General features: G+C 44.4%; 9 non-coding genes across 9 annotated transcripts; all 9 read right to left on the bottom strand.

Moving 5' to 3' along the window:
- Window positions 1-15,762: 15,762 nt before the first annotated feature.
- On the bottom strand, window positions 15,763-15,845 carry TRNAL-CAA (transfer RNA leucine (anticodon CAA)). Its single transcript has one exon. It is a non-coding gene; the product is annotated as a tRNA-Leu (tRNA).
- Window positions 15,846-21,477: 5,632 nt separating this feature from the next.
- TRNAL-CAG (transfer RNA leucine (anticodon CAG)) lies at window positions 21,478-21,560 on the bottom strand. The gene has a single exon. It is a non-coding gene; the product is annotated as a tRNA-Leu (tRNA).
- An 11,362-nt stretch (window positions 21,561-32,922) lies between these two features.
- TRNAL-CAG (transfer RNA leucine (anticodon CAG)) lies at window positions 32,923-33,005 on the bottom strand. The gene has a single exon. It is a non-coding gene; the product is annotated as a tRNA-Leu (tRNA).
- Window positions 33,006-35,779: 2,774 nt separating this feature from the next.
- On the bottom strand, window positions 35,780-35,862 carry TRNAM-CAU (transfer RNA methionine (anticodon CAU)). The gene has a single exon. It is a non-coding gene; the product is annotated as a tRNA-Met (tRNA).
- Window positions 35,863-38,642: 2,780 nt separating this feature from the next.
- Window positions 38,643-38,725, bottom strand: TRNAL-CAA (transfer RNA leucine (anticodon CAA)). Its single transcript has one exon. It is a non-coding gene; the product is annotated as a tRNA-Leu (tRNA).
- A 7,249-nt stretch (window positions 38,726-45,974) lies between these two features.
- TRNAL-CAG (transfer RNA leucine (anticodon CAG)) lies at window positions 45,975-46,057 on the bottom strand. The gene has a single exon. It is a non-coding gene; the product is annotated as a tRNA-Leu (tRNA).
- Window positions 46,058-48,839: 2,782 nt separating this feature from the next.
- On the bottom strand, window positions 48,840-48,922 carry TRNAL-CAG (transfer RNA leucine (anticodon CAG)). Its single transcript has one exon. It is a non-coding gene; the product is annotated as a tRNA-Leu (tRNA).
- Window positions 48,923-51,704: 2,782 nt separating this feature from the next.
- TRNAL-CAG (transfer RNA leucine (anticodon CAG)) lies at window positions 51,705-51,787 on the bottom strand. Its single transcript has one exon. It is a non-coding gene; the product is annotated as a tRNA-Leu (tRNA).
- Window positions 51,788-65,988: 14,201 nt separating this feature from the next.
- Window positions 65,989-66,071, bottom strand: TRNAL-CAG (transfer RNA leucine (anticodon CAG)). The gene has a single exon. It is a non-coding gene; the product is annotated as a tRNA-Leu (tRNA).
- Window positions 66,072-72,089: the final 6,018 nt, after the last annotated feature.

Raw genomic sequence — 72,089 nt, 5'->3', positions numbered from 1 at the left:
CAGGACCAAAAAGACTTCTCTCTTCCACTTGGACGCTCCGCGCGCTGAAATTTTCGATGCACAGCTTGTTCCGCGGCAAGAAAAACGTCGCACACCGACGCTGATCGACGTTACGCCTTCGGGACGACCGAAACTTTGACGCACGGCCTCGCAAGGACAACGCCGCACGACTTCCCGGGAGAAATCGACGCAACGCCTGCCGTGAGATCGAAACTTTGACGCACGGCCTCGCAAGGACAACGCCGCCCGACTTCCCAGGAGAAATCGACGCGACGCCTGCCGTGAGATCAAAACTTTGACGCACGGCCTCGCAAGGACAACGCCGCCCGACTCCCCAGGAGAAATCGAAGCGACGCCTGCCGTGAGATCGAAACTTCGATGCGCAGCCCCGCAGAACCACGCGCAGCCGGCAAACAAGCAGGAAAATCCACGCACAGACCCGGGACATCTGGTACTCCCCGCGAACCACAGAAAGAGACTGTCTGCGCGCCGGAAAACGACGCACGACTCCCCACGTGGAAAATAACGACGCAAGTCCGTGTGTGCTGAGGAGAAATCGACGCACACACCAGTTTTCCACATACCTCTTCTCCTGTGGCCCTCTGAGGAGATTTTCCACCAGAAACCAGGTACTTTGTGTTTGAAAGAGACTTTGTTTACTTTCTAAAGACTTAAGACACTTTATATCACTTTTCAGTGATATCTTTACAAATTCATATTGCAACTTTGATCGTTTTGACCTGAAGATACCCAGATAAATATTATATATTTTTCTAAACACTGTGTGGTGTATTTTTTTGGTGTTATGCTATGGTGTTGTATGATTTATTGCACAAATGCTTTACACATTGCCTTCTAAGTTAAGCCTGACTGCTCGTGCCAAGCTACCAGAGGGTGAGCACAGGCTGATTTTGGATTGTGTGTGACTTACCCTGACTAGAGTGAGGGTTCTTGCTTGGACAGAGGGCAACCTGACTGCCAACCAAAAACCCCATTTCTAACATTGGTGATCAGCGGTAAGGATAGGACTTGTGTTTGTGCAGTGACATACAGTAGCTAAGTATTTCACTACCTACCCACAGTTGAAGGTCAACTTAATTTTTCATCTTTTTTGGCTTTTGATTCTCTGATGTCCTCCTGGATATACTATTGATATTTTGGACTTTGGATTTTGTTTTTTGCTGGTAAGATCTTATAAGAATGGGATTGCTTACCTACTCTTTCTTTGTTCGTACTGACCACCTCACTAAGGCTGACCTAAGGACGCTTTGCAGAAAATGGGGCCTTCCTGTAGCAAGGAGATCTACTAAGGCGGAGATGCTACATAACTACATAGTCTGGGGGAAGGAAAGATGGGCAGAGAGAGAGGCAGCAAGAAACCAAATGACTAAGTACCCCTCAGATGAGGAGGAGGACTACGCACATGAGGAGGAAGACTGCTCACATGAGGAGGAAGACTACTCAGATGAGGAAAGAGACCCAGAGATAGATGAATGGCTCCGAGGTCAAAGGCGACAGGAGCAACAATTAGAGGAGTTTCTTGCAAGGGTTGAGGCAAAAAGACTCTTAGCCCTGGAAGAAGAAAAGATTGCAGCTCAAGAGCTGAGCTGTAAAGAGCTGAAACTGGAGGCCGGAAGGGCTGAGTCCAGTTCAGATGGTGGCAGCAAAAATCTTGCATCCGGTACTGCTGAAGAAGGGCACAAGCCCAGAGTTGTGGTGCCCAACTTGAAGAAGGGAGTTGACACACCCCAGGTGGTTCAAGAGTATGAGGTAGTTCCCGTTATGCACAGGGTCCCTGAGAAGGATTGGGGAACTGGCACAGGGAGTCATATTCCTACTGGGGGGAGGGACACTTTACTGACTCTAGCAGAGAGTGACAGGGAAAAGGGTTCCCCCCTGGTGGACGTCCTGGATATAGAGTGTAGAGACATCCCAGAAGAGTATGGGTTGAGTGTCAGAAACAGGCAGATACTGTCTCACCAGTCTCAGGAGGGTGATGTAGAGTGCTTTTCCAAGGCTGAGTTACTGGATGGTTGGGTGAAGGGTACTGTGGTTAATACATGTGAAGGGCAGAGTGATGTAATTGCTGGAGAGCATATGTCTGGTCCTTATTTTCCAGAGCTACGCCAACACCAGGTGGAGTGTGAGTCCTCTGACCCCAGGGAACTTACAATGGAGGCAGACTTCTGGGTGAGTACCAGAGAGTCTGAAGAGGCATTTGGGGGTGCTCCTGAAGGGAGTGGTCTAGGTGGTTCCCAACTGAGTGAGGTGGGAAAGGATTGGAGTGTCCCAGGTAGGTCCCAGGTCCTAGAGGGTTCCATGAGGGAACACCAGGAGGGAAGCCTAGCCTGTACCGTAGGGCCACCTTTTGAGGGAAGCCCCACAGTGTCAGAAGAACTTGGGGGGGTGACTGTAGCCAGCATCCCAACAGTTCTGGTGTCTGGAAGTACCCCTCCTAGTGAGGGGGGGCAGACGTCCAGACATAGGGTTGAGAGGGGGTTGCAGACCCCAGTGGAGGACCTTGAGAGTCTGGGGTCAGCTCTGAGAGCAGAGCCCCCCAGGAATGACCCAGGTGAAACCGTTTCTGGTTTGGGGGAAACCCAGACTCTGCCGGATGGGCAGAGGTCGGGAGACCTGCGCCAACCAGACTCTTGTGTGGCCCTTGGGGACGGTGTGTCCCTTGTGGGGGGTGAGAGTGCCCCCCAGGAAGTCCTGGCATGCCAGGCAAAGATTCAACCTCAGGGTGGTGACTCTGGGTTGGATACCCAGGTTCAGGGGTTAAACTCTGACCTGGTGGGAGGTAGGTGTGCCTCCCAAGAAGTCCTGCTGTGCCAGGCAATTGTCCAACCTCAGGGTGTTGACTCTGGGTTGGATGGCCAGGTTCAGAGGTTAAACTCTGACCTAGTGGGGGGTAGGTGTGCCCCCCAGAAAGTCCTGGCATGCCAGGCAGTTGTCCAACCTCAGGGTGTTGACACTGGGTTGGATGGCCAGGTTCAGAGGTTAAACTCTGACCTGGTGGGAGGTAGGTGTGCCTCCCTGGAAGTCCTGGCCTGCCAGGCAATGGTTCAACCTCAGGGTGGTGACTCTGGGTTGGCTAACCAGGTTCAGAGGATAAACTCTGACCTGTTGGGGGGTAGGTGTGCCCCCCAGAAAGTCCTGGTATGCCAGGCAATGGTTCAACCTCAGGGTGGTGACTCTGGGTTGGATACCCAGGTTCAGAGGTTAAACTCTGACCTGGTGGGGGGTAAGTGTGCCCCCCAGAAAGTCCTGGCGTGTCAGGCAATTGTTCAACCTCAGGGTGGTGACCCTGGGTTGGAGAACCAGGTTCAGAGGTTAACCTCTGACCTGGTGGGAGGTAGGTGTGCCTCCCAGAAAGTCCTGGTGTGCCAGGCAGTTGCCCAACCTCAGGGTGGTGACCCTAGGTTGGAGAACCAGGTTCAGAGGTTAAACTCTGACCTGGTGGAGGGTCAGTGTGCCCTCCAGGAAGTCCTGGCATGCCAGGCAATTGTTCAACTTCAGGGTGGTGACTCTGAGTTGGATGGCCAAGTTCAGAGGTTAAACTCTGACCTGGTGGAGGGTCAGTGTGCCCTCCAGGAAGTCCTGGCGTGCCAGGCAATTGTTCAACTTCAGGGTGGTGACTCTGAGTTGAATGGTCAGGTGCAGAGGTTAAACCCTGACCTGGTGAGGGGTAGGTGTGCCTCCGAGAAAGTCCTGGTTTGCCAGGCAGTGAACCAGTCTGAGGGTACAGACCCTGGGCTGGAAGACCAGGTTCAGGGTGTCCCCCCGGACCTGGAGGGAGGGGCTACTGATAACAGTGCCCCTACCATGTTGTCTTCTGAGGAGGCCACTCCTAGTTGAAGGGTGCTGGACCCCAGAAGGGAGGGCAGGGGGAGGGAAGCCTCACCCCGGGCCCTAGTCCAACCTGAAGGTACAGACCCCAGGTTGGAGGGCCAGTTGCAGGTTAACAGCCCTGCACTGGTGGAGGAATGGTACAGGGCGACTTCTATAAGCACCCTGACCATGTTGGACTCTGGGGGTACCGCTCCAGGAGGGAGGGTACAGAGCCCCAGAGGGGAGGACCAGGTTCAGGCTGTCATCCCTGACCTGGTGGAAGAGAGAGTGGTTAAAGGGTGCCCAGCACCTGGGGCTACCGCCCCCCACTCTCCACAGCCACAGTGCTGGGAGAGCTTTGAGAGGCCTGGGGCCTGGCTCTCATCCCTGGCAGCTGTCAGTAACCACTGTGGCTTGCTGTCCGGGTGGACAGAGTTATCCCTGGGGAGGGGACAAGTGTCACACCCCGGGGGTAGAGTGGGCAACACAACTGTGTTGGTCATGGTAGTACTATCCTGCTCCTGGGATACATCTGTGAGCAAAGTAAGGTTAGGTGCTGCACAGATGGGATCGGCAGGTAAGGAGAAAGGTTCCCCATGGGTTGGCTTAGTGGGCCCTGAGAGTATGGACAGAGGGATCCAATTGGAGTCAGGAAGGCGAAGAACTGGAGCATGCCCCTGCTGTTGTGGGCCTGGGTCCTTGTTCTGTCGCCTCAAACAGGGAAGCACATCAGGATAGTGATTGTTCTCCCCTGGCTTTAGGGTGGTAAGGGGTCATGTTGGACCTGGCTTTTTGACAGGGTCATCCCCAAACTTTTTGCCTCCTTCCTCCTATTTTCTCTGACCTGTTGTTGTTGGCTTTTGACCTCTGGGCACTTTACCACTGCTAACCAGTGCTAAAGTGCATATGCTCTCTGTGTAAATGGTACTATTGATTGGTTTATCCATGATTGGCTATTTAATTTACTTATAAGTCCCTAGTAGAGTGCACTATATGTGCCTAGGGCCTGTAGATTAAATGCTGCTAGTGGGCCTGCAGCACTGGTTGTGCCACCCACTTCAATAGCCCCTTAACCCTGTCTCTGGCCTGCCATTGCAAGGCCTGTGTGTGCAGTTTCACTGCCACTTCGACTTGGCATTTAAAAGTACTTGCCAAATCAAATCAAATCATTAACATTTATAAAGCGCGCTACTCTCCCGTGCGGGTCTCAAGGCGCTAGGGGAAAGAGGGGGTTACTGCTGCTCGAAAAGCCAGGTCTTAAGGAGTCTCCGGAAAGCAGAGTGGTCCTGGGTGGTCCTGAGGCTGGTGGGGAGGGAGTTCCAGGTCCTGGCCGCCAGGAAGGAGAAAGATCTCCCACCCGCCGTGGAGCGGCGGATGTGAGGGACGGAAGCGAGTGCGAGGCCAGAGGAACGGAGGAGGCGGGTGGGGACGTAGAAGCTGAGGCGTTGGTTGAGGTATTCCGGTCCCTTGTCGTGGAGGGCTTTGTGTGCGTGGGTGGGAAGTGAGAAGTCGAATGGTGATCCTTTTGCTGACTGGGAGCCAATGCAGGTGTCTCAGGTGTGCGGAGATGTGGCTGTTGCGGGGTACGTCGAGGATGAGGCGGGCGAGGCGTTTTCAATGCGTTGCAGACGATTTTGGAGTTTGGCTGTGGTTCCAGCGTAGAGGGTGTTGCCGTAGTCCAAGCCTAGAACTCCCCTTTTTCTACATATAAGTCATCCCTAATGTGTGCCCTAGGTAACCCCTAGAGCAGGGTGCTGTGTAGGTAAAAGGCAGGACATGTACCTGTGTAGTTATATGTCCTGATAGTGTAAAACTCCTAAATTCGTTTTTACAGTACTGTGAGGCCTGCTCCCTTCATAGGCTAACATTGGGGCTGCCCTCATACATTGTTGAAGTGGCAGCTGCTGATCTGAAAGGAGCAGGAAGGTCATATTTAGTATGGCCAGAATGGTAATATAAAGTCCTGCTGACTGGTGAAGTCGGATTTAATATTACTATTCTAGAAATGCCACTTTTAGAAAGTGAGCATTTCTTTGCACTAAAATCTTGTTGTGCCCTTCAATCCACGTCTGGCTAGGTTTAGTTGACAGCTCCTTGTGCATTCACTCAGACACACCCCAAACACAGGGTACTCAGCCTCACTTGCATACATCTGCATTTTGAATGGGTCTTCCTGGGCTGGGAGGGTGGAGGGCCTGCCCTCACACAAAGTACTGCCACACCCCCTACTGGGACTCTGGCAGACAGGATTGAACTGAAAGGGGCCTCTGCCCTACCTCATCAGACACTTGCTGGAGAAGAAACCTGAACCAGAAACTACATCCTGCCAAGAAGAACTGCCTGGCTGCTCAAAGGACTAACCTGTCTGCTTTTCTACAAAGGACTGCTGCCTTTCTGTCGGCCTGCTGCCTTGCTGAACTCTTGTCTGGCTGTAAAAGTGCTCTCCAAGGGCTTGGATAGAGCTTGCCTCCTGTTCCCTGAAGTCTCAGGACCAAAAAGACTTCTCTCTTCCACTTGGACGCTCCGTGCGCCAAAATATTCGACGCACAGCTTGTTCCGCGGCAAGAAAAACGCCGCACACCGACGCTGATCGACGCGAAGCCTTCGGGACGACCGAAACTTTGACGCATGGCCTCGCAAGGACAACGCCGCCCGACTTTCCGGGAGAAATCGACGCAACGCCTGCCGTGAGATCGAAACTTTGACGCACGGCCTCGCAAGGACAACGCCGCCCGACTTCCCAGGAGAAATCGACGCGACGCCTGCTGTGAGATCAAAACTTTGACGCACGGCCTCGCAAGGACAACGCCGCCCGACTCCCCAGGAGAAATCGACGCGACGCCTGCCGTGAGATCGAAACTTCGACGCGCAGCCCCGCAGAACGAAGCACAGCCTGAAAACAAGCAGGAAAATCCACGCACAGACCCGGGACATCTGGTACTCCCCGCGAACCACAGAAAGAGATTGTCTGCGCGCCGGAAAACGACGCACGACTCCCCGAATGGAAAATAACGACGCAAGTCCGTGTGTGCTGAGGAGAAATCGACGCACACACCAGTTTTCCACATACCTCTTCTCCTGTGGCCCTCTGAGGAGATTTTCCACCAGAAACCAGGTACTTTGTGTTTGAAAGAGACTTTGTTTACTTTCAAAAGACTTAAGACACTTTATATCACTTTTCAGTGATATCTTTACAAATTCATATTGCAACTTTGATCGTTTTGACCTGAAGATACCCAGATAAATATTATATATTTTTCTAAACACTGTGTGGTGTATTTTTGTGGTGTTATGCTATGGTGTTGTATGATTTATTGCACAAATGCTTTACACATTGCCTTCTAAGTTAAGCCTGACTGCTCGTGCCAAGCTACCAGAGGGTGGGCACAGGCTGATTTTGGATTGTGTGTGACTTACCCTGACTAGAGTGAGGGTTCTTGCTTGGACAGAGGGCAACCTGACTGCCAACCAAAAACCCCATTTCTAACAAGCAGATTCTACAAATTGTTTCTCATGTGGTCCGCGCCTCCACTATCAACGCCCTTTAATATGCCATCTTTCCAAGCACCTGTTCTTTTTGCCCCACTCCGATCATTTAAAAAACCTGACTTATTTGGGGTTCTTTGGAGGATCGATTCGCCACAACGGGAAATAATATCACAAAGAAAACCATCAGACTCAAACTTTGCTGCTGCAACACAGCCTGCGATTAGTTTATTGCTCTCGATGCAGGACAGGCTTTGGGGCGCTGGAATCATGAAGGCTACCTCAGCCACAGGCCCCAGCATGCGCCTACTGTTCTGATAACTCTGGGCCGAGCTGCCTCGAAAACCGAGCGGGGTACCAGCCACAGAGAAAACTCAGCGAGTTCGTGAGAATTCAGAATACACTTAAGGGAATGGGCTCAGCAAGAGGTTTTCAGCAGCAGAATGGATGAACAAACCGATGGCAAATGCAGACAGTAAATGAAGGGAGCAATGACAAGCTCTGGAAATAATTTCACTGTTGATTGTATCCCATGGGTGGCACCTGCTCTCATTTGGGATTTGTTCACAAATCTCTCAGTGCCTTGCACTTGAGTGTCCGTAGTGTAATAGTTATCACGTTCGCATCACATGTGAAAGGTCCCGGGTGAAAACACATTTTTTTTATAACTTTGGAATCACACAAATTGTTAATGATGGAGAGAAAGTAGATGGTTTGAAGTTACTTAAATTACAAAAAAACATTGGTGAACAGAGGACTGCAGAAGGGAAGCACATATAAACACAAGCTAAAGGAGCAAAGCATTGCTGGGGTCTTAACTCGGAGTCATGAGAGTCCGGTTGAGAAGAGAGGTGCCACAAACTAACCCTCAGATACTGGGTTCATTACACCCTGGAACCCGAGCCTCTGCTTTAGCCTGGCGTGGCTCCTGGTGGAGATGGAGTTCAGTAACTATTTCCAACACTAATGCTACCTTTACTAATAATACTATGCTACTAAGAGCACTTGAATTACTTAATTTGTCACTGCTACATTTATTACTATTACTACCACAATGGATAAAGTAATACTGTGACTACTTATCCTACTGCTACTGCAATGAATACTACTAATACTGTGACTGTTTACACTACTATTGATACATTTCTTACTGCTACTACCACAATGACTACTACTAATACTGTGACTACTTACACTACTACTGCTACCTTCAGTACCACTACAACTACCAGTACTACTACTACTAGCACTAATGCTACTTCACTACTGGTGGTAATTTCCTTACTACTAGTACAATGCTTTCTAATAGTTTATCACCACTTCCACTACTACTGCTATTTCACTCCTACAATTCCTACTGCTAGTATTGTGACTACACATCTGCTGCTACTTTTATTACTATTACCATTATTTTTGTGTCTGCTAGTAGTACTCTGACTACTTCTACCAATACTTCTGCATTTCACACTATTACTGGGACTTCTGCTAGTTCTGTAACTACTTCCATCACTACTACTACCTTTACTACTAATACTATGCTACAGCTCAAATCTCTGTCTGCTTTACTCTGCAGCAGGGAGGTGTTCCATGGGTGAAAGTGGGTGTTCCCACGCATCCACCCATGGATTTTGGCACATTCCCAGATTTCTCATTCGTAGTCTGGGAATGCGTCACAATGCCACGGCTTGCCATGTGAGGCATAACGAGAAGAAATATCTTTATTTCTCCTTGTTTTTCCCTCTTTCTACCTGTGCTTCCTTCGGCAGGATACGTACAGAGGTAAGTGCCTCTTAGGATTGTTTCTGTGTAGGAAGTAATCCCTGGGTGCACAAAAACAATCTCGGCTCCTTCAAAGGCACCCATGAAACACGACGCAAGCGTGCCTGCCTGCTTTGGTGCTAGGCAGCCAAAAGGAAAAGACAGAAATGCACTGTATAATGGTAAATACAGTGCATACCTGTCCTCTCCCTTTCACGCAGAGCAGCAAGGCAGCTTGTCGCATTGCGCTGCGTCAAGGAATGATAAATCTGCCCCTAAGTGTCTACTATCACTCATTGAGTTTATGCTTGCCTTTGATCATCTACAGAACTCTACTGCGCTTTGGTTGTGTGCGCTATGCAAATAACATACACTCAACACATAGATAACATACAAAACGTTATCTCACTACACAAGCATCAGCCTTACGTCTCAGGCCATATTATCACATTGCTGGCAAGTTTACCAGGTCCCTGCGTTTTGTGCTGCTCCAGTACAGGTTTTTGCCATTGAATTCTGTGGCGGTTTTCTAATGGCACAAACAAAACTACAAATCCCAGAATTCAACGAAAAAAGCTAAACTGGAGCAGCACATGACGCATGGCCCTGAGTACTTGGCAGGGCTGCTAATATAATATATAATACAGTTTGCTGTGTGCTCTAAGTTTTTCTGCTCGCAGGCATTCCTTTCTGTTCTGGGGTGGTCCCAAGGTGTGCACTGCCATTCTACTACTTTTGAGAGAGGTAGTTTTGGAAGAACAAGAGACACAATAATAATATTTAACAGATGTGCCTTAGACCTTTCGTACTCCTGAGATGTTTTTTCGTGCAGGCACATTCAGGTAAGGTGTATATGAAGTATGAAATAGTGTCATTCTTTTACAGGCATATATTAGGTGGTGTGTAATGCTGAGCTAGTCCTTGAGCTGGCCGTTTATGCAAGCAGCTAAATAAAAGCGATTTGTCAGAAGTGGGATTCGAACCCACATCTCCAAGTGGGACTGTGACCTGAATGCAGCACCTTAGACCGCTCGGCCATCCTGACAGGTAATATTAGCTTCTTGTGGTGCACATGACAGTTTCTATCAATAAACTGCCTTCTCCATTCCAGCAGATTCTACAAATTGTTTCTCATTTGGTCCGCGCCTCCAGTTTCAACGCCCTTTAATATGCCATCTTTCCAAGCACCTGTTCCTTTTGCCCCACTCCGATCATTTAAAACACCTGACTTATTTGGGGTTCTTTGGAGGATCGATTTGCCTCAACGGGAAATAATATCACAAAGAAAACCATCAGACTCAAACTTTGCAGCTGCAACACAGCCTGCGATTAGTTTATTGCTCTCGATGCAGGACAGGCTTCGGGGCGCTGGAATCATGTAGGCCACCTCAGCCACAGGCCCCAGTATGCGCCAACCGTTCTGATAACTCTGGGCCGAGCTGCCTCGAAAACCGGGCGGGTACCAGCCTCAGAGAAAACTCAGCGAGTTCGTGAGAATTCAGAATACACTTAAGGGAATGGGCTCAGCAAGAGGTTTTCAGCAGCAGGATGGATGAACAAACCGATGGCAAATGCAGACAGTAAATGAAGGGAGCAATGACAAGCTCTGGAAATAATTTCACTGTTGATTGTATCCCATGGGTGGCACCTGCTCTGATTTGGGATTTGTTCACGAATCTCTCAGTGCCTTGCACATGAGTGTCCGTAGTGTAATAGTTATCACGTTCGCATCACATGTGAAAGGTCCCGAGTGGAAACACATTTATTTTATAACTTTGGAATCACACAAATTGTTAATGATGGAGAGAAAGTAGATGGTTTGAAGTTACTTAAATTACAAAAAAACATTGGTGAACAGAGGACTGCAGAAGGGAAGCAAATATAAACACAAGCTAAAGGAGCAAAGCATTGCTGGGGTCTTAACTCGGAGTCATGAGAGTCCGGTTGAGAAGAGAGGTGCCACAAACTGACCCTCAGATACTGGGTTCATTACACCCTGGAACCCGAGCCTCTGCTTTAGCCTGGCGTGGCTCCTGGTGGAGAGGGAGTTCAGTAACTATTTCCATCACTACTGCTACCTTTACTAATAATACTATGCTACTAAGAGCACTTGGATTACTTAAATTGTCATTGCTACATTTATTACTATTACTACCACAATGGATAAAGTAATACTGTGACTACTTATCCTACTGCTACTGAAATGAATACTACTAATACTGTGACTGCTTACACTACTATTGATACATTTCTTACTGCTACTACCACAATGACTACTACTAATACTGTGACTACTTACACTACTACTGCTACCTTCAGTACCACTACAACTACCAGTATTACTACTACTAGCACTAATGCTACTTCACTACTGGTGGTAATTTCCTTACTACTAGTACAATGCTTTCTAATAGTTTATCACCACTTCCACTAGTACTGCTATTTCACTCCTACAATTCCTACTGCTAGTATTGTGACTACACATCTGCTGCTACGTTTATTACTATTACCATTATTTTTGTGTCTGCTAGTAGTACTCTGACTACTTCTACCAATACTTCTGCATTTCACACTATTACTGGGACTACTGCTAGTTCTGTAACTACTTCCATCACTACTACTACCTTTACTACTAATACTATGCTACAGCTCAAATCTCTGTCTGCTTTACTCTGCAGCAGGGAGGTGTTCCATGGGTGAAAGTGGGTGTTCCCACGCATCCACCCATGGATTTTGGCACATTCCCAGATTTCTCATTCGTAGTCTGGGAATGCGTCACAATGCCACGGCTTGCCATGTGAGGCATAACGAGAAGAAATATCTTTATTTCTCCTTGTTTTTCCCTCTTTCTACCTGTGCTTCCTACGGCAGGATACGTACAGAGGTAAGTGCCTCTTAGGATTGTTTCTGTGTAGGAAGTTATCCCTGGGTGCACAAAAACAATCTCGGCTCCTTCAAAGGCACCCATGAAACACGACGCAAGCGTGCCTGCCTGCTTTGGTGCTAGGCAGCCAAAAGGAAAAGACAGAAATGCACTGTATAATGGTAAATACAGTGCCTACCTGTCCTCTCCCTTTCACGCAGAGCAGCAAGGCAGCTTGTCGCATTGCGCTGCGTTAAGGAATGATAAATCTGCCCCTAAGTGTCTACTATCACTCATTGAGTTTATGCTTGCCTTTGATCATCTACAGAACTCTACTGCGCTTTGGTTGTGTGCGCTATGCAAATAACATACACACAACACATAGATAACATACAAAATGTTATCTCACTACACAAGCATCAGCCTTACGTCTCAGGCCATATTATCACATTGCTGGCAAGTTTACCAGGTCCCTGCGTTTTGTGCTGCTCCAGTACAGGTTTTTGCCATTGAATTCTGTGGCGGTTTTCTAATGGCACAAACAAAACTACAAATCCCAGAATTCAACGAAAAAAGCTGGACTGGAGCAACACATGACGCATGGCCCTGAGTACTTGGCAGGGCTGCTAATATAATATATAATACAGTTTGCTGTGGGCTCTAAGTTTTTCTGCTCGCAGGCATTCCTTTGTGTTCTGGGGTGGTCCCAAGGTGTGCACTGCCGTTCTACTACTTTTGAGAGAGGTAGTTTTGGAAGAACAAGAAACACAATAATAATATTTACCAGGTGTGCCTTAGACCTTTCGTACTCCTGAGATGTTTTTTTCGTGCAGGTACATTCAGGTAAGTTGTATAGGAAGTATGAAATAGTGTCATTCTTTTACAGGCTTACAGGTGGTGTGTAATGTTGAGCTAGTCCTTGAGCTGGCCGTTTATGCAAGCAGCTAAATAAAAGCGATTTGTCAGAAGTGGGATTTGAACCCACGCTTCCAGGGGAGACTGCGACCTGAAAGCAGCACTTTAGACCGCTCAGCCATCCTGACAGGTAACACTAGCTTCTTGTGGGGCACATGACAGTTTCTATCAATAAACTGCCTTCTCCATTCCAGCAGATTCTACAAATTCTTTCTCATGTGGTCCGCGCCTCCAGTATCAACGCCCTTTAATATGCCATCTTTCCAAGCACCTGTTCCTTTTGCCACACTCCGATCATTTAAAAAACCTGACTTATTGGGGTTCTTTGGAGGATCGATTCGCCACAACGGGAAATAATATCACAAAGAAAACCATCAGACTCAAACTTTGCAGCTGCAACACAGCCTGCGATTAGTTTATTGCTCTTGATGCAGGACAGGCTTCGGGGCGCTGGAATCATGAAGGCCACCTCAGCCACAGGCCCCAGCATGCGCCTACCGTTCTGATAACTCTGGGCCGAGCTGCCTCGAAAACCGAGCGGGGTACCAGCCACAGAGAAAACTCAGCGAGTTCGTGAGAATTCAGAATACACTTAAGGGAATGGGCTCAGCAAGAGGTTTTCAGCAGCTGAATGGATGAACAAACCGATGGCAAATGCAGACAGTAAATGAAGGGAGCAATGACAAGCTCTGGAAATAATTTCACTGTTGATTGTATCCCATGGGTGGCACCTGCTCTCATTTGGGATTTGTTCACGAATCTCTCAGTGCCTTGCACTTGAGTGTCCGTAGTGTAATAGTTATCACGATCGCATCACATGTGAAAGGTCCCGGGTGGAAACACATTTTTTTTATAACTTTGGAATCACACAAATTGTTAATGATGGAGAGAAAGTAGATGGTTTGAAGTTACTTAAATTACAAAAAAAAACATTGGTGAACAGAGGACTGCAGAAGGGAAGCAAATATAAACACAAGCTAAAGGAGCAAAGCATTGCTGGGGTCTTAACTCGGAGTCATGAGAGTCCGGTTGAGAAGAGAGGTGCCACAAACTGACCCTCAGATACTGGGTTCATTACACCCTGGAACCCGAGCCTCTGCTTTAGCCTGGCGTGGCTCCTGGTGGAGAGGGAGTTCAGTAACTATTTCCATCACTACTGCTACCTTTACTAATAAAACTATGCTACTAAGAGCACTTGTATTACTTAAATTGTCACTGCTACATTTATTACTATTACTACCACAATGGATAAAGTAATACTGTGACTACTTATCCTACTGCTACTGCAATGAATACTACTAATACTGTGACTGCTTACACTACTATTGATACATTTCTTACTGCTACTACCACAATGACTACTACTAATACTGTGACTACTTACACTACTACTGCTACCTTCAGTACCACTACAACTACCAGTACTACTACTACTAGCACTAATGCTACTTCACTACTGGTGGTAATTTCCTTACTACTAGTGCAATGCTTTCTAATAGTTTATCACCACTTCCACTACTACTGCTATTTCACTCCTTCAATTCCTACTGCTAGTATTGTGACTACACATCTGCTGCTACTTTTATTACTATTACCATTATTTTTGTGTCTGCTAGTAGTACTCTGACTACTTCTACCAATACTTCTGCATTTCACACTATTACTGGGACTACTGCTAGTTCTGTAACTACTTCCATCACTACTACTACCTTTACTACTAATACTATGCTACAGCTCAAATCTCTCTCTGCTTTACTCTGCAGCAGGGAGGTGTTCCATGGGTGAAAGTGGGTGTTCCCACGCATCCACCCATGGATTTTGGCACATTCCCAGATTTCTCATTCGTAGTCTGGGAATGCGTCACAATGCCACGGCTTGCCATGTGAGGCATAATGAGAAGAAATATCTTTATTTCTCCTTGTTTTTCCCTCTTTCTACCTGTGCTTCCTCCGGCAGGATACGTACAGAGGTAAGTGCCTCTTAGGATTGTTTCTGTGTAGGAAGTTATCCCTGGGTGCACAAAAACAGTCTCGGCTCCTTCAAAGGCACCCATGAAACACGACGCAAGCGTGCCTGCCTGCTTTGGTGCTAGGCAGCCAAAAGAAAAAGACAGAAATGCACTGTATAATGGTAAATACAGTGCATACCTGTCCTCTCCCTTTCACACAGAGCAGCAAGGCAGCTTGTCGCATTGCGCTGCGTCAAGGAATGAAAAATCTGCCCCTAAGTGTCTACTATCACTCATTGAGTTTATGCTTGCCTTTGATCATCTACAGAACTCTACTGCGCTTTGGTTGTGTGCGCTATGCAAAGAACATACACACAACACATAGATAACATACAAAATGTTATCTCACTACACAAGCATCAGCCTTACGTCTCAGGCCATATTATCACATTGCTGGCAAGTTTACCAGGTCCCTGCGTTTTGTGCTGCTCCAGTACAGGTTTTTGCCATTGAATTCTGTGGCGGTTTTCTAATGGCACAAACAAAACTACAAATCCCAGAATTCAACGAAAAAAGCTGGACTGGAGCAGCACATGACGCATGGCCCTGAGTACTTGGCAGGGCTGCTAATATAATATATAATACAGTTTGCTGTGTGCTCTAAGTTTTTCTGCTTGCAGGCATTCCTTTCTGTTCTGGGGTTGTCCCAAGGTGTGCACTGCCGTTCTACTACTTTTGAGAGAGGTAGTTTTGGAAGAACAAGAAATACAATAATAATATTTACCAGATGTGCCTTAGACCTTTGGTACTCCTGAGATGTTTTTTTTCGTGCAGGCACATTCAGGTAAGTTGTATAGGAAGTATGAAATAGTGTCATTCTTTTACAGGCTTACAGGTGGTGTGTAATGTTGAGCTAGTCCTTGAGCTGGCCGTTTATGCAAGCAGCTAAATAAAAGAGATTTGTCAGAAGTGGGATTCGAACCCACGCCTCCAGGGGAGACTGCGACTTGAGCACAGCACCTTAGACCGCTCGGCCATCCTGACAGGTAATGCGAGCTTCTTGTGGTGCACATGACAGTTTCTATCAATAAACTGCCTTCTCCATTCCAGCAGATTCTACACATTTTTTCTCATGTGGTCCACGCCTCCAGTATCAACGCCCTTTAATATGCCATCTTTCCAAGCACCTGTTCCTTTTGCCCCACTCCGATCATTTAAAAAACCTGACTTATTTGGGGTTCTTTGGAGGATCGATTCGCCACAACGGGAAATAATATCACAAAGAAAACCATCAGACTCAAACTTTGCTGCTGCAACACAGCCTGCGATTAGTTTATTGCTCTCGATGCAGGACAGGCTTTGGGGCGCTGGAATCATGAAGGCCACCTCAGCCACAGGCCCCAGCATGCGCCTACCGTTCTGATAACTCTGGGCCGAGCTGCCTCGAAAACCGAGCGGGGTACCAGCCACAGAGAAAACTCAGCGAGTTCGTGAGAATTCAGAATACACTTAAGGGAATGGGCTCAGCAAGAGGTTTTCAGCAGCAGAATGGATGAACAAACCGATGGCAAATGCAGACAGTAAATGAAGGGAGCAATGACAAGCTCTGGAAATAATTTCACTGTTGATTGTATCCCATGGGTGGCACCTGCTCTCATTTGGGATTTGTTCACGAATCTCTCAGTGCCTTGCACTTGAGTGTCCGTAGTGTAATAGTTATCACGTTCGCATCACATGTGAAAGGTCCCGGGTGGAAAAACATTTTTTTTATAACTTTGGAATCACACAAATTGTTAATGATGGAGAGAAAGTAGATGGTTTGAAGTTACTTAAATTACAAAAAAACATTGGTGAACAGAGGACTGCAGAAGGGAAGCAAATATAAACACAAGCTAAAGGAGCAAAGCATTGCTGGGGTCTTAACTCGGAGTCATGAGAGTCCGGTTGAGAAGAGAGGTGCCACAAACTGACCCTCAGGTACTGGGTTCATTACACCCTGGAACCCGAGCCTCTGCTTTAGCCTGGCGTGGCTCCTGGTGGAGAGGGAGTTCAGTAACTATTTCCATCACTACTGCTACCTTTACTAATAATACTATGCTACTAAGAGCACTTGGATTACTTAAATTGTCACTGCTACATTTATTACTATTACTACCACAATGGATAAAGTAATACTGTGACTACTTATCCTACTGCTACTGCAATGAATACTACTAATACTGTGACTGCTTACACTACTATTGATACATTTCTTACTGCTACTACCACAATGACTACTACTAATACTGTGACTACTTACACTACTACTGCTACCTTCAGTACCACTACAACTACCAGTACTACTACTACTAGCACTAATGCTACTTCACTACTGGTGGTAATTTCCTTACTACTAGTACAATGCTTTCTGATAGTTTATCACCACTTCCACTACTACTGCTATTTCACTCCTACAATTCCTACTGCTAGTATTGTGACTACACCTCTGCTGCTACTTTTATTACTATTACCATTATTTTTGTGTCTGCTAGTAGTACTCTGACTACTTCTACCAATACTTCTGCATTTCACACTATTACTGGGACTACTGCTAGTTCTGTAACTACTTCCATCACTACTACTACCTTTACTACTAATACTATGCTACAGCTCAAATCTCTGTCTGCTTTACTCTGCAGCAGGGAGGTGTTCCATGGGTGAAAGTGGGTGTTCCCACGCATCCACCCATGGATTTTGGCACATTCCCAGATTTCTCATTCGTAGTCTGGGAATGCGTCACAATGCCACGGCTTGCCATGTGAGGCATAACGAGAAGAAATATCTTTATTTCTCCTTGTTTTTCCCTCTTTCTACCCGTGCTTCCTTCGGCAGGATACGTACAGAGGTAAGTGCCTCTTAGGATTGTTTCTGTGTAGGAAGTTATCCCTGGGTGCACAAAAACAATCTCGGCTCCTTCAAAGGCACCCATGAAACACGACGCAAGCGTGCCTGCCTGCTTTGGTGCTAGGCAGCCAAAAGGAAAAGACAGAAATGCACTGTATAATGGTAAATACAGTGCATACCTGTCCTTTCCCTTTCACGCAGAGCAGCAAGGCAGCTTGTCGCATTGCGCTGCGTCAAGGAATGATAAATCTGCCCCTAAGTGTCTACTATCACTCATTGAGTTTATGCTTGCCTTTGATCATCTACAGAACTCTACTGCGCTTTGGTTGTGTGCGCTATGCAAATAACATACACACAACACATAGATAACATACAAAACGTTATCTCACTACTCAAGCATCAGCCTTACGTCTCAGGCCATATTATCACATTGCTGGCAAGTTTACCAGGTCCCTGCGTTTTGTGCTGCTCCAGTACAGGTTTTTGCCATTGAATTCTGTGGCGGTTTTCTAATGGCACAAACAAAACTACAAATCCCAGAATTCAACGAAAAAAGCTGGACTGGAGCAGCACATGACGCATGGCCCTGAGTACTTGGCAGGGCTGCTAATATAATATATAATACAGTTTGCTGTGTGCTCTAAGTTTTTCTGCTCGCAGGCATTCCTTTCTGTTCTGGGGTGGTCCCAAGGTGTGCACTGCCGTTCTACTACTTTTGAGAGAGGTAGTTTTGGAAGAACAAGAAACACAATAATAATATTTACCAGATGTGCCTTAGACCTTTCGTACACCTGAGATATTTGTTTCGTGCAGGCACATTCAGGTAAGTTGTATAGGAAGTATGAAATAGTGTCATTCTTTTACAGCCATATATTAGATGGTGTGAATTGTTGAGCTAGTCCTTGAGCTGGCCGTTTATGCAAGCAGCTAAATAAAAGCGATTTGTCAGAAGTGAGATTCGAACCCACGCCTCCAGGGGAGACTGCGACCTGAACGCAGCACCTTAGACCGCTCGGCCATCCTGACAGGTAATACTAGCTTTTTGTGGTGCACATGACAGTTTCTATCAATAAACTGCCTTCTCCATTCCAGCAGATTCTACAAATTTTTTCTCATGTGGTCCGCGCCTCCAGTATCAACGCCCTTTAATATGCTATCTTTCCAAGCACCTGTTCCTTTTGCCCCACTCCGATCATTTAAAAAACCTGACTTATTTGGGGTTCTTTGGAGGATCGATTCGCCACAACGGGAAATAATATCACAAAGAAAACCATCAGACTCAAACTTTGCAGCTGCAACACAGCCTGCGATTAGTTTATTGCTCTTGATGCAGGACAGGCTTCGGGGCGCTGGAATCATGAAGGCCACCTCAGCCACAGGCCCCAGCATGCGCCTACCGTTCTGATAACTCTGGGCCGAGCTGCCTCGAAAACCGAGCGGGGTACCAGCTACAGAGAAAACTCAGCGAGTTCGTGAGAATTCAGAATACACTTAAGGGAATGGGCTCAGCAAGAGGTTTTCAGCAGCAGAATGGATGAACAAACCGATGGCAAATGAAGGGAGCAATGACAAGCTCTGGAAATAATTTCACTGTTGATTGTATCCCATGGGTGGCACCTGCTCTCATTTTGGATTTGTTCACAAATCTCTCAGAGCCTTGCACTTGAGTGTCCGTAGTGTAATAGTTATCACGTTCGCATCACATGTGAAAGGTCCCGGGTGGAAACACATTTTTTTTATAACTTTGGAATCACACAAATTGTTAATGATGGAGAGAAAGTAGATGGTTTGAAGTTACTTAAATTACAAAAAAACATTGGTGAACAGAGGACTGCAGAAGGGAAGCAAATATAAACACAAGCTAAAGGAGCAAAGCATTGCTGGGGTCTTAACTCAGAGTCATGAGAGTCCGGTTGAGAAGAGAGGTGCCACAAACTGATCCTCAGATACTGGGTTCATTACACCCTGGAAGCCAAGCCTCTGCTTTAGCCTGGCGTGGCTCCTGGTGGAGATGGAGTTCAGTAACTATTTCCATCACTACTGCTACCTTTACTAATAATACTATGCTACTAAGAGCACTTGGATTACTTAAATTGTCACTGCTACATTTATTACTATTACTTCCACAATGGATAAAGTAATACTGTGACTACTTATCCTACTGCTACTGCAATGAATACTACTAATACTGTGACTGCTTACACTACTATTGATACATTTATTACTGCTACTACCACAATGACTACTACTAATACTGTGACTACTTACAATACTACTGCTACCTTCAGTACCACTACAACTACCAGTACTACTACTACTAGCACTAATGCTACTTCACTACTGGTGGTAATTTCCTTACTACTAGTACAATGGTTTCTAATAGTTTATCACCACTACCACTACTACTGCTATTTCACTCCTGCAATTCCTACTGCTAGTATTGTGACTACACATCTGCTGCTACTTTTATTACTATTACCATTATTTTTGTGTCTGCTAGTAGTACTCTGACTACTTCTACCAATACTTCTGCATTTCACACTATTACTGGGACTACTGCTAGTTCTGTAACTACTTCCATCACTACTACTACCCTTACTACTAATACTATGCTAGAGCTCAAATCTCTGTCTGCTTTACTCTGCAGCAGGGAGGTGTTCCATGGGTGAAAGTGGGTGTTCCCACGCATCCACCCATGGATTTATGCACATTCCCAGATTTCTCATTCGTAGTCTGGGAATGCGTCACAATGCCACGGCTTGCCATGTGAGGCATAACGAGAAGAAATATCTTTATTTCTCCTTGTTTTTCCCTCTTTCTACCTGTGCTTCCTTCGGCAGGATACGTACAGAGGTAAGTGCCTCTTAGGATTGTTTCTGTGTAGGAAGTTATCCCTGGGTGCACAAAAACAATCTCAGCTCCTTCAAAGGCACCCATGAAACACGACGCAAGCGTGCCTGCCTGCTTTGGTGCTAGGCAGCCAAAAGTGAAAAGACAGAAATGCACTGTATAATTGTAAATACAGTGCATACCTGTCCTCTCCCTTTCACGCAGAGCAGCAAGGCAGCTTGTCGCATTGCGCTGCGTCAAGGAATGATAAATCTGCCCCTAAGTGTCTACTATCACTCATTGAGTTTATGCTTGCCTTTGATCATCTACAGGACTCTACTGCGCTTTGGTTGTGTGCGCTATGCAAATAACATACACACAACACATAGATAACATACAAAACATTATCTCACTACACAAGCATCAGCCTTACGTCTCAGGCCATATTATCACATTGCTGGCAAGTTTACCAGGTCCCTGCGTTTTGTGCTGCTCTAGTACAGGTTTTTGCCATTGAATTCTGTGGCGGTTTTCTGATGGCACAAACAAAACTACAAATCCCAGAATTCAACGAAAAAAGCTGGAGTGGAGCAGCACATGACGCATGGCCCTGAGTACTTGGCAGGGCTGCTAATATAATATATAATACAGTTTGCTGTGTGCTCTAAGTTTTTCTGCTCGCAGGCATTCCTTTCTGTTCTGGGGAGGTCCCAAGGTGTGCACTGCCGTTCTACTACTTTTGAGAGAGGTAGTTTTGGAAGAACAAGAAACACAATAATAATATTTACCAGATGTGCCTTAGACCTTTCGTACTCAGGAGATGTTTTTTTCGTGCAGGCACATTCAGGTAGGTTGTATAGGAAGTATGAAATAGTGTCATTCTTTTACAGGCTTACAGGTGGTGTGTAATGTTGAGCTAGTCCTTGAGCTGGCCGTTTATGCAAGCAGCTAAATAAAAGAGGTTTGTCAGAAGTGGGATTCGAACCCACGCCTCCAGGGGAGACTGCGACCTGAACGCAGCGCCTTAGACCGCTCGGCCATCCTGACAGGTAATACTAGCTTCTTGTGGAGAACATGACAGTTTCTATCAATAAACTGCCTTCTCCATTCCAGCAGATTCTACAAATTTTTTCTCATGTGGTCCGCGCCTCCAGTATCAACGCGCTTTAATATGCCATCTTTCCAAGCACCTGTTCCTATTGCCCCACTCCGATCATTTAAAAAACCTGACTTATTTGGGGTTCTTTGGAGGATCGATTCGCCACAACGGGAAATAATATCTCAAAGAAAACCATCAGACTCAAACTTTGCTGCTGCAACACAGCCTGCGATTAGTTTATTGCTCTCGATGCAGGACAGGCTTCGGGGCGCTGGAATCATGAAGGCCACCTCAGCCACAGGCCCCAGCATACGCCTACCGTTCTGATAACTCTGGGCCGAGCTGCCTCGAAAACCGAGCGGGGTACCAGCCACAGAGAAAACTCAGCGAGTTCGTGAGAATTCAGAATACACTTAAGGGAATGGGCTCAGCAAGAGGTTTTCAGCAGCAGAATGGATGAACAAACCGATGGCAAATGCAGACAGTAAATGAAGGGAGCAATGACAACCTCTGGAAATAATTTCACTGTTGATTGTATCCTGCACCTGCTCTCATTTGGGATTTGTTCACGAATCTCTCAGTGCCTTGCACTTGAGTGTCCGTAGTGTAATAGTTATCACGTTCGCATCACATGTGAAAGGTCCGGGGTGGAAACACATTTTTTTTATAACTTTGGAATCACACAAATTGTTAATGATGGAGAGAAAGTAGATGGTTTGAAGTTACTTAAATTACAAAAAAACATTGGTGAACAGAGGACTGCAGAAGGGAAGCAAATATAAACACAAGCTAAAGGAGCAAAGCATTGCTGGGGTCTTTACTCGGAGTCATGAGAGTCCGGTTGAGAAGAGAGGTGCCACAAACTGACCCTCAGATACTGGGTTCATTACACCCTGGAACCCGAGCCTCTGCTTTAGCCTGGCGTGGCTCCTGGTGGAGAGGGAGTTCAGTAACTATTTCCATCACTACTGCTACCTTTACTAATAATACTATGCTACTAAGAGCACTTGGATTACTTAAATTGTCACTGCTACATTTATTACTATTACTACCACAATGGATAAAGTAATACTGTGACTATTTATCCTACTGCTACTGCAATGAATACTACTAATACTGTGACTGCTTACACTACTATTGATACATTTCTTACTGCTACCACCACAATGACTACTACTAATACTGTGACTACTTACACTACTACTGCTACCTTCAGTACCACTACAACTACCAGTACTACTACTACTAGCACTAATGCTACTTCACTACTGGTGGTAATTTCCTTACTACTAGTACAATGCTTTCTAATAGTTTATCACCACTTCCACTACTACTGCTATTTCACTCCTACAATTCCTACTGCTAGTATTGTGACTACACATCTGCTTCTACTTTTATTACTATTACCATTATTTTTGTGTCTGCTAGTAATACTCTGACTACTTCTACCAATACTTCTGCATTTCACACTATTACTGGGACTACTGCTAGTTCTGTAACTACTTCCATCACTACTACTACCTTTACTACTAATACTATGCTACAGCTCAAATCTCTGTCTGCTTTACTCTGCAGCAGGGAGGTGTTCCATGGGTGAAAGTGGGTGTTCCCACGCATCCACCCAAGGATTTTGGCACATTCACAGATTTCTCATTCGTAGTCTGGGAATGCGTCACAATGCCACGGCTTGACATGTGAGGCATAACGAGAAGAAATATCTTTATTTCTCCTTGTTTTTCCCTCTTTCTACCTGTGCTTCCTTCGGCAGGATACGTACAGAGGTAAGTGCCTCTTAGGATTGTTTCTGTGTAGGAAGTTATCCCTGGGTGCACAAAAACAATCTCGGCTCCTTCAAAGGCACCCATGAAACACGACGCAAGCGTGCCTGCCTGCTTTGGTGCTAGGCAGCCAAAAGGAAAAGACAGAAATGCACTGTATAATGGTAAATACAGTGCCTACCTGTCCTCTCCCTTTCACGCAGAGCAGCAAGGCAGCTTGTCACATTGCGCTGCGTCAAGGAATGACAAATCTGCCCCTAAGTGTCTACTATCACTCAATGAGTTTATGCTTGCCTTTGATTATCTACAGAACTCTACTGCGCTTTGGTTGTGTGCGCTATGCAAATAACATACACACAACACATAGATAACATACAAAACGTTATCTCATTACACAAGCATCAGCCTTACGTATCAGGACATATTATCACATTGCTGGCAAGTTTACCAGGTCCCTGTGTTTTGTGCTGCTCCAGTACAGGTTTTTGCCATTGAATTCTGTGGCGGTTTTCTAATGGCACAAACAAAACTACAAATCCCAGAATTCAACGAAAAAAGCTGGACTGGAGCAGCACATGACGCCTGGCCCTGAGTACTTGGCAGGGCTGCTAATATAATATATAATACAGTTTGCTGTGTGCTCTAAGTTTTTCTGCTCGCAGGCATTCCTTTCTGTTCTGGGGTGGTCCCAAGGTGTGCACTGCCGTTCTACTACTTTTGAGAGAGGTAGTTTTGGAAGAACAAGAAACACAATAATAATATTTACCAGATGTGCCTTAGACCTTTCGTACTCCTGAGATGTTTTTTTCGTGCAGGCACATTCAGGTAAGTTGTATAGGAAGTATGAAATAGTGTCATTCTTATACAGGCTTACAGGTGGTGTGTAATGTTGAGCTAGTCCTTGAGCTGGCCGTTTATGCAAGCAGCTAAATAAAGGCGATTTGTCAGAAGTGGGATTCGAACCCACGCCTCCAGGGGAGACTGTGACCTGAACGCAGCGCCTTAGACCGCTCGGCCATCCTGACAGGTAATACTAACTTCTTGTGGTGCACATGACAGTTTCTATCAATAAACTGCCTTCTCCATTCCAGCAGATTCTACAAATTTTTTCTCATGTGGTCCGCGCCTCCAGTATCAACGCCCTTTAATATGCCATCTTTCCAAGCACCTGTTCCTTTTGCCCCACTCCGATCATTTAAAAAACCTGACTTATTTGGGGTTCTTTGGAGGATCGATTTGCCACAACGGGAAATAATATCTCAAAGAAAACCATCAGACTCAAACTTTGCTGCTGCAACACAGCCTGCGATTAGTTTATTGCTCTCGATGCAGGACAGGCTTCGGGGCGCTGGAATCATGAAGGCCACCTCAGCCACAGGCCCCAGCATGCACCTACCGTTCTGATAACTCTGGGCCGAGCTGCCTCGAAAACCGACCGGGGTACCAGCCACAGAGAAAACTCAGCGAGTTCGTGAGAATTCAGAATACACTTAAGGGAATGGGCTCAGCAAGAGGTTTTCAGCAGCAGAATGGATGAACAAACCGATGGCAAATGCCGACAGTAAATGAAGGGAGCAATGACAAGCTCTGGAAATAATTTCACTGTTGATTGTATCCCATGGGTGGCACCTGCTCTCATTTGGGATTTTTTCACGAATCTCTCAGTGCCTTGCACTTGAGTGTCCGTAGTGTAATAGTTATCACGTTCGCATCACATGTGAAAGGTCTCGGGTGGAAACACAGTTTTTTTATAACTTTGGAATCACACAAATTGTTAATGATGGAGAGAAAGTAGATGGTTTGAAGTTACTTAAATTACAAAAAAACATTGGTGAACAGAGGACTGCAGAAGGGAAGCAAATATAAACACAAGCTAAAGGAGCAAAGCATTGCTGGGGTCTTAACTCGGAGTCATGAGAGTCCGGTTGAGAAGAGAGGTGCCACAAACTGACCCTCAGATACTGGGTTCATTACACCCTGGAACCCGAGCCTCTGCTTTAGCCTGGCGTGGCTCCTGGTGGAGAGGGAGTTCAGTAACTATTTCCATCACTACTGCTACCTTTACTAATAATACTATGCTACTAAGAGCACTTGGATTACTTAAATTGTCACTGCTACATTTATCACTATTACTACCACAATGGATAAAGTAATACTGTGACTACTTATCCTACTGCTACTGCAATGAATACTACTAATACTGTTACTGCTTACACTACTATTGATACATTTCTTACTGCTACTACCACAATGACTACTACTAATACTGTGACTACTTACACTACTACTGCTACCTTCAGTACCACTACAACTACCAGTACTACTACTACTAGCACTAATGCTACTTCACTACTGGTGGTAATTTCCTTACTACTAGTACAATGCTTTCTAATAGTTTATCACCACTTCCACTACTACTGCTATTTCACTCCTACAAATCCTACTGCTAGTATTGTGACTACACATCTGCTGCTACTTTTATTACTATTACCATTATTTTTGTGTCTGCTAGTAGTACTCTGACTACTTCTACCAATACTTCTGCATTTCACACTATTACTGGGACTACTGCTAGTTCTGTAACTAGTTCCATCACTACTACTACCTTTACTACTAATACTATGCTACAGCTCAAATCTCTGTCTGCTTTACTCTGCAGCAGGGAGGTGTTCCATGGGTGAAAGTGGGTGTTCCCACGCATCCACCCATAGATTTTGGCACATTCCCAGATTTCTCATTCGTAGTCTGGGAATGCGTCACAATGCCACGGCTTGCCATGTGAGGCATAACGAGAAGAAATATCTTTATTTCTCCTTGTTTTTCCCTCTTTCTACCTCTGCTTCCTTCGGCAGGATACGTACAGAGGTAAGTGCCTCTTAGGATTGTTTCTGTGTAGGAAGTTATCCCTGGGTGCACAAAAACAATCTCGGCTCCTTCAAAGGCACCCATGAAACACGACGCAAGCGTGCCTGCCTGCTTTGGTGCTAGGCAGCCAAAAGGAAAAGACAGAAATGCACTGTATAATGGTAAATACAGTGCATACCTGTCCTCTCCCTTTCACGCAGAGTAGCAAGGCAGCTTGTCGCATTGCGCTGCGTCAAGGAATGATAAATCTGCCCCTAAGTGTCTACTATCACTCATTGAGTTTATGCATGCCTTTGATCATCTACAGAACTCTACTGCGCTTTGGTTGTGTGCGCTATGCAAATAACATACACACAACACATAGATAACATACAAAACGTTATCTCACTACACAAGCATCAGCCTTACGTCTCAGGCCATATTATCACATTGCTGGCAAGTTTACCAGGTCCCTGTGTTTTGTGCTGCTCCAGTACAGGTTTTTGCCATTGAATTCTGTGGCGGTTTTCTAATGGCACAAACAAAACTACAAATCCCAGAATTCAACGAAAAAAGCTGGGCTGGAGCAGCACATGACGCATGGCTCTGAGTACTTGGTAGGGCTGCTAATATAATATATAATACAGTTTGCTGTGTGCTCTAAGTTTTTCTGCTCGCAGGCATTCCTTTCTGTTCTGGGGTGGTCCCAAGGTGTGCACTGCCGTTCTGCTACTTTTGAGAGAGGTAGTTTTGGAAGAACAAGAAACACAATAATAATATTTACCAGATGTGCCTTTGACCTTTCGTACTCCTGAGATGTTTTTTTCGTGCAGGCACATTCAGGTAAGTTGTATAGGAAGTATGAAATAGTGTCATTCTTTTACAGGCATATATTAGGTGGTGTGTAATGTTGAGCTAGTCCTTGAGCTGGCCGTTTATGCAAGCAGCTAAATAAAAGCGATTTGTCGGAAGTGGGATTCGAACCCACACCTCCAGGGGAGACTGTGACCTGAACGCAGCACCTTAGACCACTCGGCCATCCTGACAGGTAATACTAGTTTCTTCTGATGCACATGACAGTTTCTATCAATAAACTGCCTTCTCCATTCCAGCAGATTCTACAAATTTTTTCTCATGTGGTCCGCGCCTCCAGTATCAACGCCCTTTAATATGCCATCTTTCCAAGCACCTGTTCCTTTTGCCCCACTCCGATCATTTAAAAAACCTGACTTATTTGGGGTTCTTTGGAGGATCGATTCGCCACAACAGGAAATAATATCACAAAGAAAACCATCAGACTCAAACTTTGCTGCTGCAACAGAGCCTGTGATTAGTTTATTGCTCTCGATGCAGGACAGGCTTCGGGGCGCTGGAATCATGAAGGCCACCTCAGCCACAGGCCCCAGCATGCGCCTACCGTTCTGATAACTCTGGACCGAGCTGCCTCGAAAACCGAGCGGGGTACCAGCCACAGAGAAAACTCAGCGAGTTCGTGAGAATTCAGAATACACTTAAGGGAATGGGCTCAGCAAGAGGTTTTCAGCAGCAGAATGGATGAACAAACCAATGGCAAATGCAGACAGTAAATGAAGGGAGCAATGACAAGCTCTGGAAATAATTCCACTGTTGATTGTATCCCATGGGTGGCACCTGCTCTCATTTGGGATTTGTTCACGAATCTCTCAGTGCCTTGCACTTGAGTGTCCGTAGTGTAATAGTTATCACGTTCGCATCACATGTGAAAGGTCCCGGGTGGAAACACAGTTTTTTAATAACTTTTGAATCACACAAATTGTTAATGATGCAGAGAAAGTAGATGGTTTGAAGTTACTTAAATTACAAAAAAACATTGGTGAACAGAGGACTGCAGAAGGGAAGCAAATATAAACACAAGCTAAAGGAGCAAAGCATTGCTGGGGTCTTAACTCGGAGTCATGAGAGTCCGGTTGAGAAGAGATGTGCCACGAACTGGCCCTCAGATACTGGGTTCATTACACCCTGGAACCCGAGCCTCTGCTTTAGCCTGGCGTGGCTCCTGGTGGAGAGGGAGTTCAGTAACTATTTCCATCACTACTGCTACCTTTACTAATAATACTATGCTACTAAGAGCACTTGGATTACTTAAATTGTCACTGCTAAATTTATTACTATTACTACCACAATGGATAAAGTAATACTGTGACTACTTATCCTACTGCTACTGCAATGAATACTACTAATACTGTGTCTGCTTACACTACTATTGATACATTTCTTACTGCTACTACCACAATGACTACTACTAATACTGTGACTACTTACACTACTAATGCTACCTTCAGTACCACTACAACTACCAGTACTACTACTACTAGCACTAATGCTACTTCACTACTGGTGGTAATTTCCTTACTACTAGTACAATGCTTTCTAATAGTTTATCACCACTTCCACTACTACTGCTATTTCACTCCTACAATTCCTACTGCTAGTATTGTGACTACACATCTGCTGCTACTTTTATTACTATTACCATTATTTTTGTGTCTGCTAGTAGTACTCTGACTACTTCTACCAATACTTCTGCATTTCACACTATTACTGGGACTACTGCTAGTTCTGTAACTACTTCCATCACTACTACTACCTTAACTACTAATACTATGCTACAGCTCAAATCTCTGTCTGCTTTACTCTGCAGCAGGGAGGTGTTCCATGGGTGAAAGTGGGTGTTCCCACGCATCCACCCATGGAATTCGGCACATTCCCAGATTTCTAATTCGTAGTCTGGGAATGCGTCACAATGCCACGGCTTGCCATGTGAGGCATAACGAGAAGAAATATCTTTATTTCTCCTTGTTTTTCCCTCTTTCTACCTGTGCTTCCTTCGGCAGGATACGTACAGAGGTAAGTGCCTCTTAGGATTGTTTCTGTGTAGGAAGTTATCCCTGGGTGCACAAAAACAATCTCGGCTCCTTCAAAGGCACCCATGAAACACGACGCAAGCGTGCCTGCCTGCTTTGGTGCTAGGCAGCCAAAAGGAAAAGACAGAAATGCACTGTATAATGGTAAATACAGTGCATACCTGTCCTCTCCCTTTCACGCAGAGCAGCAAGGCAGCTTGTCGCATTGCGCTGCGTCAAGGAATGATAAATCTGCCCCTAAGTGTCTACTATCACTCATTGAGTTTATGCTTGCCTTTGATCATCTACAGAACTCTACTGCGCTTTGGTTGTGTGCGCTATGCAAATAACATACACACAACACATAGATAACATACAAAACGTTATCTCACTACAAAAGCATCAGCCTTACGTCTCAGGCCATATTATCACATTGCTGGCAAGTTTACCAGGTCCCTGCGTTTTGTGCTGCTCCAGTACAGGTTTTTGCCATTGAATTCTGTGGCGGTTTTCTAATGGCACAAACAAAACTACAAATCCCAGAATTCAACGAAAAAAGCTGGACTGGAGCAGCACATGACGCATGGCCCTGAGTACTTGGCAGGGCTGCTAATATAATATATAATACAGTTTGCTGTGTGCTCTAAGTTTTTCTGCTCGCAGGCATCCCTTTCTGTTCTGGGGTGGTCCCAAGGTGTGCACTGCCGTTCTACTACTTTTGAGAGAGGTAGTTTTGGAAGAGCAAGAAACACAATAATAATATTTACCAGATGTGCCTTAGACCTTTCGTACTCCTGAGATGTTTTTTTCGTGCAGGCACATTCAGGTAAGTTGTATAGGAAGTATGAAATAGTGTCATTCTTTTACAGGCTTACAGGTGGTGTGTAATGTTGAGCTAGTCCTTGAGCTGGCCGTTTATGCAAGCAGCTAAATAAAAGCAATTTGTCAGAAGTGGGATTCGAACCCACGCCTCCAGGGGAGACTGCAACCTGAACGCTGCGCCTTAGACCGCTCAGCCATCCTGACAGGTAATTCTAGCTTCTTGTGGTGCACATGACAGTTTCTATCAATAAACTGCCTTCTCCATTCCAGCAGATTCTACAAATTTTTTCTCATGTGGTCCGCGCCTCCAGTATCAACGCCCTTTAATATGCCATCTTTCCAATCACCTGTTCCTTTTGCCCACTCCGATCATTTAAAAAACCTGACTTATTTGGGGTTCTTTGGAGGATCGATTCGCCACAACGGGAAATAATATCACAAAGAAAACCATCAGACTCAAACTTTGCAGCTGCAACACAGCCTGCGATTAGTTTATTGCTCTCGATGCAGGACAGGCTTTGGGGCGCTGGAATCATGAAGGCCACCTCCTCCACAGGCCCAAGCATGCGCCTACCGTTCTGATAACTCTGGGCCGAGCTGCCTCGAAAACCGAGCGGGTACCAGCCACAGAGAAAACTCAGCGAGTTCGTGAGAATTCAGAATACACTGAAGGGAATGGGCTCAGCAAGAGGTTTTCAGCAGCAGAATGGATGAACAAACCAATGGCAAATGCAGACAGTAAATGAAGGGAGCAATGACAATCTCTGGAAATAATTTCACTGTTGATTGTATCCCATGGGTGGCACCTGCTCTCATTTGGGATTTGTTCATGAATCTCTCAGTGCCTTGCACTTGAGTGTCTGTAGTGTAATAGTTATCACGTTCACATCACATGTGAAAGGTCCCGGGTGGAAACACATTTTTTTTATAACTTTGGAATCACACAAATTGTTAATGATGGAGAGAAAGTAGATGGTTTGAAGTTACTTAAATTACAAAAAAACATTGGTGAACAGAGGACTGCAGAAGGGAAGCAAATATAAACACAAGCTAAAGGAGCAAAGCATTGCTGGGGTCTTAACTCGGAGTCATGAGAGTCCGGTTGAGAAGAGAGGTGCCACAAACTGACCCTCAGATACTGGGTTCATTACACCCTGGAACCCGAGCCTCTGCTTTAGCCTGGCGTGGCTCCTGGTGGAGAGGGAGTTCAGTAACTATTTCCATCACTACTGCTACCTTTACTAATAATACTATGCTACTAAAAGCACTTGGATTACTTAAATTGTCACTGCTACATTTATCACTATTAGTACCACAATGTATAAAGTAATACTGTGACTACTTATCCTACTGCTACTGCAATGAATACTACTAATACTGTGACTGCTTACACTACTATTGATACAGTTCTCACTGCTACTACCACAATGACTACTACTAATACTGTGACTACTTACACTACTACTGCTACCTTCAGTACCACTACAACTACCAGTACTACTACTACTAGCACTAATGCTACTTCACTACTGGTGGTAATTTCCTTACTACTAGTACAATGCTTTCTAATAGTTTATCACCACTTCCACTACTACTGCTATTTCACTCCTACAATTCCTACTGCTAGTATTGTGACTACACATCTGCTGCTACTTTTATTACTATTACCATTATTTTTGTGTCTGCTAGTAGTACTCTGACTACTTCTACCAATACTTCTGCATTTCACACTATTACTGGGACTACTGCTAGTTCTGTAACTACTTCCATCACTACTACTACCTTTACTACTAATACTATGCTACAGCTCAAATCTCTGTCTGCTTTACTCTGCAGCAGGGAGGTGTTCCATGGGTGAAAGTGGGTGTTCCCACGCATCCACCCAAGGATTTTGGCACATTCCCAGATTTCTCATTCGTAGTCTGGGAATGCGTCACAATGCCACGGCTTGCCATGTGAGGCATAACGAGAAGAAATATCTTTATTTCTCCTTGTTTTTCCCTCTTTCTACCTGTGCTTCCTTCGGCAGGATACGTACAGAGGTAAATGCCTCTTAGGATTGTTTCTGTGTAGGAAGTTATCCCTGGGTGCACAAAAACAATCTCGGCTCCTTCAAAGGCACCCATGAAACACGATGCAAGCGTGCCTGCCTGCTTTGGTGCTAGGCAGCCAAAAGTAAAAGACAGAAATGGACTGTATAATGGTAAATACAGTGCATACCTGTCCTCTCCCTTTCACGCAGAGCAGCAAGGCAGCTTGTCGCATTGCGCTGCGTCAAGGAATGAGAAATCTGCCCCTAAGTGTCTACTATCACTCATTGAGTTTATGCTTGCCTTTGATCATCTACAGAACTCTACTGCGCTTTGGATGTGTGCGCTATGCAAATAACATACACACAACACATAGATAACATACAAAAAGTTATCTCACTACACAAGCATCAGCCTTACGTCTCAGGCCATATTATCACATTGCTGGCAAGTTTACCAGGTCCCTGCGTTTTGTGCTGCTCCAGTACAGGTTTTTGCCATTGAATTCTGTAGCGGTTTTCTAATGGCACAAACAAAACTACAAATCCCAGAATTTAACGAAAAAAGCTGGACTGGAGCAGCACATGACGCATGGCCCTGAGTACTTGGCAGGGCTGCTAATATAATATATAATACAGTTTGCTGTGTGCTCTGAGTTTTTCTGCTCGCAGGCATTCCTTTCTGTTCTGGGGTGGTCCCAAGGTGTGCACTGCCGTTCTACTACTTTTGAGAGAGGTAGTTTTGGAAGAACAAGAAACACAATAATAATATTTACCAGATGTGCCTTAGACCTTTCGTACTCCTGAGATGTTTATTTCGTGCAGGCACATTCAGGTAAGTTGTATAGGAAGTATGAAATAGTGTCATTCTTTTACAGGCATATATTAGGTGGTGTGTAATGTTGAGCTAGTCCTTGAGCTGGCCGTTTATGCAAGCAGCTAAATAAAAGCGATTTGTCAGAAGTGGGATTCGAACCCACGCCTCCAGGGGAGACTGCGACCTGAACGCAGCGCCTTAGACCGCTCAGCCATCCTGACAGGTAATACTAGCTTCTTCTGGTGCACATGACAGTTTCTATCAATAAACTGCCTTCTCCATTCCAGCAGATTCTACAAATTTTTTCTCATGTGGTCCGCGCCTCCAGTATCAACGCCCTTTAATATGCCATCTTTCCAAGCACCTGTTCCTTTTGCCCCACTCCGATCATTTAAAAAACCTGACTTATTTGGGGTTCTTTGGAGGATCGATTCCCCACAACAGGAAATAATATAACAAAGAAAACCATCAGACTCAAACTGCTGCAACAGAGCCTGCGATTAGTTTATTGCTCTCGATGCAGGACAGGCTTCGGGGCGCTGGAATCATGAAGCCCACCTCAGCCACAGGCCCCAGCATGCACCTACCGTTCAGTTAACTCTGTGCCGAGCTGCCTCGAAAACCGAGCGGGGTACCAGCCACAGAGAAAACTCAGCGAGTTCGTGAGAATTCAGAATACACTTAAGGGAATGGGCTCAGCAAGAGGTTTTCAGCAGCAGAATGGATGAACAAACCAATGGCAAATGCAGACAGTAAATGAAGGGAGCAATGACAAGCTCTGGAAATAATTCCACTGTTGATTGTATCCCATGGGTGGCACCTGCTCTCATTTGGGATTTGTTCACGAATCTCTCAGTGCCTTGCACTTGAGTGTCCGTAGTGTAATAGTTATCACGTTCGCATCACATGTGAAAGGTCCCGGGTGGAAACACATTTTTTTTATAACTTTGGAATCACACAAATTGTTAATGATGGAGAGAAAGTAGATAGTTTGAAGTTACTTAAATTACAAAAAAACATTGGTGAACAGAGGACTGCAGAAGGGAAGCAAATATAAACACAAGCTAAAGGAGCAAAGCATTGCTGGGGTCTTAACTCGGAGTCATGAGAGTCCGGTTGAGAAGAGAGGTGCCACAAACTGACCCTCAGATACTGGGTTCATCACACCCTGGAACTCGAGCCTCTGCTTTAGCCTGGCGTGGCTCCTGGTGGAGAGGGAGTTCAGTAACTATTTCCATCACTACTGCTACCTTTACTAATAATACTATGCTACTAAGAGCACTTGGATTACTTAAATTGTCACTGCTACATTTATTACTATTACTACCACAATGGATAAAGTAATACTGTGACTACTTATCCTACTGCTACTGCAATGAATACTACTAATACTGTGACTGCTTACACTACTATTGATACATTTCTTACTGCTACTACCACAATGACTACTACTAATACTGTGACTACTTACACTACTACTGCTACCTTCAGTACCACTACAACTACCAGTACTACTACTACTAGCACTAATGCTACTTCACTACTGGTGGTAATTTCCTTACTACTAGTACAATGCTTTCTAATAGTTTATCACCACTTCCACTACTACTGCTATTTCACTCCTACAATTCCTACTGCTAGTATTGTGACTACACATCTGCTGCTACTTTTATTACTATTACCATTATTTTTGTGTCTGCTAGTAGTACTCTGACTACTTCTACCAATACTTCTGCATTTCACACTATTACTGGGACTACTGCTAGTTCTGTAACTACTTCCATCACTACTACTACCTTTACTACTAATACTATGCTACAGCTCAAATCTCTGTCTGCTTTACTCTGCAGCAGGGAGGTGTTCCATGGGTGAAAGTGGGTGTTTCCACGCATCCACTCAAGGATTTTGGCACATTCCCAGATTTCTCATTCGTAGTCTGGGAATGCGTCACAATGCCACAGCTTGCCATGTGAGGCATAACGAGAAGAAATATCTTTATTTCTCCTTGTTTTTCCCTCTATCTACCTGTGCTTCCTTCGGCAGGATACGTACAGAGGTAAATGCCTCTTAGGATTGTTTCTGTGTAGGAAGTTATCCCTGGGTGCACAAAAACAATCTCGGCTCCTTCAAAGGCACCCATGAAACACGACGCAAGCGTGCCTGCCTGCTTTGGTGCTAGGCAGCCAAAAGGAAAAGACAGAAATGCACTGTATAATGGTAAATACAGTGCATACCTGTCCTCTCCCTTTCACGCAGAGCAGCAAGGCAGCTTGTCGCATTGCGCTGCGTCAAGGAATGATAAATCTGCCCCTAAGTGTCTAGTATCACTCATTGAGTTTATGCTTGCCTTTGATCATCTACAGAACTCTACTGCGCTTTGGTTGTGTGCGCTATGCAAATAACATACACACAACACATATATAACATACAAAACGTTATCTCACTACACAAGCATCAGCCTTACGTCTCAGGCCATCTTATCACATTGCTGGCAAGTTTACCAGGTCCCTGCGTTTTGTGCTGCTCCAGTACAGGTTTTTGCCATTGAATTCTGTGGCGGTTTTCTAATGGCACAAACAAAACTACAAATCCCAGAATTCAACGAAAAAAGCTGGACTGGAGCAGCACATGACGCATGGCCCTGAGTACTTGGCAGGGCTGCTAATATAATATATAATACAGTTTGCTGTGTGCTCTAAGTTTTTCTGCTCGCAGGCATTCCTTTCTGTTCTGGGGAGGTCCCAAGGTGTGCACTGCCGTTCTACTACTTTTGAGAGAGGTAGTTTTGGAAGAAAAAGAAACACAATAATAATATTTACCAGATGTGCCTTAGACCTTTCGTACTCCTGAGATGTTTTTTTCGTGCAGGCACATTCAGGTAAGTTGTATAGGAAGTATGAAATAGTGTCATTCTTTTACAGGCTTACAGGTGGTGTGTAATGTTGAGCTAGTCCTTGAGCTGGCCGTTTATGCAAGCAGCTAAATAAAAGCAATTTGTCAGAAGTGGGATTCGAACCCACGCCTCCAGGGGAGACTGCAACATGAACGCAGCGCCTTAGACCGCTCGGCCATCCTGACAGGTAATACTAGTTTCTTGTGGTGCACATGACAGTTTCTATCAATAAACTGCCTTCTCCATTCCAGCAGATTCTACAAATTTTTTCTCATGTGGTCCGCGCCTCCAGTATCAACGCCCTTTAATATGCCATCTTTCCAATCACCTGTTCCTTTTGCCCCACTCCGATCATTTAAAAAACCTGACTTATTTGGGGTTCTTTGGAGGATCGATTCTCCACAACGGGAAATAATATCACAAAGAAAACCATCAGACTCAAACTTTGCAGCTGCAACACAGCCTGCGATTAGTTTATTGCTCTCGATGCAGGACAGGCTTTGGGGCGCTGGAATCATGAAGGCCACCTCAGCCACAGGCCCAAGCATGCGCCTACCGTTCTGATAACTCTGGGCCGAGCTGCCTCGAAAACCGAGCGGGTACCAGCCACAGAGAAAACTCAGCGAGTTCGTGAGAATTCAGAATACATTGAAGGGAATGGGCTCAGCAAGAGGTTTTCAGCAGCAGGATGGATGAACAAACCGATGGCAAATGCAGACAGTAAATGAAGGGAGCAATGACAAGCTCTGGAAATAATTTCACTGTTGATTGTATCCCATGGGTGGCACCTGCTCTCATTTGGGATTTGTTCACGAATCTCTCAGTGCCTTGCACTTGAGTGTCCGTAGTGTAATAGTTATCACGTTCGCATCACATGTGAAAGGTCCCGCGTGGAAACACATTTTTTTTATAACTTTGGAATCACACAAATTGTTAATGATGGAGAGAAAGTAGATGGTTTGAAGTTACTTAAATTACAAAAAAACATTGGTGAACAGAGGACTGCAGAAGGGAAGCAAATATAAACACAAGCTAAAGGAGCAAAGCATTGCTGGGGTCTTAACTCGGAGTCATGAGAGTCCGGTTGAGAAGAGAGGTGCCACAAACTGACCCTCAGATACTGGGTTCATTACACCCTGGAACCCGAGCCTCTGCTTTAGCCTGGCGTGGCTCCTGGTGGAGAGGGAGTTCAGTAACTATTTCCATCACTACTGCTACCTTTACTAATAATACTTTGCTACTAAAAGCACTTGGATTACTTAAATTGTCAATGCTACATTTATCACTATTACTACCACAATGGATAAAGTAATACTGTGACTACTTATCCTACTGCTACTGCAATGAATACTACTAATACTGTTACTGCTTACACTACTATTGATACATTTCTTACTGCTACTACCACAATGACTACTACTAATACTGTGACTACTTACACTACTACTGCTTCCTTCAGTACCACTACAACTACCAGTACTACTACTACTAGCACTAATGCTACTTCACTACTGGTGGTAATTTCCTTACTACTAGTACAATGCTTTCTAATAGTTTATCACCACTTCCACTACTACTGCTATTTCACTCCTACAATTCCTACTGCTAGTATTGTGACTACACATCTGCTGCTACTTTTATTACTATTTCCATTATTTTTGTGTCTGCTAGTAGTACTCTGACTACTTCTACCAATACTTCTGCATTTCACACTATTACTGGGACTACTGCTAGTTCTGTAACTACTTCCATCACTACTACTACCTTTACTACTAATACTATGCTACAGCTCAAATCTCTGTCTGCTTTACTCTGCAGCAGGGAGGTGTTCCATGGGTGAAAGTGGGTGTTCCCACGCATTCACCCAAGGATTTTGGCACATTCCCAGATTTCTCATTCGTAGTCTGGGAATGCGTCACAATGCCACGGCTTGCCATGTGAGGCATAACGAGAAGAAATATCTTTATTTCTCCTTGTTTTCCCCTCTTTCTACCTGTTCTTCCTTCGGCAGGATACGTACAGAGGTAAATGCCTCTTAGGATTGTTTCTGTGTAGGAAGTTATCCCTGGGTGCACAAAAACAATCTCGGCTCCTTCAAAGTCACCCATGAAACAGGACGCAAGCGTGCCTGCCTGCTTTGGTGCTAGGCAGCCAAAAGGAAAAGACAGAAATGCACTGTATAATGGTAAATACAGTGCATACCTGTCCTCTCCCTTTCACGCAGAGCAGCAAGGCAGCTTGTCGCATTGTGCTGCGTCAAGGAATGATAAATCTGCCCCTAAATGTCTACTATCACTCATTGAGTTTATGCTTGCCTTTGATCATCTACAGAACTCTACTGCGCTTTGGTTGTGTGTGCTATGCAAATAACATACACACAACACATAGATAACATACAAAACGTTATCTCACTACACAAGCATCAGCCTTACGTGTCAGGCCATATTATCACATTGCTGGCAAGTTTACCAGGTCCCTGCGTTTTGTGCTGCTCCAGTACAGGTTTTTGCCATTGAATTCTGTGGCGGTTTTCTAATGGCACAAACAAAACTACAAATCCCAGAATTCAACGAAAAAAGCTGGACTGGAGCAGCACATGACGCATGGCCCTGAGTACTTGGCAGGGCTGCTAATATAATATATAATACAGTTTGCTGTGTGCTCTAAGTTTTCTGCTCGCAGGCATTCCTTTCTATTCTGGGGTGGTCCCAAGGTGTGCACTGCCGTTCTACTACTTTTGAGAGAGGTAGTTTTGGAAGAACAAGAAACACAATAATAATATTTACCAGATGTGCCTTTGACCTTTCGTACTCCTGAGATGTTTTTTTCGTGCAGGCACATTCAGGTAAGTTGTATAGGAAGTATGACATAGTGTCATTCTTTTACAGGCATATATTAGGTGGTGTGTAATGTTGAGCTAGTCCTTGAGCTGGCCGTTTATGCAAGCAGCTAAATAAAGGCGATTTGTCAGAAGTGGGATTCGAACCCACGCCTCCAGGGGAGACTGCGATTTGAACGCAGCGCCTTAGACCGCTCGGCCATCCTGACAGGTAATACTAGCTTCTTCTGGTGCACATGACAGTTTCTATCAATAAACTGCCTTCTCCATTCCAGCAGATTCTACAAATTTTTTCTCATGTGGTCCGCGCCTCCAGTATCAACGCCCTTTAATATGCCATCTTTCCAAGCACCTGTTCCTTTTGCCCCACTCTGATCATTTAAAAAACCTGACTTATTTGGGGTTCTTTGGAGGATCGATTCGCCACAACAGGAAATAATATCACAAAGAAAACCATCAGACTCAAACTTTGCTGCTGCAACAGAGCCTGCGATTAGTTTATTGCTCTCGATGCAGGACAGGCTTCGGGGCGCTGGAATCATGAAGGCTACCTCAGCCACAGGCCCCAGCATGCGCCTACCGTTCTGATAACTCTGGGCCGAGCTGCCTCGAAAACCGAGCGGGGTACCAGCCACAGAGAAAACTCAGCGAGTTCGTGAGAATTCAGAATACACTTAAGGGAATGGGCTCAGCAAGAGGTTTTCAGCAGCAGAATGGATGAACAAACCAATGGCAAATGCAGACAGTAAATGAAGGGAGCAATGACAAGCTCTGGAAATAATTCCACTGTTGATTGTATCCCATGGGTGGCACCTGCTCTCATTTGGGATTTGTTCACGAATCTCTCAGTGCCTTGCACTTGAGTGTCCGTAGTGTAATAGTTATCACGTTCGCATCACATGTGAAAGGTCCCGGGTGGAAACACAGTTTTTTTATAACTTTGGAATCACACAAATTGTTAATGATGGAGAGAAAGTAGATGGTTTGAAGTTACTTAAATTACAAAAAAACATTGGTGAACAGAGGACTGCAGAAGGGAAGCAAATATAAACACAAGCTAAAGGAGCAAAGCATTGCTGGGGTCTTAACTCAGAGTCATGAGAGTCCAGTTGAGAAGAGAGGTGCCACAAACTGACCCTCAGATACTGGGTTCATTACACCCTGGAACCCGAGCCTCTGCTTTAGCCTGGCGTGGCTCCTGGTAGAGAGGGAGTTCAGTAACTATTTCCATCACTACTGCTACCTTTACTAATAATACTATGCTACTAAGAGCACTTGGATTACTTAAATTGTCACTGCTACATTTATTACTATTACTACCACAATGGATAAAGTAATACTGTGACTACTTATCCTACTGCTACTGCAATGAATACTACTAATACTGTGACTGCTTACACTACTATTGATACATTTCTTACTGCTACTACCACAATGACTACTACTAATACTGTGACTACTTACACTACTACTGCTACCTTCAGTACCACTACAACTACCAGTACTACTACTACTAGCACTAATGCTACTTCACTACTGGTGGTAATTTCCTTACTACTAGTACAATGCTTTCTAATAGTTTATCACCACTTCCACTACTACTGCTATTTCACTCCTACAATTCCTACTGCTAGTATTGTGACTACACATCTGCTGCTACTTTTATTACTATTACCATTATTTTTGTGTCTGCTAGTAGTACTCTGACTACTTCTACCAATACTTCTGCATTTCACACTATTACTGGGACTACTGCTAGTTCTGTAACTACTTCCATCACTACTACTACCTTTATAACTAATACTTTGCTACAGCTCAAATCTCTGTCTGCTTTACTCTGCAGCAGGGAGGTGTTCCATGGGTGAAAGTGGGTGTTCCCACGCATCCACCCATGGATTTTGGCACATTCCCAGATTTCTCATTCGTAGTCTGGGAATGCGTCACAATTGCACGGCTTGCCATGTGAGGCATAACGAGAAGAAATATCTTTATTTCTCCTTGTTTTTCCCTCTTTCTACCTGTGCTTCCTTCGGCAGGATACGTACAGAGGTAAGTGCCTCTTAGGATTGTTTCTGTGTAGGAAGTTATCCCTGGGTGCACAAAAACAATCTCGGCTCCTTCAAAGGCACCCTTGAAACACGACGCAAGAGTGCCTGCCTGCTTTGGTGCTAGGCAGCCAAAAGGAAAAGACAGAAATGCACTGTATAATGGTAAATACAGTGCATACCTGTCCTCTCCCTTTCACGCAGAGCAGCAAGGCAGCTTGTCGCATTGCGCTGCGTCAAGGAATGAGAAATCTGCCCCTAAGTGTCTACTATCACTCATTGAGTTTATGCTTGCCTTTGATCATCTACAGAACTCTACTGCGCTTTGGTTGTGTGCGCTATGCAAATAACATACACACAACACATAGATAACATACAAAACGTTATCTCACTACACAAGCATCAGCCTTACGTGTCAGGCCATATTATCACATTGCTGGCAAGTTTACCAGGTCCCTGCGTTTTGTGCTGCTCCAGTACAGGTTTTTGCCATTGAATTCTGTGGCGGTTTTCTAATGGCACAAACAAAACTACAAATCCCAGAATTCAACGAAAAAAGCTGGACTGGAGCAGCACATGACGCATGGCCCTGAGTTCTTGGCAGGGCTGCTAATATAATATATAATACAGTTTGCTGTGTGCTCTAAGTTTTCCTGCTTGCAGGCATTCCTTTCTGTTCTGGGGTGGTCCCAAGGTGTGCACTGCCGTTCTACTACTTTTGAGAGAGGTAGTTTTGGAAGAACAAGAAACACAATAATAATATTTACCAGATGTGCCTTAGACCTTTCGTACTCCTGAGATGTTTTTTTCGTGCAGGCACATTCAGGTAAGTTGTATAGGAAGTATGAAATAGTGTCATTCTTTTACAGGCTTACAGGTGGTGTGTAATGTTGAGCTAGTCCTTGAGCTGGCCGTTTATGCAAGCAGCTAAATAAAAGCAATTTGTCAGAAGAAGGATTCGAACCCTCGCCTCCAGGGAAGACTGCAACCTGAACGCAGCGCCTTAGACCGCTCGGCCATCCTGACAGGTAATACTAGCTTCTTGTGGTGCACATGACAGTTTCTATCCATAAACTGCCTTCTCCATTCCAGCAGATTCTACAAATTTTTTCTCATGTGGTCCGCGCCTCCAGTATCAACGCCCTTTAATATGCCATCTTTCCAATCACCTGTTCCTTTTGCCCCACTCCGATCATTTAAAAAACCTGACTTATTTGGGGTTCTTTGGAGGATCGATTCGCCACAACGGGAAATAATATCACAAAGAAAACCATCAGACTCAAACTTTGCAGCTGCAACACAGCCTGCGATTAGTTTATTGCTCTCGATGCAGGACAGGCTTTGGGGCGCTGGAATCATGAAGGCCACCTCAGCCACAGGCCCAAGCGTGCGCCTACCGTTCTGATAACTCTGGGCCGAGCTGCCTCGAAAACCGAGCGGGTACCAGCCACAGAGAAAACTCAGCGAGTTCGTGAGAATTCAGAATACACTGAAGGGAATCGGCTCAGCAAGAGGTTTTCAGCAGCAGGATGGATGAACAAACCGATGGCAAATGCAGACAGTAAATGAAGGGAGCAATGACAAGCTCTGGAAATAATTTCACTGTTGATTGTATCCCATGGGTGGCACCTGCTCTCATTTGGGATTTGTTCACGAATCTCTCAGTGCCTTGCACTTGAGTGTCCGTAGTGTAGTAGTTATCACGTTCGCATCACATGTGAAAGGTGATGAAGCAGAAAATGAAGGTTTTGCTTTTATTAATGCGTAAACGTAGTGTGAAATAATCATGTGTGACTTTAACCAAACTAATAAAGATTGTACGGGGACAAAATGTGCCCTCAGAATAGTTTGCCAACATTTATACGCGTGCTTTATATAACGTGATGTATTAGAACTGCACTAATCCGACATAATCGAAAACGTGTGCTTTGATTTGCTTGTTTGAAATGCTTTAGCTTAGCATGACTTTAGCGGAGGCTTTGGCCTAGTGGCCTGGTCTCACGGTTTAGATGCTCGTATTTTTCCACTGTGCTAATAAACGTGTATTTTTGCTTGAAGCTGTACTTTTCCACAGAAACCGTTCACATGCTTATCTTAAGGTTTCGTGCCAGCCTGGCATATTTTCTCTTTACTCCAAGGTCGATCTGCAGGTGCGGACAATGGAAGTTCTGAGAGTAAGCTAATTGGCATAAAATGTTGCAACTTGCGTACCCATCTCCAAGGATAATGTATGCTTAAGTAAAAGCTTGAGAACTGTCGTTTTTGATTGGACAATTTGAAGCTAACCTATGAACCCTCCAATGGAAGACCCTACTGGATTCGAACTGTTGTCTATAAAAACCAGGTGCACGAGAGGAAACTCTCTCTCCATTATTGGACATCCCGCCATTTTGTAGACTTCGTAGCTATTATGGCCCACTTTGCTGCGACGCCATTTTGAAAGAGACTTTGATTCTTTCTCTAATCGAGAGAAAGAGACTTTAGATGATTCTTGCCCTAGAAACTTTAACTTTGATCCCTTTGCATGAAGTAGTAGTTTTACCTTGCCGCCGTGAGGCAATTGCCCCGTCCACCCCTGCCCCTTTGCCCCGTCCTATGCTGATCGAAACGGTACCCATGCTGACCGAAGAACGGTACCTGTGAGATGAAGACTTCCTTGTATGCTGATCGTAATTGGTAAATATGAAAGGAAATTGTAAAATTGCATTGTGTTTCTTTTAGGTAACCAACTGCTGATTTTGATAAGATCCCTAGTTAGGAGTTTTTTCTAAATTAATGTTGCTAAATTGTTTTTGCATGAAGTCCCACATGCCGATGCTAATTTGAGGTTAGACGAGGACTCCATATGTCGCACGATGCAATTTGAGATCTTGTTATGCTGACTAAATGTATGCAATTAGTTCATTACAGATTATAGTATTAGTAATTTGCATTGCTATTATCGAATGCCTTGTGATTCAAATGCTACATAGATTGCACTTGTTCCGCCGTTATGGACAGCTATTAATGTTCATATATGTTTATCATTTGGTGTTGAGACACATCTATATTGTGCTAGCTTTGTTAATATAGGGAAATAAAATTCACTAACTTTGAATAAACTGGTGTGGTTATTCCTGACTGAAAGGTCAGGGTTCGCCGAAATGTATTCTGGATTAATTGTCAAGTGTTATGTTGATCAAGGTATTGCTTATGTTCGTTATTGATTATTGATTTGAATGAAATTGATTGATTAAGAGTACAGAGAGTTCCCACTTAGTCAAAAGATTCATCGGCCTAAAAAGCGTCCGAACACAGGTAAAATTATTACTACGGACCGCTCTATCAAAGGTCCCGGGTGGAAACACAGTTTTTTTATAACTTTGGAATCACACAAATTGTTAATGATAGAGAGAAAGTAGATGGTTTGAAGTTACTTAAATTACAAAAAAACATTGGTGAACAGAGGACTGCAGAAGGGAAGGAAATATAAACACAAGCTAAAGGAGCAAAGCATTGCTGGGGTCTTAACTCGGAGTCATGAGAGTCCGGTTGAGAAGAGAGGTGCCACAAACTCACCCTCAGATACTGGGTTCATTACACCCTGGAACCCGAGCCTCTGCTTTAGCCTGGCGTGGCTCCTGGTGGAGAGGGAGTTCAGTAACTATTTCCATCACTACTGCTACCTTTACTAATAATACTATGCTACTAAGAGCACTTGGATTACTTAAATTGTCACTGCTACATTTATTACTATTACTACCACAATGGATAAAGTAATACTGTGACTACTTATCCTACTGCTACTGCAATGAATACTACTAATACTGTGACTGCTTACACTACTATTGATACATTTCTTACTGCTACTACCACAATGACTACTACTAATACTGTGACTACTTACACTACTACTGCTACCTTCAGTACCACTACAACTACCAGTACTACTACTACTAGCACTAATGCTACTTCACTACTGGTGGTAATTTCCTTACTACTAGTACAATGCTTTCTAATAGTTTATCACCACTTCCACTACTACTGCTATTTCACTCCTACAATTCCTACTGCTAGTATTGTGACTACACATCTGCTGCTACTTTTATTACTATTACCATTATTTTTGTGTCTGCTAGTAGTACTCTGACTACTTCTACCAATACTTCTGCATTTCACACTATTACTGGGACTACTGCTAGTTCTGTAACTACTTCCATCACTACTACTACCTTTACTACTAATACTATGCTACAGCTCAAATCTCTGTCTGCTTTACTCTGCAGCAGGGAGGTGTTCCATGGGTGAAAGTGGGTGTTCCCACGCATCCACCCATGGATTTTGGCACATTCCCAGATTTCTCATTAGTAGTCTGGGAATGCGTCACAATGCCACGGCTTGCCATGTGAGGCATAACGAGAAGAAATATCTTTATTTCTCCTTGTTTTTCCCTCTTTCTACCTGTGCTTCCTTCGGCAGGATACGTACAGAGGTAAGTGCCTCTTAGGATTGTTTCTGTGTAGGAAGTTATCCCTGGGTGCACAAAAACAATCTCGGCTCCTTCAAAGGCACCCATGAAACAGGACGCAAGCGTGCCTGCCTGCTTTGGTGCTAGGCAGCCAAAAGGAAAAGACAGAAATGCACTGTATAATGGTAAATACAGTGCATACCTGTCCTCTCCCTTTCACGCAGAGCAGCAAGGTAGCTTGTCGCATTGCGCTGCGTCAAGGAATGATAAATCTGCCCCTAAGTGTCTACTATCACTCATTGAGTTTATGCTTGCCTTTGATCATCTACAGAACTCTACTGCGCTTTGGTTGTGTGCGCTATGCAAATAACATGCACACAACACATAGATAACATACAAAACGTTATCTCACTACACAAGCATCAGCCTTACGTGTCAGGCCATATTATCACATTGCTGGCAAGTTTACCAGGTCCCTGCGTTTTGTGCTGCTCCAGTACAGGTTTTTGCCATTGAATTCTGTGGCGGTTTTCTAATGGCACAAACAAAACTACAAATCCCAGAATTCAACGAAAAAAGCTGGACTGGAGCAGCACATGACGCATGGCCCTGAGTACTTGGCAGGGCTGCTAATATAATATATAATACAGTTTGCTGTGTGCTCTAAGTTTTTCTGCTCGCAGGCATTCCTTTCTGTTCTGGGGTGGTCCCAAGGTGTGCACTGCCGTTCTACTACTTTTGAGAGAGGTAGTTTTGGAAGAACAAGAAACACAATAATAATATTTACCAGATGTGCCTTTGACCTTTCGTACTCCTGAGATGTTTTTTTCGTGCAGGCACATTCAGGTAAGTTGTATAGGAAGTATGAAATAGTGTCATTCTTTTACAGGCATATATTAGGTGGTGTGTAATGTTGAGCTAGTCCTTGAGCTGGCCGTTTATGCAAGCAGCTAAATAAAGGCGATTTGTCAGAAGTGGGATTCGAACCCACGCCTCCAGGGGAGACTGCGACCTGAACGCAGCGCCTTAGACCGCTCGGCCATCCTGACAGGTAATACTAGCTTCTTCTGGTGCACATGACAGTTTCTATCAATAAACTGCCTTCTCCATTCCAGCAAATTCTTCGAATTTTTTCTCATGTGGTCCGCGCCTCCAGTATCAACGCCCTTTAATATGCCATCTTTCCAAGCACCTGTTCCTTTTGCCCCACTCCGATCATTTAAAAAACCTGACTTATTTGGGGTTCTTTGGAGGATCGATTCGCCACAACAGGAAATAATATCACAAAGAAAACCATCAGACTCAAAATTTGCTGCTGCAACAGAGCCTGCGATTAGTTTATTGCTCTCGATGCAGGACAGGCTTCGGGGCGCTGGAATCATGAAGGCCACCTCAGCCACAGGCCCCAGCATGCGCCTACCGTTCTGATAACTCTGGGCCGAGCTGCCTCGGAAACCAAGCGGGGTACCAGCCACAGAGAAAACTCAGCGAGTTCGTGAGAATTCAGAATACACTTAAGGGAATGGGCTCAGCAAGAGGTTTTCAGCAGCAGAATGGATGAACAAACCAATGGCAAATGCAGACAGTAAATGAAGGGAGCAATGACAAGCTCTGGAAATAATTCCACTGTTGATTGTATCCCATGGGTGGCACCTGCTCTCATTTGGGATTTGTTCACGAATCTCTCAGTGCCTTGCACTTGAGTGTCCGTAGTGTAATAGTTATCACGTTCGCATCACATGTGAAAGGTCCCGGGTGGAAACACAGTTTTTTTATAACTTTGGAATCACACAAATTGTTAATGATGGAGAGAAAGTAGATGGTTTGAAGTTACTTAAATTACAAAAAAACATTGGTGAACAGAGGACTGCAGAAGGGAAGCAAATATAAACACAAGCTAAAGGAGCAAAGCATTGCTGGGGTCTTAACTCGGAGTCATGAGAGTCCGGTTGAGAAGAGAGGTGCCACAAACTGACCCTCAGATACTGGGTTCATTACACCCTGGAACCCGAGCCTCTGCTTTAGCCTGGCGTGGCTCCTGGTGGAGAGGGAGTTCAGTAACTATTTCCATCACTACTGCTACCTTTACTAATAATACTATGCTACTAAGAGCACTTGGATTACTTAAATTGTCACTGCTACATTTATTACTATTACTACCACAATGGATAAAGTAATACTGTGACTACTTATCCTACTGCTACTGCAATGAATACTACTAATACTGTGACTGCTTACACTACTATTGATACATTTCTTACTGCTACTACCACAATGACTACTACTAATACTGTGACTACTTACACTACTACTGCTACCTTCAGTACCACTACAACTACCAGTACTACTACTACTAGCACTAATGCTACTTCACTACTGGTGGTAATTTCCTTACTACTAGTACAATGCTTTCTAATAGTTTATCACCACTTCCACTACTACTGCTATTTCACTCCTACAATTCCTACTGCTAGTATTGTGACTACACATCTGCTGCTACTTTTATTACTATTACCATTATTTTTGTGTCTGCTAGTAGTACTCTGACTACTTCTACCAATACTTCTGCATTTCACACTATTACTGGGACTACTGCTAGTTCTGTAACTACTTCCATCACTACTACTACCTTTACTACTAATACTATGCTACAGCTCAAATCTCTGTCTGCTTTACTCTGCAGCAGGGAGGTGTTCCATGGGTGAAAGTGGATGTTCCCACGCATCCACCCATGGATTTTGGCACATTCCCAGATTTCTCATTCGTAGTCTGGGAATGCGTCACAATGCCACGGCTTGCCATGTGAGGCATAACGAGAAGAAATATCTTTATTTCTCCTTGTTTTTCCCTCTTTCTACCTGTGCTTCCTTCGGCAGGATACGTACAGAGGTAAGTGCCTCTTAGGATTGTTTCTGTGTAGGAAGTTATCCCTGGGTGCACAAAAACAATCTCGGCTCCTTCAAAGGCACCCATGAAACACGACGCAAGCGTGCCTGCCTGCTTTGGTGCTAGGCAGCCAAAAGGAAAAGACAGAAATGCACTGTATAATGGTAAATACAGTGCATATCTGTCCTCTCCCTTTCACGCAGAGCAGCAAGGTAGCTTGTCGCATTGCGCTGCGTCAAGGAATGATAAATCTGCCCCTAAGTGTCTACTATCACTCATTGAGTTTATGCTTGCCTTTGATCATCTACAGAACTCTACTGCGCTTTGGTTGTGTGCGCTATGCAAATAACATGCACACAACACATAGATAACATACAAAACGTTATCTCACTACACAAGCATCAGCCTTACGTGTCAGGCCATATTATCACATTGCTGGCAAGTTTACCAGGTCCCTGCGTTTTGTGCTGCTCCAGTACAGGTTTTTGCCATTGAATTCTGTGGCGGTTTTCTAATGGCACAAACAAAACTACAAATCCCAGAATTCAACGAAAAAAGCTGGACTGGAGCAGCACATGACGCATGGCCCTGAGTACTTGGCAGGGCTGCTAATATAATATATAATACAGTTTGCTGTGTGCTCTAAGTTTTTCTGCTCGCAGGCATTCCTTTCTGTTCTGGGGTGGTCCCAAGGTGTGCACTGCCGTTCTACTACTTTTGAGAGAGGTAGTTTTGGAAGAACAAGAAACACAATAATAATATTTACCAGATGTGCCTTTGACCTTTCGTACTCCTGAGATGTTTTTTTCGTGCAGGCACATTCAGGTAAGTTGTATAGGAAGTATGAAATAGTGTCATTCTTTTACAGGCATATATTAGGTGGTGTGTAATGTTGAGCTAGTCCTTGAGCTGGCCGTTTATGCAAGCAGCTAAATAAAGGCGATTTGTCAGAAGTGGGATTCGAACCCACGCCTCCAGGGGAGACTGCGACCTGAACGCAGCGCCTTAGACCGCTCGGCCATCCTGACAGGTAATACTAGCTTCTTCTGGTGCACATGACAGTTTCTATCAATAAACTGCCTTCTCCATTCCAGCAAATTCTTCGAATTTTTTCTCATGTGGTCCGCGCCTCCAGTATCAACGCCCTTTAATATGCCATCTTTCCAAGCACCTGTTCCTTTTGCCCCACTCCGATCATTTAAAAAACCTGACTTATTTGGGGTTCTTTGGAGGATCGATTCGCCACAACAGGAAATAATATCACAAAGAAAACCATCAGACTCAAAATTTGCTGCTGCAACAGAGCCTGCGATTAGTTTATTGCTCTCGATGCAGGACAGGCTTCGGGGCGCTGGAATCATGAAGGCCACCTCAGCCACAGGCCCCAGCATGCGCCTACCGTTCTGATAACTCTGGGCCGAGCTGCCTCGGAAACCAAGCGGGGTACCAGCCACAGAGAAAACTCAGCGAGTTCGTGAGAATTCAGAATACACTTAAGGGAATGGGCTCAGCAAGAGGTTTTCAGCAGCAGAATGGATGAACAAACCAATGGCAAATGCAGACAGTAAATGAAGGGAGCAATGACAAGCTCTGGAAATAATTCCACTGTTGATTGTATCCCATGGGTGGCACCTGCTCTCATTTGGGATTTGTTCACGAATCTCTCAGTGCCTTGCACTTGAGTGTCCGTAGTGTAATAGTTATCACGTTCGCATCACATGTGAAAGGTCCCGGGTGGAAACACAGTTTTTTTATAACTTTGGAATCACACAAATTGTTAATGATGGAGAGAAAGTAGATGGTTTGAAGTTACTTAAATTACAAAAAAACATTGGTGAACAGAGGACTGCAGAAGGGAAGCAAATATAAACACAAGCTAAAGGAGCAAAGCATTGCTGGGGTCTTAACTCGGAGTCATGAGAGTCCGGTTGAGAAGAGAGGTGCCACAAACTGACCCTCAGATACTGGGTTCATTACACCCTGGAACCCGAGCCTCTGCTTTAGCCTGGCGTGGCTCCTGGTGGAGAGGGAGTTCAGTAACTATTTCCATCACTACTGCTACCTTTACTAATAATACTATGCTACTAAGAGCACTTGGATTACTTAAATTGTCACTGCTACATTTATTACTATTACTACCACAATGGATAAAGTAATACTGTGACTACTTATCCTACTGCTACTGCAATGAATACTACTAATACTGTGACTGCTTACACTACTATTGATACATTTCTTACTGCTACTACCACAATGACTACTACTAATACTGTGACTACTTACACTACTACTGCTACCTTCAGTACCACTACAACTACCAGTACTACTACTACTAGCACTAATGCTACTTCACTACTGGTGGTAATTTCCTTACTACTAGTACAATGCTTTCTAATAGTTTATCACCACTTCCACTACTACTGCTATTTCACTCCTACAATTCCTACTGCTAGTATTGTGACTACACATCTGCTGCTACTTTTATTACTATTACCATTATTTTTGTGTCTGCTAGTAGTACTCTGACTACTTCTACCAATACTTCTGCATTTCACACTATTACTGGGACTACTGCTAGTTCTGTAACTACTTCCATCACTACTACTACCTTTACTACTAATACTATGCTACAGCTCAAATCTCTGTCTGCTTTACTCTGCAGCAGGGAGGTGTTCCATGGGTGAAAGTGGATGTTCCCACGCATCCACCCATGGATTTTGGCACATTCCCAGATTTCTCATTCGTAGTCTGGGAATGCGTCACAATGCCACGGCTTGCCATGTGAGGCATAACGAGAAGAAATATCTTTATTTCTCCTTGTTTTTCCCTCTTTCTACCTGTGCTTCCTTCGGCAGGATACGTACAGAGGTAAGTGCCTCTTAGGATTGTTTCTGTGTAGGAAGTTATCCCTGGGTGCACAAAAACAATCTCGGCTCCTTCAAAGGCACCCATGAAACACGACGCAAGCGTGCCTGCCTGCTTTGGTGCTAGGCAGCCAAAAGGAAAAGACAGAAATGCACTGTATAATGGTAAATACAGTGCATATCTGTCCTCTCCCTTTCACGCAGAGCAGCAAGGTAGCTTGTCGCATTGCGCTGCGTCAAGGAATGATAAATCTGCCCCTAAGTGTCTACTATCACTCATTGAGTTTATGCTTGCCTTTGATCATCTACAGAACTCTACTGCGCTTTGGTTGTGTGCGCTATGCAAATAACATGCACACAACACATAGATAACATACAAAACGTTATCTCACTACACAAGCATCAGCCTTACGTGTCAGGCCATATTATCACATTGCTGGCAAGTTTACCAGGTCCCTGCGTTTTGTGCTGCTCCAGTACAGGTTTTTGCCATTGAATTCTGTGGCGGTTTTCTAATGGCACAAACAAAACTACAAATCCCAGAATTCAACGAAAAAAGCTGGACTGGAGCAGCACATGACGCATGGCCCTGAGTACTTGGCAGGGCTGCTAATATAATATATAATACAGTTTGCTGTGTGCTCTAAGTTTTTCTGCTCGCAGGCATTCCTTTCTGTTCTGGGGTGGTCCCAAGGTGTGCACTGCCGTTCTACTACTTTTGAGAGAGGTAGTTTTGGAAGAACAAGAAACACAATAATAATATTTACCAGATGTGCCTTTGACCTTTCGTACTCCTGAGATGTTTTTTTCGTGCAGGCACATTCAGGTAAGTTGTATAGGAAGTATGAAATAGTGTCATTCTTTTACAGGCATATATTAGGTGGTGTGTAATGTTGAGCTAGTCCTTGAGCTGGCCGTTTATGCAAGCAGCTAAATAAAGGCGATTTGTCAGAAGTGGGATTCGAACCCACGCCTCCAGGGGAGACTGCGACCTGAACGCAGCGCCTTAGACCGCTCGGCCATCCTGACAGGTAATACTAGCTTCTTCTGGTGCACATGACAGTTTCTATCAATAAACTGCCTTCTCCATTCCAGCAAATTCTTCAAATTTTTTCTCATGTGGTCCGCGCCTCCAGTATCAACGCCCTTTAATATGCCATCTTTCCAAGCACCTGTTCCTTTTGCCCCACTCCGATCATTTAAAAAACCTGACTTATTTGGGGTTCTTTGGAGGATCGATTCGCCACAACAGGAAATAATATCACAAAGAAAACCATCAGACTCAAACTTTGCTGCTGCAACAGAGCCTGCGATTAGTTTATTGCTCTCGATGCAGGACAGGCTTCGGGGCGCTGGAATCATGAAGGCCACCTCAGCCACAGGCCCCAGCATGCGCCTACCGTTCTGATAACTCTGGGCCGAGCTGCCTCGAAAACCGAGCGGGGTACCAGCCACAGAGAAAACTCAGCGAGTTCGTGAGAATTCAGAATACACTTAAGGGAATGGGCTCAGCAAGAGGTTTTCAGCAGCAGAATGGATGAACAAACCAATGGCAAATGCAGACAGTAAATGAAGGGAGCAATGACAAGCTCTGGAAATAATTCCACTGTTGATTGTATCCCATGGGTGGCACCTGCTCTCATTTGGGATTTGTTCACGAATCTCTCAGTGCCTTGCACTTGAGTGTCCGTAGTGTAATAGTTATCACGTTCGCATCACTTGTGAAAGGTCCCGGGTGGAAACACAGTTTTTTTATAACTTTGGAATCACACAAATTGTTAATGATGGAGAGAAAGTAGATGGTTTGAAGTTACTTAAATTACAAAAAAACATTGGTGAACAGAGGACTGCAGAAGGGAAGCAAATATAAACACAAGCTAAAGGAGCAAAGCATTGCTGGGGTCTTAACTCGGAGTCATGAGAGTCCGGTTGAGAAGAGAGGTGCCACAAACTGACCCTCAGATACTGGGTTCATTACACCCTGGAACCCGAGCCTCTGCTTTAGCCTGGCGTGGCTCCTGGTGGAGAGGGAGTTCAGTAACTATTTCCATCACTACTGCTACCTTTACTAATAATACTATGCTACTAAGAGCACTTGGATTACTTAAATTGTCACTGCTACATTTATTACTATTACTACCACAATGGATAAAGTAATACTGTGACTACTTATCCTACTGCTACTGCAATGAATACTACTAATACTGTGACTGCTTACACTACTATTGATACATTTCTTACTGCTACTACCACAATGACTACTACTAATACTGTGACTACTTACACTACTACTGCTACCTTCAGTACCACTACAACTACCAGTACTACTACTACTAGCACTAATGCTACTTCACTACTGGTGGTAATTTCCTTACTACTAGTACAATGCTTTCTAATAGTTTATCACCACTTCCACTACTACTGCTATTTCACTCCTACAATTCCTACTGCTAGTATTGTGACTACACATCTGCTGCTACTTTTATTACTATTACCATTATTTTTGTGTCTGCTAGTAGTACTCTGACTACTTCTACCAATACTTCTGCATTTCACACTATTACTGGGACTACTGCTAGTTCTGTAACTACTTCCATCACTACTACTACCTTTACTACTAATACTATGCTACAGCTCAAATCTCTGTCTGCTTTACTCTGCAGCAGGGAGGTGTTCTATGGGTGAAAGTGGATGTTCCCACGCATCCACCCATGGATTTTGGCACATTCCCAGATTTCTCATTCGTAGTCTGGGAATGCGTCACAATGCCACGGCTTGCCATGTGAGGCATAACGAGAAGAAATATCTTTATTTCTCCTTGTTTTTCCCTCTTTCTACCTGTGCTTCCTTCGGCAGGATACGTACAGAGGTAAGTGCCTCTTAGGATTGTTTCTGTGTAGGAAGTTATCCCTGGGTGCACAAAAACAATCTCGGCTCCTTCAAAGGCACCCATGAAACACGACGCAAGCGTGCCTGCCTGCTTTGGTGCTAGGCAGCCAAAAGGAAAAGACAGAAATGCACTGTATAATGGTAAATACAGTGCATATCTGTCCTCTCCCTTTCACGCAGAGCAGCAAGGCAGCTTGTCGCATTGCGCTGCGTCAAGGAATGATAAATCTGCCCCTAAGTGTCTACTATCACTCATTGAGTTTATGCTTGCCTTTGATCATCTACAGAACTCTACTGCGCTTTGGTTGTGTGCGCTATGCAAATAACATACACACAACACATAGATAACATACAAAACGTTATCTCACTACACAAGCATCAGCCTTACGTCTCAGGCCATATTATCACATTGCTGGCAAGTTTACCAGGTCCCTGCGTTTTGTGCTGCTCCAGTACAGGTTTTTGCCATTGAATTCTGTGGCGGTTTTCTAATGGCACAAACAAAACTACAAATCCCAGAATTCAACGAAAAAAGCTGGAATTGAGCAGCACATGACGCATGGCCCTGAGTACTTGGCAGGGCTGCTAATATAATATATAATACAGTTTCCTGTGTGCTCTAAGTTTTTCTGCTCGCATGCATTCCTTTCTGTTCTGGGGTGGTCCCAAGGTGTGCACTGCCGTTCTACTACTTTTGAGAGAGGTATTTTTGGAAGAACATGAAACACAATAATAATATTTACCAGATGTGCCTTAGACCTTTCGTACTCCTGAGATGTTTTTTTCGGTGCAGGCACATTCAGGTAAGTTGTATAGGAAGTATGAAATAGTGTCATTCTTTTACAGGCTTACAGGTGGTGTGTAATGTTGAGCTAGTCCTTGAGCTGGCCGTTTATGCAAGCAGCTAAATAAAAGCGATTTGTCAGGATTCGAACCCACACCTTCAGGGGAGACTGCGACCTGAACGCAGCACCTTAGACCGCTCGGCCATCCTGACAGGTAAAACTAGCTTCTTGTGGTGCACATGACAGTTTCTTTCAATAAACTGCCTTCTCCATTCCAGCAGATTCTACAAAAATTTTTCTCATGTGGTCCGCGCCTCCAGTATCAACGCCCTTTAATATGCCATCTTTCCAAGCACCTGTTCCTTTTGCCCCACTCCGATCATTTAAAAAACCTGACTTATTTGGGGTTCTTTGGACGATCGATTCGCCACAACGGGAAATAATATCACAAAGAAAACCATCAGACTCAAACTTTGCAGCTGCAACACAGCCTGCGATTAGTTTATTGCTCTCGATGCAGGACAGGCTTTGGGGCGCTGGAATCATGAAGGCCACCTCAGCCACAGGCCCCAGCATGCGCCTACCGTTCTGATAACTCTGGGCCGAGCTGCCTCGAAAACCGAGCGGGGTACCAGCCACAGAGAAAACTCAGCGAGTTCGTGAGAATTCAGAATACACTTAAGGGAATGGGCTCAGCAAGAGGTTTTCAGCAGCAGAATGGATGAACAAACCGATGGCAAATGCAGACAGTAAATGAAGGGAGCAATGACAAGCTCTGGAAATAATTTCACTGTTGATTGTATCCCATGGGTGGCACCTGCTCTCATTTGGGATTTGTTCACGAATCTCTCAGTGCCTTGCACTTGAGTGTCCGTAGTGTAATAGTTATCACGTTCGCATCACATGTGAAAGGTCCCGGGTTTTTATAACTTTGGAATCACACAAATTGTTAATGATGGAGAGAAAGTAGATGGTTTGAAGTAACTTAAATTACAAAAAAACATTGGTGAACAGAGGACTGCAGAAGGGAAGCAAATATAAACACAAGCTAAAGGAGCAAAGCATTGCTGGGGTCTTAACTCGGAGTCATGAGAGTCCGGTTGAGAAGAGAGGTACCACAAACTGACCCTCAGATACTGGGTTCATTACACCCTGGAACCCGAGCCTCTGCTTTAGCCTGGCGTGGCTCCTGGTGGAGAGGGAGTTCAGTAACTATTTCCATCACTACTGCTACCTTTACTAATAATACTATGCTACTAAGAGCACTTGGATTACTTAAATTGTCACTGCTACATTTATTACTATTACTACCACAATGGATAAAGTAATACTGTGACTACTTATCCTACTGCTACTGCAATGAAAACTACTAATACTGTGACTGCTTACACTACTATTGATACATTTCTTACTGCTACTACCACAATGACTACTACTAATACTGTGACTACTTACACTACTACTGCTACCTTCAGTACCACTACAACTACCAGAACTACTACTACTAGCACTAATGCTACTTCACTACTGGTGGTAATTTCCTTACTACTAGTACAATGCTTTCTAATAGTTTATCACCACTTCCACTACTACTGCTATTTCACTCCTACAATTCCTACTGCTAGTATTGTGACTACACATCTGCTGCTACTTTTATTACTATTACCATTATTTTTGTGTCTGCTAGTAGTACTCTGACTACTTCTACCAATACTTCTGCATTTCACACTATTACTGGGACTACTGCTAGTTCTGTAACTACTTCCATCACTACTACTACCTTTTCTACTAATACTATGCTACAGCTCAAATCTCTGTCTGCTTTACTCTGCAGCAGGGAGGTGTTCCATGGGTGAAAGTGGGTGTTCCCACGCATCCACCCATGGATTTTGGCACATTCCCAGATTTCTCATTCGTGGTCTGGGAATGCGTCACAATGCCACGGCTTGCCATGTGAGGAATAACGAGAAGAAATATCTTTATTTGTCCTTGTTTTTCCCTCTTTCTACCTGTGCTTCCTTCGGCAGGATACGTACAGAGGTAAGTGCCTCTTAGGATTGTTTCTGTGTAGGAAGTTATCCCTGGGTGCACAAAAACAATGTCGGCTCCTTCAAAGGCACCCATGAAACACGACGCAAGCGTGCCTGCCTGCTTTGGTGCTAGGCAGCCAAAAGGAAAAGACAGAAATGCACTGTATAATGGTAAATACAGTGCATACCTGTCCTCTCCCTTTCACGCAGAGCAGCATGGCAGCTTGTCGCATTGCACTGCGTCAAGGAATGATAAATCTGCCCCTAAGTGTCTACTATCACTCATTGAGTTTATGCTTGCCTTTGATCATCTACAGAACTCTACTGCGCTTTGGTTGTGTGCGCTATGCAAATAACATACACACAACACATAGATAACATACAAAACGTTATCTCACTACACAAGCATCAGCCTTACGTCTCAGGCCATATTATCACATTGCTGGCAAGTTTACCAGGTCCCTGCGTTTTGTGCTGCTCCAGTACAGGTTTTTGCCATTCAATTCTGTGGCGGTTTTCTAATGGCACAAACAAAACTACAAATCCCAGAATTCAACGAAAAAAGCTGGACTGGAGCTGCACATGACGCATGGCCCTGAGTACTTGGCAGGGCTGCTAATATAATATATAATACAGTTTGCTGTGTGCTCTAAGTTTTTCTGCTCGCAGGCATTCCTTTCTGTTCTGGGGTGGTCCCAAGGTGTGCACTGCCGTTCTACTACTTTTGAGAGAGGTAGTTTTGGAAGAACAAGAAACACAATAATAATATTTACCAGATGTGCCTTAGACCTTTCGTACTCCTGAGATGTTTTTTTCGTGCAGGCACATTCAGGTAAGTTGTATAGGCAGTATGAAATAGTGTCATTCTTTTACAGGCTTACAGGTGGTGTGTAATGTTGAGCTTGTCCTTGAGCTGGCCGTTTATGCAAGCAGCTAAATAAAAGCGATTTGTCAGAAGTGAGATTCGAACCCACGCCTCCAGGAGAGAGTGCGACCTGAACGCAGCGCCTTAGACCGCTCGGCCATCCTGACAGGTAATACTATCTTCTTGTGGTGCACATGACAGTTTCTATCAATAAACTGCCTTCTCCATTCCAGCAGATTCTAAAAAAAAATTCTCATGTGGTCCGCGCCTCCAGTATCAACGCCCTTTAATATGCCATCTTTCCAAGCACCTGTTCCTTTTGCCCCACTCTGATCATTTAAAAAACCTGACTTATTTGGGGTTCTTTGGAGGATCGATTCGCCACAACGGGAAATAATATCACAAAGAAAACCATCAGACTCAAACTTTGCAGCTGCAACACAGCCTGCGATTAGTTTATTGCTCTCGATGCAGGACAGGCTTTGGGGCGCTGGAATCATGAAGGCCACCTCAGCCACAGGCCCCAGCATGCGCCTACCGTTCTGAAAACTCTGGGCCGAGCTGCCTCGAAAACCGAGCGGGGTACCAGCCACAGAGAAAACTCAGCGAGTTCGTGAGAATTCAGAATACACTTAAGGGAATGGGCTCAGCAAGAGGTTTTCAGCAGCAGAATGGATGAACAAACCGATGGCAAATGCAGACAGTAAATGAAGGGAGCAATGACAAGCTCTGGAAAAAATTCCACTGTTGATTGTATCCCATGGGTGGCACCTGCTCTCATTTGGGATTTGTTCACGAATCTCTCAGTGCCTTGCACTTGAGTGTCCGTAGTGTAATAGTTATCACGTTCGCATCACATGTGAAAGGTCCCGGGTGGAAACACAGTTTTTTTATAACTTTGGAATCACTCCAATTGTTAATGATGGAGAGAAAGTAGATGGTTTGAAGTTACTTAAATTACAAAAAAACATTGGTGAACTGAGGACTGCAGAAGGGAAGCAAATATAAACACAAGCTAAAGGAGCAAAGCATTGCTGGGGTCTTAACTCAGAGTCATGAGAGTCCGGTTGAGAAGAGAGGTGCCACAAAACTGACCCTCAGTTACTGGGTTCATTACACCCTGGAACCCGAGCCTCTGCTTTAGCCTGGCGTGGCTCCTGGTGGAGAGGGAGTTCAGTAACTATTTCCATCACTACTGCTACCTTTACTAATAATACTATGCTACTAAGAGCACTTGGATTACTTAAATTGTCACTGCTACATTTATTACTATTACTACCACAATGGATAAAGTAATACTGTGACTACTTATCCTACTGCTACTGCAATGAATACTACTAATACTGTGACTGCTTACACTACTATTGATACATTTCTTACTGCTACTACCACAATGACTACTACTAATACTGTGACTACTTACACTACTACTGCTACCTTCAGTACCACTACAACTACCAGTACTACTACTACTAGCACTAATGCTACTTCACTACTGGTGGTAATTTCCTTACTACTAGTACAATGCTTTCTAATAGTTTATCACCACTTCCACTACTACTGCTATTTCACTCCTACAATTCCTACTGCTAGTATTGTGACTACACATCTGCTGCTACTTTTATTACTATTACCATTATTTTTGTGTCTGCTAGTAGTACTCTGACTACTTCTACCAATACTTCTGCATTTCACACTATTACTGGGACTACTGCTAGTTCTGTAACTACTTCCATCACTACTACTACCTTTACTACTAATACTATGCTACAGCTCAAATCTCTGTCTGCTTTACTCTGCAGCAGGGAGGTGTTCCATGGGTGAAAGTGGGTGTTCCCACGCATCCACCCATGGATTTTGGCACATTCCCAGATTTCTCATTCGTGGTCTGGGAATGCGTCACAATGCCACGGCTTGCCATGTGAGGAATAACGAGAAGAAATATCTTTATTTGTCCTTGTTTTTCCCTCTTTCTACCTGTGCTTCCTTCGGCAGGATACGTACAGAGGTAAGTGCCTCTTAGGATTGTTTCTGTGTAGGAAGTTATCCCTGGGTGCACAAAAACAATCTTGGCTCCTTCAAGGGCCCCCATGAAACACGACGCAAGCGTACCTGCCTGCTTTGGTGCTAGGCAGCCAAAAGGAAAAGACAGAAATGCACTGTATAATGGTAAATACAGTGCATACCTGTCCTCTCCCTTTCACGCAGAGCAGCAAGGCAGCTTGTCGCATTGCGCTGCGTCAAGGAATGATAAATCTGCCCCTAAGTGTCTACTATCACTCATTGAGTTTATGCTTGCCTTTGATCATCTACAGAACTCTACTGCGCTTTGGTTGTGTGCGCTATGCAAATAACATACACACAACACATAGATAACATACAAAACGTTATCTCACTACACAAGCATCAGCCTTAAGTCTCAGGCCATATTATCACATTGCTGGCAAGTTTACCAGGTCCCTGCGTTTTGTGCTGCTCCAGTACAGGTTTTTGCCATTGAATTCTGTGGCGGTTTTCTAATGGCACAAACAAAACTACAAATCCCAGAATTCAACGAAAAAAGCTGGACTGGAGCAGCACATAACGCATGGCCCTGAGTTCTTGGCAGGGCTGCTAATATAATATATAATACAGTTTGCTGTGTGCTCTAAGTTTTTCTGCTCGCAGGCATCCCTTTCTGTTCTGGGGAGGTCCCAAGGTGTGCACTGCCGTTCTACTACTTTTGAGAAAGGTAGTTTTGGAAGAACAAGAAACACAATAATAATATTTACCAGATGTGCCTTAGACCTTTCGTACTCCTGAGATGTTTTTTTCGTGCAGGCACATTCAGGTAAGTTGTATAGGAAGTATGAAATAGTGTCATTCTTTTACAGGCTTACTGGTGGTGTGTAATGTTGAGGTAGTCCTTCAGTGGGCTGTTTATGCAAGCAGCTAAATAAAAGAGATTCATCAGAAGTGGGATACGAACCCACGCCTCCAGGGAAGACTGCGACCTGAAAGCAGCGCCTTAGACCGCTCGGCCATCCTGACAGGTAATACTAGCATTTTGTGGTGCACATGACAGTTTCTATCAATAAACTGCCTTCTCCATTCCAGCAGATTCTACACATTTTTTCTCATGTGGTCCGCGCCTCCAGTATCAACGCCCTTTAATATGCCATCTTTCCAAGCACCTGTTCCTTTTGCCCCCCTCCGATCATTTAAAAAACCTGACTTATTTGGGGTTCTTTGGAGGATCGATTCGCCACAACGGGAAATAATATCACAAAGAAAACCACCAGACTCAAACTTTGGAGCTGCAACTCAGCCTGCGATTAGTTTTATGCTCTCGATGCAGGACAGGCTTTGGGGCGCTGGAATCATGAAGGCCACCTCAGCCATAGGCTCCAGCATGCCACTACCGTTCTGATAACTCTGGGCCGAGCTGCCTCGAAAACCGAGCGGGGTACCAGCCACGGAGAAAACTCAGCGAGTTCGTGAGAATGCAGAATACACTTAAGGGAATGGGCTCAGCAAGAGGTTTTCAGCAGCAGAATGGATGAACAAACCGATGGAAAATGCAGACAGTAAATGAAGGGAGCAATGACAAGCTCTGGAAATAATTTCACTGTTGATTGTATCCCATGGGTGGCACCTGCTCTCATTTGGGATTTGTTCACGAATCTCTCAGTGCCTTGCACTTGATTGTCCGTAGTGTAATAGTTATCACGTTCGCATCACATGTGAAAGGTCCCGGGTGGAAACATAGTTTTTTTATAACTTTGGAATCACACAAATTGTTAATGATGGAGAGAAAGTAGATGGTTTGAAGTTACTTAAATTACAAAAAAACATTGGTGAACAGAGGACTGCAGAAGGGAAGCAAATATAAACACAAGCTAAAGGAGCAAAGCATTGCTGGGGTCTTAACTCGGAGTCATGAGAGTCCGGTTGAGAAGAGAGGTGCCACAAACTGACCCTCAGATACTGGGTTCATTACACCCTGGAACCCGAGCCTCTGCTTTAGCCTGGCGTGGCTCCTGGTGGAGAGTGAGTTCAGTAACTATTTCCATCACTACTGCTACCTTTACTAATAATATTATGCTACTAAGAGCACTTGGATTACTTAAATTGTCACTGCTACATTTATTACTATTACTACCACAATGGATAAAGTTATACTGTTACTACTTATCCTACTGCTACTGCAATGAATACTACTAATACTGTGACTGCTTACACTACTATTGATACATTTCTTACTGCTACTACCACAATGACTACTACTAATACTGTGACTACTTACACTACTACTGCTACCTTCAGTACCACTACAACTACCAGTACTACTACTACTAGCACTAATGCTACTTCACTACTGGTGGTATTTTCCTTACTACTAGTACAATGCTTTCTAATAGTTTATCACCACTTCCACTACTACTGCTATTTCACTCCTACAATTCCTACTGCTAGTATTGTGACTACACATCTGCTGCTACTTTTATTACTATTACCATTATTTTTGTGTCTGCTAGTAGTACTCTGACTACTTCTACCAATACTTCTGCATTTCACACTATTACTGGGACTACTGCTAGTTCTGTAACTACTTCCATCACTACTACTACCTTTACTACTAATACTATGCTACAGCTCAAATCTCTGTCTGCTTTACTCTGCAGCAGGGAGGTGTTCCATGGGTGAAAGTGGGTGCTCCCACGCATCCACCCATGGATTTTGGCACATTCCCAGATTTCTCATTCGTAGTCTGGGAATGCGTCACAATGCCACGGCTTGCCATGTGAGGCATAACGAGAAGAAATATCTTTATTTCTCCTTGTTTTTCCCTCTTTCTACCTGTGCTTCCTTCGGCAGGATACGTACAGATGTAAGTGCCTCTTAGGATTGTTTCTGTGTAGGAAGTTATCCCTGGGTGCACAAAAACAATCTCGGCCCCTTCAAAGGCACCCATGAAACACGACGCAAGCGTGCCTGCCTGCTTTGGTGCTAGGGAGCCAAAAGGAAAAGACAGAAATGCACTTTATAATGGTAAATACAGTGCACATCTGTCCTCTCCCTTTCACGCAGAGCAGCAAGGCAGCTTGTCGCATTGCGCTGCGTCAAGGAATGATAAATCTGCCCCTAAGTGTCTACTATCACTCATTGAGTTTATGTTTGCCTTTGATCATCTACAGAACTCTACTGCGCTTTGGTTGTGTGCGCTATGCAAATAACATACACACAACACATAGATAACATACAAAACGTTATCTCACTACACAAGCATCAGCCTTACGTCTCAGGCCATATTATCACATTGCTGGCAAGTTTACCAGGTCTCTGCGTTTTGTGCTGCTCCAATACAGGTTTTTGCCATTGAATTCTGTGGCGGTTTTCTAATGGCACAAACAAAACTACAAATCCCAGAATTCAATGAAAAAAGCTGGACTGGAGCAGCACATGACGCATGGCCCTGAGTACTTGGCAGGGCTGCTAATATGATATATAATACAGTTTGCTGTGTGCTCTAAGTTTTTCTGCTCGCAGGCATTCCTTTCTGTTCTGGGGTGGTCCCAAGGTGAGCACTGCTGTTCTACTACTTTTGAGAGAGGTAGTTTTGGAAGAACAAGAAACACAATAATAATATTTACCAGATGTGCCTTAGACCTTTCGTACTCCTGAGATGTTTTTTTCGTGCAGGCACATTCAGGTAAGTTGTATAGGAAGTATGAAATAGTGTCATTCTTTTACAGGATTACAGGTGGTGTGTAATGTTGAGCTAGTCCTTGAGCTGGCCGTTTATGCAAGCAGCTAAATAAAAGAGATTTGTCAGAATTGGGATTCAAACCCTCGCCTCCAGGGAAGACTGCGACCTGAACGCAGCGCCTTAGACCGCACGGCCATCCTGACAGGTAATACTAGTTTCTTGTGGTGCACATGACAGTTTCTATCAATAAACTGCCTTCTCCATTCCAGCAGATTCTACAAATTTTTTCTCATGTGGTCCGCGCCTCCAGTATCAACGCCCTTTAATATGCCATCTTTCCAAGCACCAGTTCCTTTTGCCCCACTCCGATCATTTAAAAAACCTGACTTATTTGGAGTTCTTTGGAGGATCGATTCGCCACAACGGGAAATAATATCACAAAGAAAACCATCAGACTCAAACTTTGCTGCTGCAACACAGCCTGCGATTAGTTTATTGCTCTCGATGCAGGACAGGCTTTGGGGCGCTGGAATCATGAAGGCCACCTCAGCCACAGGCCCCAGCATGCGCCTACCGTTCTGATAACTCTGGACCGAGCTGCCTCGAAAACCGAGCGGGGTACCAGCCACAAAGAAAACTCAGCGAGTTCGTGAGAATTCAGAATACACTTAAGGGAATGGGCTCAGCAAGAGGTTTTCAGCAGCAGAATGGATGAACAAACCGATGGCAAATGCAGACAGTAAATGAAGGGAGCAATGACAAGCTCTGGAAATAATTTCACTGTTGATTGTATCCCATGGGTGGCACCTGCTCTCATTTGGGATTTGTTCACGAATCTCTCAGTGCCTTGCACTTGAGTGTCCGTAGTGTAATAGTTATCACGTTCGCATCACATGTGAAAGGTCCCGGGTTTTTATAACTTTGGAATCACACAAATTGTTAATGATGGAGAGAAAGTAGATGGTTTGAAGTAACTTAAATTACAAAAAAACATTGGTGAACAGAGGACTGCAGAAGGGAAGCAAATATAAACACAAGCTAAAGGAGCAAAGCATTGCTGGGGTCTTAACTCGGAGTCATGAGAGTCCGGTTGAGAAGAGAGGTGCCACAAACTGACCCTCAGATACTGGGTTCATTACACCCTGGAACCCGAGCCTCTGCTTTAGCCTGGCGTGGCTCCTGGTGGAGAGGGAGTTCAGTAACTATTTCCATCACTACTGCTACCTTTACTAATAATACTATGCTACTAAGAGCACTTGGATTACTTAAATTGTCACTGCTACATTTATTACTATTACTACCACAATGGATAAAGTAATACTGTGACTACTTATCCTACTGCTACTGCAATGAAAACTACTAATACTGTGACTGCTTACACTACTATTGATACATTTCTTACTGCTACTACCACAATGACTACTACTAATACTGTGACTACTTACACTACTACTGCTACCTTCAGTACCACTACAACTACCAGTACTACTACTACTAGCACTAATGCTACTTCACTACTGGTGGTAATTTCCTTACTACTAGTACAATGCTTTCTAATAGTTTATCACCACTTCCACTACTACTGCTATTTCACTCCTACAATTCCTACTGCTAGTATTGTGACTACACATCTGCTGCTACTTTTATTACTATTACCATTATTTTTGTGTCTGCTAGTAGTACTCTGACTACTTCTACCAATACTTCTGCATTTCACACTATTACTGGGACTACTGCTAGTTCTGTAACTACTTCCATCACTACTACTACCTTTACTACTAATACTATGCTACAGCTCAAATCTCTGTCTGCTTTACTCTGCAGCAGGGAGGTGTTCCATGGGTGAAAGTGGGTGTTCCCACGCATCCACCCATGGATTTTGGCACATTCCCAGATTTCTCATTCGTAGTCTGGGAATGCGTCACAATGCCACGGCTTGCCATGTGAGGCATAACGAGAAGAAATATCTTTATTTCTCCTTGTTTTTCCCTCTTTCTACCTGTGCTTCCTTCGGCAGGATACGTACAGATGTAAGTGCCTCTTAGGATTGTTTCTGTGTAGGAAGTTATCCCTGGGTGCACAAAAACAAGCTTGGCTCCTTCAAAGGCACCCATGAAACACGACGCAAGCGTGCCTGCCTGCTTTGGTGCTAGGCAGCCAAAAGGAAAAGACAGAAATGCACTGTATAATGGTAAATACAGTGCATACCTGTCCTCTCCCTTTCACGCAGAGCAGCAAGGCAGCTTGTCGCATTGCGCTGCGTCAAGGAATGATAAATCTGCCCCTAAGTGTCTACTATCACTCATTGAGTTTATGCTTGCCTTTGATCATCTACAGAACTCTACTGCGCTTTGGTTGTGTGCGCTATGCGAATAACATACACACAACACATAGATAACATACAAAACGTTATCTCACTACACAAGCATCAGCCTTACGTCTCAGGCCATATTATCACATTGCTGGCAAGTTTACCAGGTCCCTGCGTTTTGTGCTGCTCCAGTACAGGTTTTTGCCATTGAATTCTGTGGCGGTTTTCTAATGGCACAAACAAAACTACAAATCCCAGAATTCAACGAAAAAAGCTGGACTGGAGCAGCACATGACGCATGGCCCTGAGTACTTGGCAGGGTTGCTAATATAATATATAATACAGTTTGCTGTGTGCTCTAAGTTTTTCTGCTCGCAGGCATTCCTTTCTGTTCTGGGGTGGTCCCAAGGTGTGCACTGCCGTTCTACTACTTTTGAGAGAGGTAGTTTTGGAAGAACAAGAAACACAATAATAATATTTACCAGATGTGCCTTAGACCTTTCGTACTCCTGAGATGTTTTTTTCGTGCAGGCACATTCAGGTAAGTTGTATAGGAAGTATGAAATAGTGTCATTCTTTTACAGGCATATATTAGGTGGTGTGTAATGTTGAGCTAGTCCTTGAGCTGGCTGTTTATGCAAGCAGCTAAATAAAAGCGGTTTGTCAGAAGTGGGATTCGAACCCACGCCTCCAGGGGAGACTGCGACCTGAACGCAGCGCCTTAGACCGCTCGGCCATCCTGACAGGTAATACTAGCTTCTTGTGGTGCACATGACAGTTTCTATCAATAAACTGCCTGTTCCATTCCAGCAGATTCTACAAATTTGTTCTCATGTGGTCCGCGCCTCCAGTATCAACGCCCTTTAATATGCCATCTTTCCAAGCACCTGTTCCTTTTGCCCCACTCCGATCATTTAAAAAACCTGACTTATTTGGGGTTCTTTGGAGGATCGATTCGCCACAACGGGAAATAATATCACAAAGAAAACCATCAGACTCAAACTTTGCAGCTGCAACACAGCCTGCGATTAGTTTATTGCTCTCGATTCAGGACAGGCTTCGGGGCGCTGGAATCATGAAGGCCACCTCAGCCACAGGCCCCAGCATGCGCCTACCGTTCTGATAACTCTGGGCCGAGCTGCCTCGAAAACCGAGCGGGGTACCAGCCACAGAGAAAACTCAGCGAGTTCGTGAGAATTCAGAATACACTTAAGGGAATGGGCTCAGCAAGAGGTTTTCAGCAGCAGAATGGATGAACAAACCGATGGCAAATGCAGACAGTAAATGAAGGGAGCAATGACAAGCTCTGGAAATAATTTCACTGTTGATTGTATCCCATGGGTGGCACCTGCTCTCATTTGGGATTTGTTCACGAATCTCTCAGTGCCTTGCACTTGAGTGTCCGTAGTGTAATAGTTATCACGTTCGCATCACATGTGAAAGGTCCCGGGGGGAAACACATTTTTTTTATAACTTTGGAATCACACAAATTGTTAATGATGGAGAGAAAGTAGATGGTTTGAAGTTACTTAAATTACAAAAAAACATTGGTGAACAGAGGACTGCAGAAGGGAAGCAAATATAAACACAAGCTAAAGGAGCAAAGCATTGCTGGGGTCTTAACTCGGAGTCATGAGAGTCGGGTTGAGAAGAGAGGTGCCACAAACTGACCCTCAGATACTGGGTTCATTACACCCTGGAACCCGAGCCTCTGCTTTAGCCTGGCGTGGCTCCTGGTGGAGAGGGAGTTCACTAACTATTTCCATCACTACTGCTACCTTTACTAATAATACTATGCTACTAAGAGCACTTGGATTACTTAAATTGTCACTGCTACATTTATTACTATTACTACCACAATGGATAAAGGAATACTGTGACTACTTATCCTACTGCTACTGCAATGAATACTACTAATACTGTGACTGCTTACACTACTATTGATACATTTCTTACTGCTACTACCACAATGACTACTACTAATACTGTGACTACTTACACTACTACTGCTACCTTCAGTACCACTACAACTACCAGTACTACTACTACTAGCACTAATGCTACTTCACTACTGGTGGTAATTTCCTTACTACTAGTACAATGCTTTCTAATAGTTTATCACCACTTCCACTACTACTGCTATTTCACTCCTACAATTCCTACTGCTAGTATTGTGACTACACATCTGCTGCTACTTTTATTACTATTACCATTATTTTTGCGTCTGCTAGTAGTACTCTGACTACTTCTACCAATACTTCTGCATTTCACACTATTACTGGGACTACTGCTAGTTCTGTAACTACTTCCATCACTACTACTACCTTTACTACTAATACTATGCTACAGCTCAAATCTCTGTCTGCTTTACTCTGCAGCAGGGAGGTGTTCCATGGGTGAAAGTGGGTGTTCCCACGCATCCACCCATGGATTTTGGCACATTCCCAGATTTCTCATTCGTAGTCTGGGAATGCGTCACAATGCCACGGCTTGCCATGTGAGGCATAACGAGAAGAAATATCTTTATTTCTCCTTGTTTTTCCCTCTTTCTACCTGTGCTTCCTTCGGCAGGATACGTACAGATGTAAGTGCCTCTTAGGATTGTTTCTGTGTAGGAAGTTATCCCTGGGTGCACAAAAACAATCTCGGCTCCTTCAAAGGCACCCATGAAACACGACGCAAGCGTGCCTGCCTGCTTTGGTGCTAGGCAGCCAAAAGGAAAAGACAGAAATGCACTGTATAATGGTAAATACAGTGCATACCTGTCCTCTCCCTTTCACGCAGAGCAGCAAGGCAGCTTGTCGCATTGCGCTGCGTCAAGGAATGATAAATCTGCCCCTAAGTGTCTACTATCACTCATTGAGTTTATGCTTGCCTTTGATCATCTACAGAACTCTACTGCGCTTTGGTTGTGTGCGCTATGCAAATAACATACACACAACTCATAGATAACATACAAAACGTTATCTAACTACACAAGCATCAGCCTTACGTCTCAGGCCATATTATCACATTGCTGGCAAGTTTACCAGGTCCCTGTGTTTTGTGCTGCTCCAGTACAGGTTTTTGCCATTGAATTCTGTGGCGGTTTTCTAATGGCACAAACAAAACTACAAATCCCAGAATTCAACGAAAAAAGCTGGACTGGAGCAGCACATGACGCATGGCCCTGAGTACTTGGCAGGGCTGCTAATATAATATATAATACAGTTTGCTGTGTGCTCTAAGTTTTTCTGCTCGCGGGCATTCCTTTCAGTTCTGAGGTGGTCCCAAGGTGTGCACTGCCGTTCTACTACTTTTGAGAGAGGTAGTTTTGGAAGAACATGAAACACAATAATAATATTTACCAGATGTGCCTTAGACCTTTCGTACTCCTGAGATGTTTTTTTCGTGCAGGCACATTCAGGTAAGTGGTATAGGAAATATGAAATAGTGTCATTCTTTTACAGGCTTACAGGTGGTGTGTAATGTTGAGCTAGTCCTTGAGCTGGCCGTTTATGCAAGCAGCTAAATAAAAGAGATTTGTCAGAAGTGCGATTCAAACCCACGCCTCCAGGGGAGACTGCAACCTGAGCGCAGCGCCTTAGACCGCTCGGCCATCCTGACAGGTAATACTAGCTTCTTGTGGTGCACATGACAGTTTCTATCAATAAACTGCCTTCTCCATTCCAGCAGATTCTACAAATTTTTTCTCATGTGGTCCGCGCCTCCAGTATCAACGCCCTTTAATATGCCATCTTTCCAAGCACCAGTTCCTTTTGCCCCACTCTGATCATTTAAAAAACCTGACTTATTTGGAGTTCTTTGGAGGATCGATTCGCCACAACGGGAAATAATATCACAAAGAAGACCATCAGACTCAAACTTTGCTGCTGCAACACAGCCTGCGATTAGTTTATTGCTCTCGATGCAGGACAGGCTTTGGGGCGCTGGAATCATGAAGGCCACCTCAGCCACAGGCCCCAGCATGCGCCTACCGTTCTGATAACTCTGGGCCGAGCTGCCTCGAAAACCGAGCGGGGTACCAGCCACAAAGAAAACTCAGCGAGTTCGTGAGAATTCAGAATACACTAAAGGGAATGGGCTCAGCAAGAGGTTTTCAGCAGCAGAATGGATGAACAAACCGATGGCAAATGCAGACAGTAAATGAAGGGAGCAATGACAAGCTCTGGAAATAATTTCACTGTTGATTTTATCCCATGGGTGGCACCTGCTCTCATTTGGGATTTGTTCACGAATCTCTCAGTGCCTTGCACTTGAGTGTCCGTAGTGTAATAGTTATCACGTTCCCATCACATGTGAAAGGTCCCGGGTTTTTATAACTTTGGAATCACACAAATTGTTAATGATGGAGAGAAAGTAGATGGTTTGAAGTAACTTAAATTAAAAAAAAACATTGGTGAACAGAGGACTGCAGAAGGGAAGCAAATATAAACACAAGCTAAAGGAGCAAAGCATGGCTGGGGTCTTAACTCGGAGTCATGAGAGTCGGGATGAGAAGAGAGGTGCCACAAACTGACCCTCAGATACTGGGTTCATTACACCCTGGAACCCGAGCCTCTGCTTTAGCCTGGCGTGGCTCCTGGTGGAGAGGGAGTTCAGTAACTATTTCCATCACTACTGCTACCTTTACTAATAATACTATGCTACTAAGAGCACTTGGATTACTTAAATTGTCACTGCTACATTTATTACTATTACTACCACAATGGATAAAGTAATACTGTGACTACTTATCCTACTGCTACTGCAATGAAAACTACTAATACTGTGACTGCTTACACTACTATTGATACATGTTTTACTGCTACTACCACAATGACTACTACTAATACTGTGACTACTTACACTACTACTGCTACCTTCAGTACCACTACAACTACCAGTACTACTACTACTAGCACTAATGCTACTTCACTACTGGTGGTAATTTCCTTACTACTAGTACAATGCTTTCTAATAGTTTATCACCACTTCCACTACTACTGCTATTTCACTCCTACAATTCCTACTGCTAGTATTGTGACTACACATCTGCTGCTACTTTTATTACTATTACCATTATTTTTGTGTCTGCTAGTAGTACTCTGACTACTTCTACCAATACTTCTGCATTTCACACTATTACTGGGACTACTGCTAGTTCTGTAACTACTTCCATCACTACTACTACCTTTACTACTAATACTATGCTACAGCTCAAATCTCTGTCTGCTTTACTCTGCAGCAGGGAGGTGTTCCATGGGTGAAAGTGGGTGTTCCCACGCATCCACCCATGGATTTTGGCACATTCCCAGATTTCTCATTCGTAGTCTGGGAATGCGTCACAATGCCACGGCTTGCCATGTGAGGCATAACGAGAAGAAATATCTTTATTTCTCCTTGTTTTTCCCTCTTTCTACCTGTGCTTCCTTCGGCAGGATACGTACAGATGTAAGTGCCTCTTAGGATTGTTTCTGTGTAGGAAGTTATCCCTGGGTGCACAAAAACAATCTCGGCTCCTTCAAAGGCACCCATGAAACACGACGCAAGCGTGCCTGCCTGCTTTGGTGCTAGGCAGCCAAAAGGAAAAGACAGAAATGCACTGTATAATGGTAAATACAGTGCATACCTGTCCTCTCCCTTTCACGCAGAGCAGCAAGGCAGCTTGTCGCATTGCGCTGCGTCAAGGAATGATAAATCTGCCCCTAAGTGTCTACTATCACTCATTGAGTTTATGCTTGCCTTTGATCATCTACAGAACTCTACTGCGCTTTGGTTGTGTGCGCTATGCAAATAACATACACACAACACATAGATAACATACAAAACGTTATCTCACTACACAAGCATCAGCCTTACGTCTCAGGCCATATTATCACATTGCTGGCAAGTTTACCAGGTCCCTGCGTTTTGTGCTGCTCCAGTACAGGTTTTTGCCATTGAATTCTGTGGCAGATTTCTAATGGCACAAACAAAACTACAAATCCCAGAATTCAACGAAAAAAGCTGGACTGGAGCAGCACATGACGCATGGCCCAGAGTACTTGGCAGGGCTGCTAATATAATATATAATACAGTTTGCTGTGTGCTCTAAGTTTTTCTGCTCGCAGGCATTCCTTTCTGTTCTGGGGTGGTCCCAAGGTGTGCACTGCCGTTCTACTACTTTTGAGAGAGGTAGTTTTGGAAGAACAAGAAACACAATAATAATATTTACCAGATGTGCCTTAGACCTTTTGTACTCCTGAGATGTTTTTTTCGTGCAGGCACATTCAGGTAAGTTGTATAGGAAGTATGAAATAGTGTCATTCTTTTACAGGCTTACAGGTGGTGTGTAATGTTGAGCTAGTACTTGAGCTGGCCGTTTATGCAAGCAGCTAAATAAAAGCGATTTGTCTGAAGTGGGATTCGAACCCACGCCTCCAGGGGAGACTGCGACATGAACACAGCGCCTGAGACCGCTCGGCCATCCTGACAGGTCATACTAGCTTCTTGTGGTGGACATGACAGTTTCTATCAATAAACTGCCTTCTCCATTCCAGCAGATTCTAAAAAAAAATTCTCATGTGGTACGCGCCTCCAGTATCAACGCCCTTTAATATGCCATCTTTCCAAGCACCTGTTCCTTTTGCCCCACTCCGATCATTTAAAAAACCTGACTTATTTGGGGTTCTTTGGAGGATCGATTCGCCACAACGGGAAATAATATCACAAAGAAAACCATCAGACTCAAACTTTGCTGCTGCAACACAGCCTGCGATTAGTTTATTGCTCTCGATGCAG

This window comes from Pleurodeles waltl, chromosome 4_2 (genome assembly GCF_031143425.1).
Source record: "Pleurodeles waltl isolate 20211129_DDA chromosome 4_2, aPleWal1.hap1.20221129, whole genome shotgun sequence".
NCBI lineage: Eukaryota > Metazoa > Chordata > Amphibia > Caudata > Salamandridae > Pleurodeles > Pleurodeles waltl.
The sequence above is the reverse complement of the archived record's forward strand: the minus strand, read 5'-3'. Positions and strand labels throughout refer to the sequence as shown.